The 55,453-nt window shown below is 49.6% G+C and overlaps 2 protein-coding genes and 1 long non-coding RNA gene across 4 annotated transcripts; 1 reads left to right on the forward strand and 2 right to left on the reverse strand.

Annotated features, from left to right (window-relative positions):
- Nucleotides 1-3,828: 3,828 nt before the first annotated feature.
- LOC131499888 (cytoplasmic tRNA 2-thiolation protein 1-like) lies at nucleotides 3,829-8,233 on the reverse strand. 2 transcript variants are annotated; one of them, XM_058708436.1, is made up of 3 exons: nucleotides 8,026-8,233; nucleotides 6,100-6,638; nucleotides 3,829-4,558 (listed from the first exon to the last, which is right to left on the reverse strand). In XM_058708436.1, exons 2-3 carry the CDS (start codon nucleotides 6,605-6,607, stop codon nucleotides 3,984-3,986), a joined length of 1,083 nt encoding a protein of 360 aa, XP_058564419.1. In that variant the 5' UTR covers nucleotides 6,608-6,638; nucleotides 8,026-8,233; the 3' UTR covers nucleotides 3,829-3,983. The 2 variants fall into 2 exon arrangements, with proteins under 2 accessions (XP_058564419.1, XP_058564420.1); XM_058708437.1 differs by lacking the exon at nucleotides 8,026-8,233 and adding an exon at nucleotides 7,936-8,025 and having other exon boundaries at nucleotides 6,100-6,644.
- On the forward strand, nucleotides 4,462-5,397 carry LOC131499948 (uncharacterized). The gene is made up of 2 exons (XR_009256119.1): nucleotides 4,462-4,582; nucleotides 4,907-5,397. It is a non-coding gene; the product is annotated as an uncharacterized LOC131499948 (long non-coding RNA).
- A 12,355-nt stretch (nucleotides 8,234-20,588) lies between the features above and the next one.
- On the reverse strand, nucleotides 20,589-55,125 carry ZNF175 (zinc finger protein 175). The gene is made up of 5 exons (XM_058708359.1): nucleotides 54,961-55,125; nucleotides 51,950-52,208; nucleotides 29,767-29,893; nucleotides 29,388-29,483; nucleotides 20,589-23,216 (listed from the first exon to the last, which is right to left on the reverse strand). The coding sequence occupies exons 2-5, from the start codon at nucleotides 52,037-52,039 to the stop codon at nucleotides 21,532-21,534; spliced, it is 1,998 nt and encodes a 665-aa protein (XP_058564342.1). The 5' UTR covers nucleotides 52,040-52,208; nucleotides 54,961-55,125; the 3' UTR covers nucleotides 20,589-21,531.
- Between the last annotated feature and the right edge of the window lie 328 nt (nucleotides 55,126-55,453).

Genomic DNA, 55,453 nt, shown 5'->3' on the forward strand with positions numbered 1-55,453 from the left:
AAGACACTGGGATCTAGAGTCACATGCTCTTATGACTGAGCCAACCAGGCACCCCTCTTGCTTTTGATTTTAGCCATTCTGACAGGTGTAAGATGATGTGTGTGGGTTTTTAAAAAAGATTTTAAAGTAATCTCTACACCCAACACGAAGCTTGAACTCACAACCCCAAGATCAAGAACCTCATGCTCCACCAACTGAGCCAGTCAGGTGCCCGGTTTTTGTTTTGTTTTAAATCTCTGCACATTCTTCCCCATTATGCCCGACTTCTTCCCCAGTTCCCTGCTCTGTCATAGCTGACTTAACATTCTCAAAGACTACCCTCTCTATAGATCACACCGAGATCTTAATTCTTAGTGGAGGCCTGACAAGCTTGGTAGCTTCTCTAAAATATGAAGTTCACAGGAGAACTTCCTCTTCTAGGGACATTCCACTGGCAAATGCTAAGTGAAATCCACTCTGTCACTAATAGCGAGCATGCTGCATGTCCACTAGGGCAGAGTCTCCCGAAATTGTTAGAAGATGACATGGGGACTGGTCCTTGAAGACACGATCTTGATACCTTTATATTCCCCCCACCCCATGGTGGTCTCTCCTTCTGCTGTCTGCTGTCACCATCCGTCCCGGACTATTGTCTGATGGTCTCCATCCCTTATAAATAAAACACCTTCCCAGTGTGCATCATCTGCTTTCCTGGGACCAGGGTACAGTGGGTTCAGGAGTCACTATCTATGGTGTCAGATTTGTGTGGATCACAACCCCAGCCCCCAAACGCACATCAGTGATGCGAGACCCTGCAAAGGTTGCTTATCACATCAAGTCTCAGTTTCCCACTGGATGAGGAGAATTGTTAGCCAGTGTTCTCTAGGATTGGTTGTGAGGGTTCAACGGGGCAATATGTAGAAAGGTACAACCCTGAGTCAGCACGTGAGGACCTCCAGTGAATCTCCATCTCTTTCCTAATCCTCTGCTTGGAGGGAGATCCGGGCACAGGGGTGCTTCTTAAAGTGTGGTCCAAGGGCCAGCAGCATGACATAACCTGGAACCTCAGAGAAGACCTTGTCCCTCCCTGTCCCTTCGCCAGGCAGGCACTACAAGGTGAAAAGCATGTTAAGGCAACAAGAGGGTTGAGGGGAAAAGCACAGAGATGAGCCCAGTCCACTCCACCCCTTCTTCTGGCTTCTCCTTCCTAAGAAGGCCCCGGACTTTCAGAAATTGCTGCGACCTAGGTGCCCTGCTGGCCTAGAGCTCGGAACCTTGCACCTATGGATTGGGGTCCTTGGCAGAGTTGGGGTTTCCTGAACTCACCCAGCTTTGCTCCAGAACCATGGACAGCACCAACCCTTGGGCTGGGAGGTTCCCAGGTCTGGCCGGATGGGCGGAGCGCCCCCTGGAGGTAGTTCTCTGACTTGCCTCAGATGCAAAGATGAGAAGTCGGGGGTATCGGCTGGCGCTATAGTCTGTCGTAGGGGACAGAGGTGCTGGCCAGAGTACGTCCAAGCTTCTCCTTGGTCACCCTCTGAAAATCCACTCATCCTGAGGACTCAGCTTCAGAGACACAATGCATTTCTCACAGAACACTGGATGCCTTGCTCCTCAGGGCTGACTCTGCCCTCACCCTGTCCAGAAAACCCTCCCTCTCCTCACTTTCCAGCGGGTTGATATTTGCTGTTGCACTTTTTTAAGTTTATTTATTTATTTTTGAGAGGGGAGGGAGGGGCAGAGAAAAGGAGGGAGAGAGAGAATCCCAAGCAGGCCCTGAGCTGTCAGCACAGAGCCTGATGTGGGGCTTGAACTCACAGTGAGATCATGACCTGAGTCGAAATCAAGAGTCAGCCGCTTAACCGACTGAGTCACCCAGGCGCTCTCGGAGTCGGGAATCTTCTTAATCCGCTCTGGGATTGAGTGTGTTTGAAGCTGGGTTCTGGTGTTTTTGTGGATGGGCCTACTTCCGGGTGACCCTTCTAATTTGTAACCCTACTTGGGTCCTAACGGGTGCTTACTGGGCCTCTACTTTTTACGAGACCCTGAACTTCAGACTGTGTTTATCCTGTTTCATGAGGCTGCCCAGGGGACAAGAGCAGGTGTCAGGCTGACTCAACACTGTTCCTTCCCCCCAGATTTTGGCCCTTCCAGTCCCTGCCCACGTAGCTCTGCACTCCAATTCTGTGTCTGGTCCCATGACACCGTTGAAAGTTCTACTCAGATCCCCAGCCTCTTTACCCTGTTTTCTGCCTGCTTCCGCTTCTGGCCCTTCCAGCAGAATGAGCCTCTTTTCTGTGGGATCCTGGCTGCTTTTCCAGCTGGCCAGTGGAATTGTTCTGGCATGATATACTCTGTCGTGGCTGGAAACCTCCCTTGCTTTATTTTGGTCTTCTCCTGAGTCACTTTCTCAAAAAGGCCCTGACCTCCCAAACTGCAACAGCACCCCCTTCACATTTTGCATTAAGCTCTTTGTTATTCATACATAGCTCACATCATCAGAGGTCAGATTGCATACTGATTTGTCTATGCCTCTCTCCCACAATACTAGAAGTTCCACAGCTGATAGTTGGTTTTTTTGTGTTTTTTATTTGAGAGAGAGAGCGTGCATGCACGAAAGCAGAGGAGAAGGGCACAGGGGGAGAGAGAATCCCAAGTAGGCTCCTTGCTCATGGATCATGACCTGAGCCGAAATCAAGAGTCTGTTGCTCAACTGAACCACCCAGGCCCTTGGAGAGTTCTTTTTTGTTTTCTTTTCTTTTTTTTTTTCTTCCAGTAATCTCTGCACCCAACGTGAGGTCGAACTCACGACCCCGGCCGAGATCAAGAGTCGAATGCTCTTCTGAGCCAACCAGGTGCCGGGAATGAGGGTTTTTGCCCCCCCCCCCCCCCCCTTTGCGCAAAGGTAAACATCAAGGTTACTGGAAATGAGAGTCCCTCAAGTGAAGCGGTTTTGCTTATATTGCAACAGGCAGACATGACACATAGTAGGTCCTACAGAAGCTTTAGGACTCTCCTGAGCATGCCCAGAACCTGGCAGAGTATGAGGCAAGCAGCCCCCTAATTCCTACCGGCTCTGAGACCCAGGAGTACTGCCCCTCCAGCCCCTTCTCCAGGCCCCCAGCCCCTCCTCCCTCAGACCCAGGGGTCTCGGCCCCTAGCCCCTCCTCCCTCAGACCCATGAGTCCCGGCCCCCAGCCCCTCCTCCCTCAGACCCTGGAGTCCTGGCCCTTGTCCTTCCTCCCTCAGACTCAGGAGTCTGACCCCACAGGCCCTCCTCCCTCAGACCCAGGAGTCCTGATCCCCAGCCCCTCCTCCTTCAGACCCAGTTCAGGCCCCCAGCCCCTCCTCCCTCAGACCCAGGAGTCTGACCCCACAGGCCCTCCTCCCTCAGACCCAGGAGTCCTGATCCCCAGCCCCTCCTCCTTCAGACCCAGTTCAGGCCCCCAGCCCCTCCTCCCTCAGACCCAGGAGTCCCGATCCCCAACCCCTCCTCCCTCGGACCCAGTTCAGGCCCCCAGCCCCCTCCTCCCTCAGACCCAGGAGTCCAAGCCTCCAGCCCCCTCCTCCCTCAGACCCTGGAGTCCTGACCCCCAGCCGCTCCTCCCTCAGACCCTGGAGTCCTGGCCCTGTTCTTCCTCCCTCAGACCCAGGAGTCCTGGCCCCTGTTCTTCCTCCCTCAGACCCAGGAGTCTGACCCCACAGGCCCTCCTCCCTCAGACCCTGGAGTCCTGGTCCCGGTCCTTCCTCCCTCAGACCCAGTAGTCTGAACCCACAGGCCCTCCTCCCTCAGACCCAGGAGTCCTGATCCCCAACCCCTCCTCCCTCAGACCCAGTTCAGGCCCCCAGCCCCTCCTCCCTCAGACCCGGAAGTCCCGGCCCCCAGCCCCTCCTCCCTCAGACCCAGGAGTCCCGGCCCCCAGCTTCTGCGGGGTCGGCGGCGACCGGTCCCGTCCGTCCCCCTCCCAGCCTCGCAGCGAAGCCCGGGCGGAGGTCCCTTGGGTTTATTCGCAGCGCTCTTTACAGGCAGCCCCGCACCCCCCGGCGGCGGGGCCCGGCGCAGAGCCGGGGTCGCTGGGAGGCGGGGGTGGCGGCCCCGACGACCCCTCCTCGTCGCGCCCCCCGCGGCCCTTGCCGATGGCCAGGCGGGGCCGGCCGCGCTGCAGCCCGTCCAGGAGGGCGCAGGCCTGGCAGAGCGCGCGGCTGGCCAGCGCCCCGCAGCGGGAGCAGGCGCCGGGGGGCGGGGGCCGCGCGGCCGGGGCCAAGGCCAGGCGCTCGGCCGAGTGCACCAGGTCCAGCGCCGCCGACGGCCGCGCCGCCTCCAGGAGCTTGAGCAGGTGGCGCGCGTGGCCGCGGAAGGCCTCGGGCGCGTAGACGCACTCCTCCGAGAAGTAGTCGAGGCGGCGGAAGTGCGCGTACAGCACCACCTCCTTCTGCGAGGCCAGCTGCAGGGGGCGGCAGCGCGGCAGCGCGCCCCCCTCGCCCCGCGAGCCCAGGCCCCCGCCCCGGGCCAGCCGCCCCGCGTCGCCCCGCAGGAAGTTCATGAGCACGGTCTCCGCCATGTCGTCGGCGTTGTGGCCTGGGGGAGAGAGACGGGGAGCCGGTGAGATGGGGGCGCCGCCGTGGGGCAGCAGGGACCCAGACGGACGGGGAGGGGCCCTGGAGAGCGGCCCAGAGTGGGCGACCCGGGCTGGAGACCCCCACCCCACCCCCAGACACTGCAGGACGCCAGGACCAGGAGAGAGATGGGCGGGGGGGGGGGGGGGGACAGCAGGGAGGGCCGGACAGGGCCATGGAGACCCCTGGGCACCGCGCGACAGCCCGGAGGAGGTGGGCGGTGGGCACAGTGAGAAACGAGAGGGGACACACAGGCCTCCAGGAGGCAACCCGGGGCGCCCTCATTTGCCACCCACTTATCGCCAAGCAGGCCCTGTGCCAGTTGCTTTTTCAGGAGGGTCAGTCTCAGTTGAAGGTGTGCGTCACACGGCACCGGCACCGGCACCGGAGAAGTCAAAGCGGCCTCTAACGGTCAGTGGAGGTGTTGCTGTCCCAGTGCGGGGAATGCGGGTCACCGCGTGCAGGAAGGCCAGCGAGAGCTTCGGTATTTCCTCAACAGTCACCATAGACGTCACCTAAACGTCTACCTATTCTGCATCTTGTCGTCTTATACTTGAGTCTGTCTGGTCCGACAGACACCGGTCCTCTTGGGGCTTCTCCAGTTGGCCACACTTCCCCTCCTCAGGGCCTTTGCACCAGCCTCCTCCTCTGCTCGGACCCCAACAACTGGGTCTGCCCTTCACTGGTTACTCAGGCGGCCTTCAGGTCAGGCTCACTCAGGAACCACTTCCTAACTCCAGGCTTCCCCCTTCACTGGGTCCTCCTGTTATAAACTGGCAAAGTCTGTGTGATTTTTCCTTAGCAGCACTTACCGGGTTATAATTATGGACATGTCGGGAGGGCAGGGGCAGAGGCTGTCTTGGGCAGCATCAGGAGGCAAACATCTCTGTAAGGTCTGCTGTTTGCCAGTCTCTGGTCTAAGTGCCTCACACAGAACTCACTTTATTCCCAACGACCCTGGGACCTCGATATTATTAATAACCCCGTTTTACAGATGAGGTAACCGAGGTTAGGTATTGCTCGAGGCTACAGAGCGTCTGGTACAGAGGAGATGGTCAACAATCACGTGTTGAAGCAACGGTTGGGAGAGAGGAAGTTCTCAAGTTCTCAGAGAGAAGAGGCCGACAGAGAAGGGGGGTCTAAAGAGTTGCGTTTCAGACTACAGATGGCTTCTGATGGGTGGTGTCACTTCACTCGCCTCCTTTTGTGAAGGGACACAGAGAATGTCATTTTGGAAACTGCAGGGAACACAGCCCCAGCCCCCGGAGAGCACCCCTGCACCCCTCCATGGCCAAAGCGAAGGCAGTGACTCAAAGCTTGCCGCGCCCAGCCCCGGCGCGCACACACTCTGCCCACGCACCTTCAGCGGGCGTGCGCACCCCCTTCTCGTGGAGATCCCCCACTTCGGGCACCCCCGGCGTCTCCTTCACCCCTTGCTGGGCACGCGCCCAGCCCCCTTGCAGCGCCCGCCCCGCGCCCCTCGGCTGCGGCGCCCGCGCTCACCCGTCACGATGTGCGTGGCTCCCACGAGGCGCGCCCCTTCCTCCAGCGCGCGGCGCCGCAGGACCCCGCAGAAGGTGCAGCAGGCGCGGCTGCGGCCGGAGCCGGCCGTGCTGCGGGCCACGGCGTCCATCGTCCAGCCCCCGAAGAGGTCGGCGTAGGCCACGACGGTGAGCGGGAGGTCCCAGCGCGCCGCCTGGCGCCGCACGGCCGCCAGCGCCGCGTCCCGGTAGCCGCCGATGCCCTCGTCCACGGCCACCAGGCGCAGCGAGACGCCCAGGCGCGGCGCCAGCTCGCGCAGCACGTGCGCCAGCACCGTGGAGTCCTTGCCGCCGGAGGCGCCCACGGCCACCACGGCGCCGGGCGGCAGCAGGCGGCCCGCCAGCACCGTGTGCAGCACCTCGGCCTCGAAGGCGGCGCAGAAGCAGGCGCCGCACAGCGCTTGGCCGGAGCGCGGGCGGCGGAGGGCGGCGCGCGCCGCGTGGCAGGAGGCGCACTGCGGGGCGGGCATCGCGGGTTCCGGGCGGGCGGGGGGGAGTTGGCTGCCCCTGGACAGGGAGAGAGGGGAGGCAGGTTACGTGCGGATTCCGGATGGCGGGGTCGATGCCTCCGGGAAGCCTGCCTGGATAGCGCCCAGAGTGCATATACCCATTGCCTGGAACCCTCTCCCAGCACATGTGCAGGATTGGCACCTTCAAGTCTCAGCGTAAGCTTTTCATCATTCATTCCTTCATTCAACAGGTATCCATTCATTGCCTCCCATCTACCCAAAATGCGTTCGATACTGGAACAGCAGTGAACAAAATAGGAAAGGTTGCAGGCACGACGTTCTAGGGGAGGAGCCAACCCATGATAAGTAAATAACCAAGACACTTTACAAATATAAGGAGTAATATGAGGTAATTATCCTCTGAGCTGGGGCCAGAAGGATGAGAAGGAGTCAGGCAATTAGATCAGGGTGGGAAGAATGTTCCAGATAGTTAATAGCAAAGGCAAAGGACCTGAAGGGAAGGGCCTATATTCAGTTGTTTGGAAAGTGAGTTATAGGCGAGGACAAGAGAAGATCGGGGGCTTGGAGGTTGGCAGGGTGAAAAGGTTGGGTTTTATTCTGAATGAGCTGAGAACCGTTAGATGGTTGAAAGCTGTGGAGTGATAGGATGTGATTTATATTTTGACAGGATGCCCCAGGCTGCTGCGTGGGAACAGAGAGTGGAGAGTGGCGAGGGCAGACACCGGTAGACCAGTGAGGAGGCTCCTACAATGGTCCACATGAGCCGTAATGTGGCTAAGGGCTGAGTAGAGAAAGTGGAAGTGAAGAGAAGTGGTCAGATTCTGGATCCCTTCTGGAAATAGAGTAGGTTGAACTCACACGAGACTTGGTTGAACGAGGCAATAGAGGAGAGAAACAGAGGACTGACGACTGCAAGGTTCTGCCTTCAGCACTTGCAAAGATAGTGGGGCCATTTCATGGGGAGGACGTGGGAAAGAGGGAAGAATAGGGAAATATTGCGAGAGGTGTAGGTTTAGTCCAGAGAATCTGTAACTTTGTTTGGGCATGGTAATTTGGAGGTCCTTTGTTTGCTCTGAAGTCTTTCCTGAAACCTGAGCTGGGTCTGGCGCTTCCTCTGGGCTCTCATGGCCGCCTGACACCCCCCAGGCCAGCCCTGATCACTCTAGATTGTAACCAAGGCAGAGGAGGCTGCGTTCGAACCGCCCTCAGGTTGAGGGTGGAAGCTAGGAATCAGAACCTAGACAGGCTCCAAAGCGGGTCAGCAGGGGCACCGGACACAGGCGTTGGAGGATCGCGGAGAGCGGTGCCATCTCTCCAGGGATGCCTACCGGAATGCGTGGGAAGGTAAGATGGAGACCCTCAACTCCTACACGGCAGCACGACAAAGAGCCGAGATCGGCCTGCTGAGGAGGGGAAACTCACGTGAGTGTTGAACCCGCGCTGGGAAGTCCAGGCTCCGAGAAAACGCGGAAGCCTGTGGAGGGACTACGATTCCCAGAAGGCTTTGGGTTTACCCGCCTACGACTCCCAGGTGCCGGCGCGGCGGCTTGGCCCTCATCGCCTTCAGCGGCGAGACCAACTGGGCGCACACGCTGCCAACCTCGCCGTGACGTCACGCTCTCCGCCCACGTCTCCCAGAGTGCTCCCGGCCAGGCCGGCACGTCTCCCGTCTGCGCCTGCGCAAAAACAGGTGGGCCGTCTGATTTCTGTGTGCCGCCGTACACTGTGCACTTTATGCTAGAGAAGGAATGAATGCTTTCCAGATTTTCTGCTCTTATGGAAGTATGATAGAATTTATGGTGCGACTGGAGAGTTGTCGGGGTGGGGGGAAGAGAGGGATAAGGGCACGCAAGGGAGAGGCCGCGCGTGCAACCGCACATTGCAAGGCTTGGGCTGCAGCGCGCGGCGCACGGTGCACGAAGTGGGCTTTTATGCGCTCCGCCCGCAGTGGGAGTGGGTGCGCGCGGGTTCCCAGAGCCGCGGCGGTGCGGGCTGGGGGCGCCCTGCGTCCGCGGAGCCGACAACCGGCGGTTTGCGGTTCCCCACGCGGGTACCGGGCTGGGGGTGGAACCCAGTGGGCGGCTACGCTCAGGTGTAGCGCACGGACGAGTGCGCGCACCTCCAGCCTTGTGGAGTTGAAGGCAGAGCTCGAGATGGAGGACAGGTGAGCCCCAAGACACGGAGGGTTTCCGAGGGCACAAGCCTCCGAAAGCAAAAAACCGAGCACTCTCCCGGGTGCTGGGGCACATTTGAGTATCTGAGGCGGTCGCGAGGGTTGAACCCTGGTTATCGGGTTCCTACGTTAGTGATTTCCTGAGGCTTCCTGTGTGCCGGGTCCTGCCCTCGGGGGCACAGGAGTGTCATGCCTGGGTGGGGAGTTGAGGGTGATGAAGCTTGATGTGGAGGGACCAGATGTCAGGGGCTGCGGGAACCCAGAGGTTACAAGTGCCGCTAGCCAGGACATGGGGGAAAGAACTGCGCTCGCTGAGCAATTAGCATGCGCTCGGCACGTACCGTCTCACATTCCTCCTCTGTAAAGTGCGCCTAACAACAGAGGCTGCCCCACAGGGTGTTTGTGAACATAAATGCGTTAACATGGCACGTGTGTATGCGCCAAACAGTAAACTTTCATTATTCTCCTCCCATTTAATTCTCCTAATCAAGGTCGGCTTCTCTTTGGGGACCAAGCCTAATAGTTCTTTTCAAGAAAGGAGATGAAGTTTCAAAACTGACAGTTTTTAAGCCAGTCCTCAGTTCGGGGTGGTTTTGTGCCCCCGGGAACATTTGGCACTATCTGGAGACGTGTTTGGTTGTCACAACCACGGAGCGGGGCAGGGGTGGGACTGGTGTTTGGTAGGTAGAGGCCAAGGGTGGTGCTGAATACAGTGTGCACAGGCTGGCCTCTCACTGCAAAGAATTATCCAGTTTGAAACGATAGTGCCAAAGCCGAGGAACGCTGGCCTGAGTGGTGTTCTTCTGTGATGTACATTCATTTTTCTGCCCCAAAACTAGTATACAAATTCAGGTGTTTCTGTGTTGGTTTTAGTCTCCTACTTTGCAAGTTTCTCTAATTAAATCTCAACACCACCTGTATACTTTTGAGTGAGAAGTTAGTAACAAGGATTACCCTCAAGACTAGACGTCATTGGCAACAAGAGGATGTGAAAGCCAGCCTGCGCCACTTGCTTAGTCATGCGACCTTGAACCTTTCTGTGCCTCAGTGTCCTCTGTGGGGGTGATAAAGCAGTTGTTGGGATAAAGAGGTAAATGAGTTAACATGTAAAGCTTGGGAGTGCCTGGGTGGCTCAGTCGGTTAAGCGACCGATTTCGGCTCAAGTCATGATCTTACAATTCGTGAGTGCGAGCTCCGCGTCAGGCTCTGTGCTGACAGCTCAGAGCCTGGAGCCTGCTTCGGATTCTGTGTCTCCCTCCCTCTCTCTCTCTGCCCCTGCCCCACTTGTGCTCTGTCTCTCCTTTTCTCTCTCTCAAAAGTAAATAAACATTAAAAAGTATATTTAAAAACATCATATAAAGCATGAAGGTCAGTGCTTGGTGCTTAATAAGTGTTTGGGGTGGGGGTGTGCTGGTCCCTTATGTCACTTCCCTGGGGTGGCAGTGGTTGGGAGTGTTGAGAATGGGACCAGTCCCTGTAGTCCTTAGTGGCCACATTCACCAGCAAGCTGGCACAGTTTGGGCAGAGATTCCTCACGGATGTTTTGCAAACATTTTTATGTTTTGTTTGCTGCAACATGTTAATATTCCAGTGGAAAAGACTGTAAGTTGGTGTTGGGGGTTTCTGGAGAGGGCAGATGACTAGCTCTCATCACCTGCAGGGTAAGGTCGAATCCCTCAGCCTGGTGTTTGCAACCATGCCCTTGATGACTTTTTAGCCTCTCCCATCCCTGAGATTCTGGCAGGTCCCCCACAATCGCCAGCGAAGTAACTTTTCTGCCAGGTGTTTGCACGTTTTGTCCTCTCTTCCTGAAGACCCTCCCTCCCTCCCTCACCCCTCCTCCCCACCACACTGATTCCTGTTTGTCATCCGAGTAGCCATGTGGATGTACTTTTTCCAGGTAGACTACGGGACCCATCCTACCTTGCACTGCGTTAACAAGCCACCTCTAGGTTCACTTTGTCAGAGGCCCCGTCACCTTGGGCTGTGACTGTGACTGTTTCAGTGTCTCTTTGGGTTGGGAGCTCCTTGAAAGAGGGCTTCGGTTGGATTTGCATCTGGGTCCCAGCGTCTAGGCACAAGGCCTCGTACAGAACAGGCAAGGTACTCAAGGCCCTTGCTGAGCTGTTGCTGGCTTACCTCTCCTTTCTTGTCCCCTACTGTGATCTGTACCCCAGTGAGCATGAAGCCCAGGCAGGAAACTTGCCACGTGGTATTGTGGTTAAAGACAGAACAGCTTGGTTCTGATTGTGGGATTACCAACCTGGTTGTGTAACTGTGGACAGCTTACATATTCTCACCTGTAAGGTAGAAATAATAATGGTACAGCCTTCACATGATGAGAGCAGTGGTTCTCAATCTGAGATGATTTTGGCCCCCAGAGGACATTTGGCAGGGACAGTTTTGGTTGTCACACCTGGGGTTGAGGCATACTGGCATCCAGCAGTGTTATAAATCTCAAACACACAGGACAGCCCCAATAGCAAAGAACTAACATGCCCAAAATGTCAGTAGTCCTGAGGTTGAGAAGAGGGCACACTTGATGAATACTTGTAACAGCTCTTGGGCCACAGTAAGTGCTCCGTAGATCTGGCTGCCATCACCTCCGCTACTTACGTGTGCCAAGCTCTCTGGTGACTCCTTCTCCCTCTGCCTAGAGTGCCTTTCCATCACTTGGCATTGGTGTTGAATGCCTACTTACCCTTCTGGAACTACCCAGAATGCTACCTCTTTGGGGAAGCCTTTCCTGACCTCTGTCACCTTCAGCCCCCAAGACACCCTCAACCAGGCAGTGGAAAGAACTTTGGAATCACACACAGTCCTAGACTCAGATTCATGCTCTTTTCTTACATCTGAGTGACTTTAGACCTCAGTGACCTTATCTGTGAAGTCAAAGGGTGGCTTTGAAGATGAAACGGATCCACACTGGGTTAGTGTTCAGTTAAGGTCAGGACTCCCTTTGTGGATTACATTAGTTTATAAACCCTAAAAGCTTAGTGTTGGTTTAGATTAGGGGAAATTGTTGGGATGCCTGGGTGGCTCAGGCAGTTGAATGTCCGACTCTTGATTTCGGCTCAAGTCGTGATCCCAGGGTTGTGGGATCGAGCCCCGCATCTGGCTCTGCGCTGACAGCACAGAGCCTGCTTGGAATTCTCTCTGCCCGACCCCTGCACATGCATGCACTCTTTCTCTCTCTCTTTTAAAATAAATGAATAGAGGGGCGCCTGGGTGGCTCAGTCGGTTAAGTGGCCGATTTCAGCTCAGGTCATGATCTCGCGGTCCGTGAGTTTGAGCCCCGCGTCGGGCTCTGTGCTGACAGCTCAGAGCCTGGAGCCTGTTTCAGATTCTGTGTCTCTCTCTCTCTCTGATCCTTCCCCGTTCATGCTCCATCTCTCTCTGTCTCAAAAATAAATAAATGTATTAAAAAAATAGAATAAAATAAATGAATAAACAAATATTTTTAAAAATTTAAATTGACATCTGACATTTTTCAACATTAAATTTTTTTCTTGTCACTCAGAGCCAGAAGTCATTATACATTGTATGAGGTGACAGGAGATGGGGATTGTTTGTTAATAGAATGACTATTTTATGACATGATTCACATAAGCTTTAAGTACCTAAGAGAAAAATGCACACCATGTCTAATGGGGATCATTAGTTTTTTACCTGAATGTTTTATTTGGTGTCACTTGAAAACTTTGTCCCTGAAAACATTCCAGTTAATTTTTTTTTTTTTTTTTAAATTAGCTCCTCTAAGCTGTAACGCTTTGGTTGTTCTGAATACAGGATGTCCCGACATGGACCAGGAGTCACCTTCGAGGAGTAGAGTAGACATACAGTCCTGTGTGGGGAGTTGTGTATACCCCCCACTCTGAAGACCTCTTTTAGACAAAACAGGGTCTGTACATACAGATACGTTTCCCACCTTCTTGGACGTACGTCAGGAAGCTCAGGGGTTGCTTTAGAGCGAACACACAGTCTGGTCTGGGGCATGTATGTCTGAGCCTATCAGATCCAGCCCGAAAGAGAACTTCCCCATGAAGAAGAAAATAGATTTCATTCTTACAGAAGAACCACATTTCTAATGTTAGAGTTTCTTGGGAATGAGGGGCTTCCGGATGGCTTGGTTTCAGCATCCTCCCTCTGGTTGGCCATGTGTTTTCTGGAGAGTGTGGGCCTGGGAGGGTCAGTAGTGTGTGTGACAGGTCAGCCAGAGGCCCTCTCCCTTTTCGTGAAAGAGGGACCTGATGAACGTGGGTTGGGGCAGAGAGAACGCTAGGCATTGTCATCCTCAAACCACAGCCACCCTCAGCCTGACTCCAAAAACAGAGCTGGGGGCGGGGAGTATGTTAGGAACCCTGCAGGAGGAAGGGACTACTTCCTGGGCGGAACCAGAGAGTCCAGACTCCTTGGGGGAGACCCTGGGTCTCCTGGGTCATAATAGGCTCTTAAGGGATGTACAGACACAACATGGCAGCCAGACAGAGCCTGCTTTCTCCAAAGGCACATACACTTTATTAAATGAAACTTGGAAACCTGTCACTTGGAAAATGTGGGTGTGCTAATTTGAGTCACATAACATGCGTGAAGGTTGCTGTTTAAGACGTCAGACTTTTTTTCTTGAAATCTTACATAACTTTGGGAAACCATATGCAATTGATTTTATCCTAGCTGGTTCACCTTTCAACACTAGTGGAATGGATCCTTTTCTGTTTTTTGAAGAAGTAACAGGAACACACTCTTAGGCTTTCACACCTATAGTCACACAATTATGCTGCCAAGTTCTTTTTTTAAAAAAATAATTGTTCAGGGGCACCTAGGTGGCTCACTTGGTTAAGCATCTGACTTTGGCTCAGGTCATGATCTCAACTGTTCCTGAGTTCAAGCCCCGAGTCGTGCTCTATGCTGACAGCTCAGAGCCTGGAGGCTTCTTTTGGATTCTGTGTCTCCCTGTCTCTCTGCCCTTCCCCAGCTGACACTCTGTCCCTGTCTCTGTCTCTCTCTCAAAAATAAACATTAAAAAAATAATTGCTCATAGTTGGGGCGCCTGGGTTGCTCAGTTGTTTACGTGTCTGACTCTTGATTTTTGCTCAGGTCATGATCTCGCGGTCGTGAGATCGAGCCCCGAGTCGGACTCTGCTGAGGATGAAGCCTGCTTGGGATTCTCTCTCTTCCTCCCTCTCTGTGTCTCTCTCTTTCTCTCAAAATAAAAATGAAGGAAATCATTGTTCACAATTAAATTTTTGCCACCAAGAGCCCAAATAACAGTAACACCCTGTCCTAAGTCATAACCTCTGTACTTGCAATAGGGATTTGTGATAAAACGAGGAATGAGAAAATGATGGCTCATAGTCTACAAAACTCACAGGCTCTACAGTGCCTGTGGAGAGGGAGGGGTTATGTTTACTGGGCACTCCAGGAGACAAACCACACTTCTGACAGCAGCCTTTCCTGTCCCGCAGGAGGAGGAGGAAGTGTGGAAACGTGGGTCTGGGTGTTCTGACACCAGATGGTACGTATCCACGCTTGCTTAGTTGCGGGCTCCCCAGAAACCACCAGATGCAGCCGAATCCTGTGTGAAGAATCACGTCTGGGGCGCCTGGGTGGCTCAGTCGGTTGAGCATCCAGCTTAGGCTCAGGTCGTGATCTCACGGTTGGTGAGTTCAAGCCCTGCATCAAGCTCGCTGTCAGCGCAAAGCCTGCTTCGGATCCTGTGTCCACCCCCACTCTCTTTCTCTGCTCTTGTGCTCCCCCCCACTTGTGCTCTCTCTCTCTCTCAAAAATAAACAAACATTAAAAAAAATAATAATGGGGTGCCTGGGTGGCTCAGTCCGTTAAGCGTCCGACTTCGGCACGGGTCATGATCTCACGGTTTGTGAGTTCAAGCCCTGCATCGGGCTGTGTGCTGTCAGCTCAGAGCCTGGAGCCCGCTTCAGATTCTGTGTCTCCCTCTCTCTCTGCCCCTCCCCTACTTTTGCTCTTTGTCTCTCTCTCAAAAATAAATAAACATTAAAAATAATAATAATAATAATAATAATAATAATCATGCTCCCAAGAGCACATATACCGTGGAAAACTCCTCGTTCCTACAAGTTCGCTGACCCCCTGCCTAGAAAGGGGAAACAGTCACCTTCAAGTCTCTGTTGGCACCTGCTTGGTTTACATAGCAGCTGGACACCAGCCAGCATGGCAGGACTACGGCACCGTCCACACCCGCAGCATTCCCAGCTGGGAAACAGGCATTAGGTGAGCCCTGCTGTTTTGAGCCCAGCAAATACATTCATAAATGGCTGCTGGGGCAAGTCTACCAGGATGCTTCAGACACTGGTTTTGGTCCTAAAGGGCAGCACCAAATCCAGCTGAGGTTCCCGAGAGGCACTTGACGATCCGTTGTCTTCTATGTGTGAATGGGATGCTTTTCTGCCACGTTTGGGGGTTTTGTTTCTTCTCGCTTTGCTTAAAGGAGGGGTGTCCGAATCCAGGAGTGGTTTTCTATCAGCAACGCTCCTTTGTAAGCTGTCTTTCCAGCTGAAAAGCTGAAGAGAAATTCTGCCGGTGGGTAGCTCTTTCTGCCTGTCCCACAACAGAGAGTTTGCAGCTGAAATTGGACTCTCGTTTCAGGGCTCCAAAATTTTAAGGATTTTCTGTCCCTGATGACATTCGTGTCTTGCCCCACATTTGAGATCCAATGAGATAATGTTTTGCTTCATCTAAAAGCGTGCTTGTGGACTGACTGACAAGGACACCAGCCTGTGTGTGACCATTCAATGCCCCTTGACCCTCCCCCTGCCCACCTCTGGACCTTTCCACCTCCTCCTCGTCCTCCAGGGCTCCATTTAAGTGTTACCGCCCAGAGTTAGTCTCTGTTTCGTTACTCTTGATCCGTTTCCTCCTCCACCCCCCTTTTTTTAAGAGTTTATTTTGAAGTGGGGTGCAGAGAGAGAGAGAGAGCAAGCAGGAGAGAGAATCCACAGCCAGATCCCGCCCTGTGGACACCAGTAAGGAGGACCTGCCCAGCTGCCCCCTCATCCCACCCTACATCAGTAAGCTTGTTGGGGCGTCCCACACTCCCCAGCCCTGCCTCTGGCCGGCAGGACTCCCTGGGGAGCAGGGCAGGACCTGGAAGCAGAAGTTACAGGGCTGGTGGCCCCAGAGGTGATGGAGAGTTTTTGCTGATCATGTGTTGCTGCATCAGAACCACCCACCCCAGAACTTAGTGTCTTTTTTTTTGTAATTAAAAACAAAATTTAAATTTATTTTTAAAAAACTGTATTGATTTATTTTTGAGAGAGGGAGAGTGGGGGAGGGGCAGAGAGAGAGGGGGACAGAGGATCCGAAGCAGGCTCTGCGCCGACAGCGCATAACCCAGCGTGGGGTTCGAACTCGCGAACCATGAGATCATGACCTGAGCCGAAGTTGGATGCACAACTGGCTGAGCCACCCAGGCACCCCAGAACTTAGGGTCTTTAAACAGCCATCAGCTCGCAACTTGTATCTGGGTCGGGAGTTTCGGGAAGGGTCCAGCTGTAAGAAGGGCATTTTGGCTAGGAGATACTGGTGTGGCGTCTTTGGCAAAAATACCGGCTGCTAGGGAGAGGGGGAGGAGCCACAGTGGGGGGCTGGGTGGGTCACCCCTCGAACCCCCTCAGTGAAAGGGAACCGAGGAGGGCAGTCTAAGTGTAGGGAGAGTGGGTGGTCTGAGAACCATCCCAGGGGAGGCATCCTTAAAACAACAGAAAGTTGGGGTGCCTGGGTGACTCAGTCGATTAAGCGTCTGACTTCGGCTTGGGTCATGATCTCACAATTCGCGAGTTCAAGCCCCGCATCGAGCTCGCTGCTGTCGGTGCAGAGCCCCCTTCAGATCCTCTGTCCCCCTCTCTGTGCCCCTCCCCCATTTGCACTTGCTCTATCATAAATAAACCTTAAAAAAAAAAAAAGTTACTCTCCCACAGTTCTGGAGGCCAGAAGTCCAAGGTCAAGATGTCAGCAGGGTGTTCCTTCTGGATGCTCAGAGAGAAACCGTCCTATGTCCCTCCCCTAGCTTCTGATGGCTGTTGGCTTTCCTTGGCTTGTATGCTCATCACTTTAATTTCTGCCTCCACGGCCGTCTTCTCTCCGGGTCTTCACATGGCCTTCTTATGAGGACACTAGTCGTTGCATTTAGGGTCCACCCCAATCCGATACTTCCGCATTTTAATGTCTATATCTGTGTAGACCCGGTTTCCAAATAAGGTCACATTCCAAAGCTCTGGTGGACGTGGTTTTGGGGGGACGTGATTGAACCCAGCTAGGTTGTGGGGGTTGTGGGACAGGGCCCTGACCATCCCTGCCTCTCTCAGATGGCCCCTTGAAGGGGACGATCCCAGAGAACCTGATGGTGGAGGCGACGATGGAGGTGGTGGGAAAGAACCTGCTGGTGGAGCTGGGAGGCCAGTACTGGCCACTTGGTTGCTGGACGTGGCCGCACACAGTTGCGGTGCCCTACTACGGGCAAGTCCGGCACGAGCAGCACCTGCCCTTCCACCCGCACCCCTTCCCACAGAGTGCCATACACGTGGTGAATCAGGTGCAGTCGGAAAGGGGAGGGTCGGAGGCGAGAAGATGGGTCTGAACACGGCTGTGGAGTCAACACTGAAGTCTTCAGTCTCTGGGCTGACAGCGTGTGGGCCAGAGAGTGCCTGTGGGGCTGGATTTATGAGCCAAGAAGAACTTGAACTGGGGGAAGTCAGAGCCTGAGCTATAGACTGGCCGAGTGCGGGATCAGCTTAAATGACTCTCTGAAAGGCTCAGTCCTGCCGAGTCTGAGTCTCCCTGAGACCGGGGCTGGCCAGGTTGGGCAGTGAAGCCAAGCGGTCACTTAAAGCACTGGGTTTGGAGTCCCTTAGATGTTTGTTTGAATCCCAGCCTTGCCCATTACTACTTGTGTGGTCAGAGTGTGGGACCAGTCATCTGTCCGTCCGTCCATCTGTCCGTCCATCCGTCTGTCCACCATCCATCTTCCACCCATCACATTGTCAGTATAATCGTGTATGAACTTGGGGAACTTCTCTGCACCACGAGACAAGGATGATAATAACACCTCCATCACTGGGCTGCAGGAGGGATTCGTTGAGTTAATGCCATTCTAAAGCTGCGAGGCCAAGGCCTGGCCCGTGGTAGGTGCTCAGTAACGGTAGTGCTAATGATCACGGTGATTCCGTTGGTGATGACTGAGCTGCTGCTGCTGTCGGCGGTGAGGATGGCAATGGTAACAGTGACGGAGGGAGGGGACTGCGTCGATGGTGTTGGAGATGGCGAAGAGGGTGCTGACAGTGCTAATTAGCGCTGATGAACAGGACGGTGGCGGTAATGATTAAGGTGGTCATGGTGGGGGCGCCCGGTGGCTCGGTTGGCTAAGCGTCTGAATCTTGATTTCGGCTCAGGTCACGATGTCACGGTTTGTGGGACTGAGCCCCGAGTCAGGTTCTATGCGGACAGCGTGGGGCCTGCTGGGGATTTTCTCTCTGCCCCTGTCCCACTTGTGCGTTCTCTCTCTCTCTCTCTCAAAATAAACAAACTTAAATGGAGGTGGTCCCTGCTCACCCTAATCTCTGCCTCCCTCAGATGATCTCTTGCAGGGGATCATGCTTGAGAACCCTGAACATGGCCAAGGAGGCAGAGCTGGGAGGCTAAAGATAGGGACCCTGCCCAGGATGGGGGTGGGAATCCAAGGGAAGTTTTCCATGGGAGGGAACCTTTGAACTGTGCCCTTGTGGACGGGTCTGGGTTTGCCAGCTCTGGTGGGGATAGAGTCCAGGCAAGGGAATGGAACTTGGAAAGGGGAGAAGAGGGGCCTGGCAGGTGGGGGCACGCTCCTGCCTGCTGGTGAGGAAGCATTGAGCATCTCCGTCCCTCCCAGGTACACAATACCGCCTTCAGCGCTGGGCAGGCTGCACAGTGCGGGCTTCTGGGAGGCCGCACAGAGGAATAAGACTGCCTGCTTCCACCATGTGAACCTCCTCCCAGAGGATGACAGCGACCTCTACATCTGTGACATCTTCCCCACCCTTGTGTCTGTTGGTATAGACAAGTCCAGCTATGAGTGGATGGAGGGAGGGGGCCGCCTGTGGGGGACGGTTGGCCAGACCCTGCGCTTCCCTGGACGCCGCCCTGCCCTTCTGTAAGGTCCAGGCCCTGATCCCTGGGGCCGACTCTGGGACGATGGGGCGGGGAAAATCCTGGTAGACAGGGAAGAACCTTCCTTTTGGATGCAGGTGTCACAGGGGTCCAGTGGTAGACAGAGGGGGTCATGACAAAAGCCAGAGAAGAGGAATGTATGAAAGGAGGGGCTGGCCAGGGGGCAGGAAAGGGTGTTCTTAGGGATCTGGGGAGAAAGGGCCATCAAGTGGTCATCAGGTGGGCCTGTCAGAGGATTTAGAGGAGGGCATATCCCAGGGGTCGAGGACCCGTCTGAAGAGGCAGAGGAAGGGCGACCGCAAGATCAGGGAAGGGGACACCCGAAGGGTCAGGGGAGAGGTTATCACCGGGGTGAGTGGAGAAGGGGGAACGCAGAAATAAAGCTTAGGGATAGAAGGCCAGGGCCAGGGCCCTGTTGCCTGAAACTCCTGGCTTCCAGCTCTCTCTGCCTCTCCAGGCTCCCCTACTGTGGCTTCCTTGGAGGCATGTTTGCCCCGTGCCCCATTCGCTACCTGAGGATAAACGGCTTCCCCAACTCCCACCGGGGCTGGGATCATGAGGCTGAGGACACGGCTGCCCGGGAGGAGGGTGCTGCTTGAGGAGCCCACAGGGAGCCACAGGTCCCTCCACGCTGTGGGGGGGCGCAGGCCACCTGGCCTCCCTGCCCTCCCCCCTGTAAGGCTGCAAAGACGCTCCTCTTACCATCCTGCCTGTTCTCCGGCCACCACCTGTTTGCCGGAGGGCCGGGACCCCTGCCAGGAGCAGAGCCGCCAGAGGTAAACTGGGGCTGGAGGCAGAATGTTCTGTCTTGGGCGGTCCTTAGGTCCTGGGCTCGTGTGGCTGCCCTTCCCCCCATCCTGGCTTTTTGGCCCCGGTCAGCTGCAGACGGCATGAACTCCTGGGGCTCCAAGCTGCTCTCCAAGGAGCTACAGCCCGTCCACACCAGCCTCCCCGCGGACATCAACTTCACAGCCCTAGGAGCCCCAGTGCCAAGCCGAGGGTTTGCTGGAGGCTGGAACAGAATCCCCGGGACCAGAGCTCCCACCTGGTTTCTTACTAAAGGACAGCTGATTTTACTCACTTCTCGCCACCAGCCTTAATCCCCCGCCTTTCACTTCCACGCATCTGTTGGTTCCAAGTGCTTAACACGGACCTACCCGTTTACTTCTCACAAAAGGACGGTTGGCATCGTCCTTCTGAAACCCGGGGGTTAAACACTTGCCCGACTGATGTAGGATCAGATACAGGTGCCTGGTTCCTGGGCCTGTGTCCGACAACACTATGCTATTCTTTCTTGTAGCAAAAAAGAAAGTGGGGAAGAGAGTAAAACCTGTGAGGCTGGTTGAATATGTTAGAGCCCGTGTTCACCCTACAGCATACGGTGCAGCCACCGAACGGACGTGTCGCAGCTCGAGAAGAACGAGGCACACACGCCTGTGACAGGATCCGATACAGAACCAAGGACAGAGCTCCGACACAGGTGTAGGATTATGAGCGTAGGGGTGAGTGTGTGCGGACACCGGGTGCTGGCAATCTCCTGTAAGGGCCGGGGGGTAACTTTGCGGGCCACGTGGGCTCCACCACGGCTTACTCACGCCCGCCACACACAAACAGATGAACGTGGCCGTGTCCGGTAAAATTTTTATTCAAAAAACCCGGGTGGGTAACCCGCTTTGGCCGATGGCCAGTTTGCTGACCCGGGGGAAGTGACCGGGAGGCTGCATAAAAATGGGAAAAAGGCCACACCGAAAGGTTGACGCTGGTTATTTACGGAGATGCTCGCCAGAAGTGGTGGGGGTGGAAAGAAGTGGGGAGGGGAGAGCTGGGCTAGTCGTGTAAGAGAAGAGGTGCCCCGTGAAGACCAGTATACATCACAAAATCACATTTATGCATTTATCCAAAAATCTGGCAAAATTTTATCTTGTACTACTTTTTTTTTTTTTAACATTTATTTTTGAGACAGAGACCGAGCATGAACGGGGGAGGGGCAGAGAGAGAGGGAGACACGGAATCCGAAGCAGGCTGCAGGCTCCGAGCTGTCAGCACAGAGCCCGACGCGGGGCTCGAACTCACGGACCGCGAGATCGTGACCTGAGCTGAAGTCGGACGTTTAACCGACTGAGCCACCCAGGCGCCCCTCTTGTACTACTTTCTACAGAGACACTTTTCTCAAGGTTAGTCCGGGTTTCTTCCCAAAAGAGTTTTATAATCCTTAACGAGGTGAGTACGACTATGGACACTTCCCCTCATTCTTAAATGTTCTTGTCTGAGTGATTTCCTCCATATAAAACAAGGTGTACCTTTGCAACAATGCAGTGCATTCCGGGGGTTCTTCTGAATCGTGGATTCTGTAACACACAATTGAATCAGACTCTCGGGAGATTTTTTTTTCCTTCGAGAAATTTAGACTTTGTTTCACTTTATGTTACTGCTGATGCATACTAGGAACGGATGTCTGGGTAATGCCTTTCATGCGGTAACTGCTCTCACAAGGTCTGTCTCTGCTATGAGTTGTCTGGTGTTTATTAAAATCGGATCTGTTGTTGAAGGCCTTCCCACACTGAGAACACGCCTAGGGCGTCTCTCCTGTGTGAATTCGCCGGTGCACTTGGAGCTGTGGGTTCTTACTGAAGGATTTCCCACAGTCCCCGCATTCGTGAGGCCTCTGTCCGACGTGAGCTCTCCGATGTGCCATCAGCTCTGATTTCTGGCCAAAGGCGGTCCCGCACGTGTGGCAGGCAAAGGTCTTCCCTCTCGTGTGAGTCATCTGATGTTTGTGGAAATTGGACCTGCCGTTGAAAGCCTTCCCACACTCGGCGCACACGTAGGGTTTCTCGCCCGTGTGGACCCGCTGGTGCTCTCTGAACTGTGACTTGGAGGTGAAGGCTCTGCCGCAGTCGCTGCACTTGTAGGGCTTCTCTCCGGTGTGGGTGCGCTGGTGCATGTTGAGGATGGACTTCTGGGTGAAGGCCTTGCCGCAGTCACGGCACACGTGCTGTCTCTCTCCCGTGTGGATCTTCCGGTGCATGTTGAGGTGTGACTTCTGCGTGAAGGCTTTTGCACAGTCACGGCACTCGTACGGCTTCTCCCCGGTGTGGATGCGGCGATGTATGTCGAGCTGCGACTTGCAAATGAAGGCTCTCCCGCAGTCGCTGCACTTGTAGGGCTTCTCTCCGGTGTGGCTTCTCTGATGCACGGTCAGGTGGGCCTTCTGCACGAAGGCCTGGCCGCACGCGAGGCACGCGTAGGCCTTCTCCCCCGAGTGGATCCTCCGGTGCAGGCTGAGCGCGGACTTCTGGGTGAAGGCCTTCCCACACTCGCCGCACGCATACTGCCGCTCGCCGGCGTGGATTTTCTGATGGATGGCCAGGGTGGACTTCTGGGAGAAGCCTTTCCCACACTCGCCGCACTCGTAGAGCTTCCCTCGAGTGTGGGTTCTCTGGTGTCTGAAGAGAGATAACGCCTGGAAAAAGGCTTTTCCGCATTCCTGGCATTTGTGGGGCTTCTGTCTAGCGTGGCTTTTCTGGTGTGTCGTCAGTTCCGACCTCTGAGCGAAGACTTTCCCGCACTCCTTACATATGTACGGAATGTGTCCTGCGTGAGCGGGCAGATACGCGCCGAGGTCTGGCTGCAGAGCAAGGCTCGTCGTGCATTTCCTGCTCTCCTGGAGGTTTTCCACGCTGTGGAATCTCTGTTGCTCGAGGGGTGGCTTCTGGCCGAAGCCCCTGCCACATTCGGCACATTTATCGGGTTTCTCCCAGGTATGAACTCGGTGTTCTGCGTGTGGTGGCTTACGGCTGCCGACTTTCTTATGTGGATTCCCTTCACACAGGTTCTCTCCTGGACGAACATTCTTGCAGCCAGGACCGGAAGGGCTATGGGGGAGTAGCCGGCCAGAGCCGACAGTCCCATCGAGGTGTTCTGTGCCATAGCTTTGCTTTTGAGGATTTCCTTCTAGGTTGGGCTTCAAACTTTTCGCAAATGAGCGACGTTTAGAAACAAGATGGGGCCTCACAGGAGCGATTTTTCCCGGGTCTTTACACCCGCGGTCTCTCTCTGTATCCGGGGCTTCCCTGCTGAGGAGAGCCCCATGCCGCGAAGGTTTCCCTTGCTTCTGCGGACCCCTCGTTGTGGGGTTCACATCTCCCAAGATGAAGCACCGTGACCCACCTCCCGGGGCCGCAAGTTCCTTACCGTCGCGAAACGAAGCTTTTTCAAAAATTTTCTGTCGGGAGGTTTTGAGTCCAAACTCCCCTTCTAGAAGGAGAAAAAGATGAAGAGGTAGGCACAAGTTAACAGAGGAAGGAGGACACGTCAGAGGAGCGGATGGAGACCGAACACAGAAATTGCAAGTCGCAGGATAATGACGGGGGCGAGGCTGGTGATGACGAGGAAACAGCCACAGACTTTACTGCGTGTCAGCCTGTCTGCGGACGGCACGACCGCGTGCCAGACCGTGCGACATCGTGCCACAGAAACTCCTTCAACCCTCACACCCCTCCATGCGTAACGGCACTTACTACCCCTGTCTCACGGAGGAGGAGGTGCAGGGTAAGGAACTGACCACAGTCACCTCGCTGAGCTCTGGCGGGAGTCAGATTCCAGCAAGGGCAGCCTGGCTCCACTTCCGCAGGCAGACGGTCCAGAGACCCACAGATACGCACACCTATGGACGACTCTAGGAAACACAGACGTGGGCAGCACGGGGCAACGGCCGGGGCGGGCCGGAGGGGCTCGGCGGCCAGCTCATTAGCTTTCGGATCTAAGTCGTGACTCATCCCGTCTCCCCCCCCCGCTTGTCAGAAGCAAGGTGGATTTGGTGAGTCCACCCGCCCTGCATGTCGTCTGGAAAACGGAGACGGCACCAGCCCTGACATGGCCAAGCAGCAAGAGGGTACCGCTGCCCAAAGGCAACTCTCCAGGAAGCTGAAATCTGTTTGCTTGAACCTAGAAATGAACTTACAACCCAGGAAAGGAACACTGGAAGAGTGGACAAGCTGTCCCCCGAAATCTGTGTCACTGTCTTTCATAGAAGTTAGCCGTGACCAGGTACATGCCTGCCAAGCTACGTAACAGTTCTCAACGTCCTTTGTGATGAGATGTGACAGGCAGATGGTTTTGGCTGATGGAATACGCATACGACGTGATGCACCAATTCCGGCCCCGGGGGGAAAGACCACAGCTTCTCAATACCCCGCACCCCCCTTCTGCCTCACAGAACCTGCCTTGGGATGCAGTGCACATTCAGTCGTGCACATTGACAGAAAAACTGAGAGCTTGGGGCGCCTGGGTGGCTCAGTCGGTTGAGCGGTCGACTTCAGCTCAGGTCATGATCTCGCGGTCAGTGAGTTCAAGCCCCGTGTCGGGCTCTGTGCTGACAGCTCAGAGCCTGGAGCCTGTTTCAGATTCTGTGTCTCCCTCTCTCTGACCCTCCCCCGTTCATGCTCTGTCTCTCTGTGTCTCAAAAATATATAAACGTTAAAAAAAAAAAAATTAAAAAAAAAAAAAAAAGAAAGAAAGAAAAACTGAGAGCTTTCCCCCGAGATCAGGGACACGACAGGGATGTCCACTCTCACTGCTGCTGTTTAACATAGCGTTGGAAGTCTGAGCCTCAGCAATCAGACAACAAGACGAAATGTTAGGCATCCAACTTGGCAAAGAAGTCAAACTTGCACTCTTCACGGGTGACAGGACACTCTACGTGGAAAACCCAAAAGACTCCACCAGTCACGCAGATGGACAGTGTCATAAAGCACAGTGCAACAGCTAGGGAAAGCCTTAGACACCCGGAGAATACAAGAAGTGAGGCTTCCTGCTCATCTGCCTTTTGAACTTTTTACAGGAGAGAAACGTATTCTAGAAATTACTATACTGAACCTTGGTCTCTTTGTAGAACTTTCAGCCTTACGCTAACCTAATGTACCGTTTTTTATCCACCAAGAACAGGAATCATCGCTCATCCAGTTGACTAGTACAGAACACAAGACGCAAGAGATGCTGAACAGAAAAGGAAGGAGCGCCTGGGTGGCTCAGTCACTTCCATGTCCAACTTCGGCTCAGGTCATGATCTCATGGTTTGTGAGTTCGAGCCCCGCGTCGGGCTCTGTGCTGACAGCTCAGAACCTGGAGCTTGTTTCAGATTCTGTGTCTCCCTCTCTCTCTGCCCCTTCCCTACTCGTGCTCTCTCTCTCTCTCAAAAATAAACATCAAAAAATTTTTAAAAAAAGAAATACAAAAAGAGTGACGGCATTTTATTATTCCTTCATCTGCCCTGAGATTTAAATACCGACTGTGAAGAGAACATCGTATCTTATTTCTTCTGTCAGTCCCCTGGAGAAACTGTATCTCAGACCTTTGTCCTGTCCCCAAACCTCACTCATCATTCACTTTTTTAAAAAATGAGAATGCTTTTTGTCTTTAGCGTTAACTGTTAAAAAAAACTGTGGTTAAAAAAAATGCATAGTGTAAAATTTACCCCTTCAGCCTTTCTAAGTGCAACAGTGTCAGGCATGTTCACACTGTTGTGTAACCCATCTCTCCACAACTTTAAAATTTTTTTTTTTTTAATGTTTATTTATTTTTGAGAGAGAGACAGAGACACAGCATGAGAGGTGGAGGGGCAGAGAGAGAAGGAGTCACAGAATCCAAAGCAGGCTCCAGGCTCTGAGCTGTCAGCACGGAGCATGATGCGGGGCTCCAACTATGAACTATGGACCGAGAGATCAAGACCTGAGCTGAAGTCGGATGCTTAACTGACTGAGCCACCCAGGCGCCCCTCCACAGCTTTTGTTTTGCGACAGACGCGATGCCACTGAAATGGCAGTTCCCCCTCCCCCCTCTGGAAACCACCATCCTGCCTTCTGTCTCTGTGAACAGGACTCTCTCTAGACACCTCCTAACCTCCTATTGTGACTGGAATCAGATAGTATTTCTCTGTTTGTCACTTATAATATCCTCAAGAATCATCCATATCATATTATAGGTCAGATTTACCTTTCTGTTTAAGGCTGAATCACATCGCATGGTGTGTACACACATTTTCTTAATCCGTTCACCCATCAGTGGACAACTGGGTTGCACCCACTTCTCAGCTACTGTGAACACGGGTGTGCAAATCTCTCTTCAAGATCCTTTCAATTCTCCCAGATATATATACAGAAGTGGAATTAATTGCTGGCTGCATCATATGGTCATTCTATGCTTTTTTTTAATGTGTATTTATTTTTGAGACAGACTGCGAGTAGGGGTGGGGCAGAGATAGAAGGGGACACAGGATCTGAAGCAGGCTCCAGGTGCTGAGCTGTCAGCACAGAGCCTGACACGGGGCTCGAACCCATGAACCATGAGCTCATGAGCTGAGCTGAAGTCGGACGCTTAACCCACTGAGCCACCCAGGCGCCCCCAGGCTTAGTTTTCTGAGGAATCACCGTATCGTCTTCCATAGTGGCTGCATCATTTTACATTCTCAACAACAGTGTGAGGGTCACATCCTTGCCAACACTTACTATTTTGATTTTTTAACAGTAGCCAGTCTAGCGGGTGAGTTGGTTACCACTGTGGTTTTGCTTTGCCTCACCCTGATACTGAGCATCTTTTCATATACTTGTTGGCCACTCATATGTCACCTCTGGAGGAACGTCTACTCGAGTCCCTGACTTTTTATATCAGGCTATTTGGTTTTTTCTTCCATTTTGCGTTCTTATATAGCAATTTTACCTAAACACTGGCTTTCACGTCTTCTGAAGACATTCTACTTTGAGTTCCCAGAGAGTGATTTGAACATTTTGAACGGTTCATTCAGATCATAAAACTCTTGGAGAACCCAATGAAATGTACATCACTACTGAAGATGCTCAATGTAAAATATCAGCACTATGCGGAAAAGCTTGTCCATAATTCTCCAAGAGAGCTTACCGTTAATAATGCCGTTCCGGGGCGCCTGGGTGGCTCAGTCGGTTAAGCACCCAACTTCAGCTCAAGTGACAGAATCAAAGTTTGTGAGTTAGAGCTCTGGATCAGGCTCTCTGCACAGAGCCCACTTTGGGTCCTCTGTCCCCCCACTCTGCCCCTCTCCTGGTCACTCTCTCTCAAAAATAAATAAACATTTAAAAAACAAATAGGAACACTTGGGTGGATCAGTCGGTTAAGCGTCCGACTTTGGCTCAAGTCATGATCTCATGATCTCATGGTTTGTGGGTTTGAGCCCCACGTCGGGCTCTGTGCCGACAGCTCGGAACCTGAAGCCTGCTTCAGATCCTGTGTCTCCCTCTCTCTCTAACCCTCCACCAGTTGGACTCTCTGTCTTTCTCCCTCAAATATTAAAACAAAACAAAACAAAAAAAACCCCACAAAGCTGTTTCCAAAAAAAGTCTAATTTATTCCCAAATCCAAGCATACTCTCACCTCTTCTACCCCAATTTAGCTTTAGAGCTCACAGCTGCCATGCAGAGCAGTTACAAGTACCGTGTCCTTCACGTTACCCCCAGTGCCACTCCTCTGGGCTCATGCCATCGCCTTGGACCTTCATAAGCAGTCACTCCCTACACCCTTCATCCTGATATGTATTTTTTGAGTTGGCCTCCATTAAACAGACAACATTAATGCCAAAAGGCTGATGGTTTTAACATCTCATGTTGTTACCCACTCTGTCTAATGATGATCTTGGTGTCTTTGTTTTTGAGACACAGGAGAGAGAGAGAGAGAGAACAAACAGGGAAGGGGCAAAGGAGAGGGAGTCGAAGTCAGACGTTTCACCGACTGAGCCACACAGGTGCCCCAATTTGAATTTACCTCAGCAGGTATTTTGTTTCCTTCCAAAATAGAAAAAAGTATTATGTTTCGCCCATCTTCAGAAATTCAGTAATTTTTAGATCCTGAATGGTTTCCTCATGCTCGATACTGACATAACGAAGATTAAGTAGGGAAAGTAGAGATCAATCAGACCACGCAGACAGGATCATCCTACAGACAGTATATACTGTCTATACTGATGTATATCCATCTCTGTAGTAGACACGGAAGGAAACAGGAACACTGGGTACAGCACAAGCAATGAAACTCTCTGGATACATCTGAATGTAGAAATACGTGAAGCACCTGGGTGGCTGGCTCAGTCAGTTGAGTGTCTGACTTTATTATTTTTTTTAATGCTTTCATTTATTTTTGAGAGAGAGAGACAGAGTGTGAGCGGGGGAGGAGCAGAGAGAGGGAGACACCGAATCGGAAGCAGGTTCCAGGCTCTGAGCTGACAGTGCGGAGCCTGCGTGGGATTCTTTCTCTGCTCTTCCCCACTCGCTGGCTCTAATAAACTTTAATGTTTTTTATTTGTTTTTGAGAGAGAGAAAGACAGAGCATGAGCAGGGGAAGGGCAGAGAGAGAGGGAGACACAGAATCCGAAGTAGGCTCCAGGCTCTGAGCTGTCAGCACAGAGCCCGATGTGGGGCTCGAACTCATGAGCATGAGATCATGACCTGAGCCGAAGTCAGACGCTTAACTGCCTGAGCCACCCACGTGCCCTGCTCTAATAAACTTAAAAAAAAAAAAAAAAAAAAAAAAAAGAATCTGACAAAATGTAGAAGGCTGAGAAAAATGTTTGATTTGGTAAGGATTCCAATTTCTCATCTCCAGCAAATAAGAGAAGTGAGCCATCCCGCAGGAATTGTCCACCACACCGCTGAATAAGGTAAGAGAAGGGTTTAGGCACAGGAACTGGAGGGGTTGATCTAGAGATCACCAGAAAAAAAACCCTGAGGCTTGGTGTGGTGAAGAGAAGCGCCCTTCAAGGGAATTACCATGAAGGGATGACCAGAGGGTAAGCCTGGGGCTCTGAGGGGGAGGAGCCACAACTAGGGGAAAAGAAGGAAGAATATCCACCATAGAAAAGACAAACCAGTGAATTCAGGGGGCAAATAAAAAAGAAAAAGGGCCTTACGAAAACTCCATGGACACAAAAGGACCGAACAAGATGTAGAAGCAATGTACAGACGGAAAGCCCGATCATGATGGATATGAGGAGATACTCTAACTCGGTATTAGCTAAAAACGTTAAAACAAGAAACAGCCCAAAGGCCTATCACATGGGCCAGGAGAAACCTGATCAAGGCCACGCTGGCAAGCGAGGCGTACAAGGGTGGGTCCTTGAGCCTTCTCACGCCAGAGCACGGATTCTGCAGCCCATCAGAGGAGTCTATGGTTTACTTAGTCACGCTAAGTACGCTTGTGTCCAGGGATCAGGGAAGCCCGCTCCTGTGTAGTCACCTGAGAAATTCTTACGCCTGCCCCCACGGCCATCACAGCGTTAGTTGTAGAAACCGGGAGAGCACGGGACGTGCGGTCCACCCACCGGGGGATGGGTAGCATGGCAGGTTGAATAATGCCCCACCCCCCCCAGATGTCCACGCGTCTGCCAGGTAACAGTCAGTCACTCACCTGGACGCCACTGATGTGGGAGCTGAGCCTCCCTTATCCATGGCTCCTCTTCCTTTTCCATCCTGAAAATCATCTCTGGCCTGGGAATGGGGTACCCTGTTCATGAGAAAGAATATCGGATTTGGATGTGGTCTTGGGCTTTACAGGCCATTCAGTGAAGCTCTGCATCGGCTCCTCGGAAAAGTCAACATCTTTTACTTAGGAACTAAGTACTACTATTCGAAAGGGCCCTAAAGGAACAACCAGACGGGGACAAATCAAAGGCAAACAGATTACATACTTCATTTGCCCTACTGCGTCCCACAACAAGGAGGGAAATCTCGACGAGGTCTGAGATTCCGGGGGGGGGGGGGGGGGGGGGGGGGGGAGGGGTGCTCACCCAGGGAGAGGAGGTGGCTGCAGATCTCCAGCATCACGTCCCAGTACAGGCATCTCTGGGTGGGGCCCAGCTGCTCCCACTCCTCCCTGCTGAAGTCCATGGTCACATCCTCAAATGACACCGATACCTGTAACATCAAACCCCCAGGTCAATGCGAAATTACTCCTTATTGGAAAGAGGTCACCTGCAGACCTGTTCTTAATGATTTTTCCCCATGATGTACATGGCTCTCCACTAACCACCCACTGCATGTTGTATTTTGGGGGATTAAAACTTTTTAGAAATACCCTGCAATCTGACTACATACTCGTGATATTGTGGTTAGCTCCAGCTGTCTGGCACAGAGCTCTTAAAACACTTGAAAAATTTTTTGGCACAAAAAAAGACATTCAGATCAATGCAACAGAATAGAGAACCCAGAAATGGACCCACAAACATATGGCCAACTCATCTTTGACAAAGCCGGAAAGAATATCCAATGGAATACAGTCTCCTCAGCAAGTGGTGCTGGGAAAACTGGACAGTGACATGCAGAAGAACGAACCTGGACCACTTTCTTACACCATACACAAAAACAAACTCAAAATGGAGGAAAGACTTAAATGTAAGACAGGAAGCCATCAAAATCCTCGAGGAGAAAGCGGGCAAAAGCCTCTTTGATCTTGGCCACAGCAACCTCTTACTCAACACGTCTCCGGAGGCAAGGGAAACGAAAGCAAAAATGAACTACTGGGACCTCGTCAAAACAAAACGCTTCTGCACAGCAAAGGAAACAATCAACAAAACTAAAAGGCAACCGACAGAATGGGAGAAGAGATTTGCAAACAACATATCAGATAAAGGGTTAGTATCCAAAATCTATAAAGAACTTATCAAACTCAACATCCAAGACATAATCCAGTGAAGAAATGGGCAAAAGACATGAATAGACACTTCTCCAAAGACGACATCCAGATGGCCAACCAACACATGAAAAAATGCTCCACATCACTCATCATCAGGGAAATACAGATCAAAACCACAATGAGATACCACCTCACGATAAAGGCTTGAGGAAGAAGATGATGGCGTAGGAGGACGCCGGGCTCACCGCGTCCTGCTGAACACTTAGATTCCACCCACACCTGCCTAAATAACCCAGAAAACCACCAGAAGACTAGCAGAACAGATTCTCCGGAGCCAAGTGTAGACGAGAGGCCCACGGAAGAGGGTAGGAAGGGCGGAGAGGTGGTGTGCACTACACGGACTGGGGGGAGGGAGCCGGGGCAGAGGGGCAGCCCGCCGGCCAAGCAGAGACCCTGACTCTGGCTTGCAAAAACAGAGGGGCTGGATGGAGTGTGTTCGGACAGCAAGCGGGACTTAACATCTGGAAGGTTATACGCTAACAGCTCTGCTTGGAGAAGGACAACGGGAGGGAGAGTTGTTGAGCCCCGGACGACAGAGCTCAGTTTGCCGGGGAACAAAGGAGCTCGCCAGTGCCATCTCCCTCGCCCATCCCCCAGCCAAAATCCCAAAGGGAACCAGTTCCTGCCAGGGAACTTGCTTGCACCGCGCAAACATCCAACGCTGTGCTTCTGCGGATCCATCCCTCCGGTGGCGGGTCTGATTCCCTCCCGGTGCTGCAGGGCCCCTCCTGAAGCGGATCACCAAAGGAAAAGTGAGCTGAGCCTGCCCCTCCTGCCCCCGTGCACCTTGCCGATCCACCCCAGCTAATAAGCCAGATACCCAGCACCACAAGCCTGGCAGTGTGCAACTAGCCCAGACGGGCCACGCCACCCCACAGTGAATCCCGCCCCTAGGAGAGGGGAAGAGAAGGCACACACCAGTCTGACTGTGGCCCCAGCGGTGGGCTGGGGGCAGACATCAGGTCAGACTGCGGCCCCGCCCACCAACGCAAGTTATTCAAGACAGCACAGGGGAAGTGCCCTGCAGTCCCGCACCACTCCAGGGACTATCCAAAATGAAACGGATGAATTCCCCTCAAAAGAATCTCCAGGAAATAACGACAGCTAATGAACTGATCAAAAAGGGTTTAAACAATATAACAGAAAGTGAATTTAGAATAATAGTCATAAAATTAATCGCTGGGCTTGAAAACAGTATAGAGGACAGCAGAGAAACTATTGCTACAGAGATCAAGGGAATAAGGAACAGCCAGGAGGAGCTTTTAAAAATGCTATAAATAGCTGCAAAATAAAATGGAGACAACCACAGCTCGGATTGAAGAGGCAGAGGAGAGAATAGGTGAACTAGAAGATAAAATTATGGAAAAAGAGGAAGCTGAGAAAAAGAGATAAAAAAAATCCAGGAGTATGAGTGGAAAATTAGAGAACTAAGTGATGCACTAAAGAGAAATAATCTATGCATAATTGGTATTCCAGAGGAGGAAGAGAGAGGGAAAGGTGAAGGTGTACTTGAAGAAATAATAGCTGAGAACTTCCCTGATCTGGGAAAGGAAAAAGGCATTGAAATCCAAGAGGGACAGAGAATTCCGTTCAGACGTAACTTGAATTGATCTTCTGCATGACATATCATAGTGAAATTGGCAAAATACAAGGATAAAGAAAATTCTGAAAGCAGCTAGGGATAAACGTGCTCTAACATATACAGGGAGACTAATAAGACTCGTGACAGATCTCTCTACTGAAACTTGGCAGGCCAGAAAGGAATGGCAGGAAATCTTCAATGTGATGAACAGAAAAAAAATATGCACCCAAGAATCCTTTATCCAGCAAACCTGTCATTTAGAATAGGAGAGATAAAGGTCTTCCCAAACAAACAAAAACTGAAGGAATTCATCACCACTAAACCAGCCTTACAAGAGATCCTAAGGGGGTATCCTATGAGACAAAGTACCAGAGACACTGCTACAAGCATGAAACCTACAGACATCACAATGACTCTAAACCCCTATCTTTCAATAATAACACTGAATTGTAAATGGACTAAATGCTCCAACCAAAAGACACAGGGTGTCAGAATGGATAAAAAAACAAGACCCATCTATTTGCTGTCTACAAGAGACTCATTTTAGACCTGAGGACACCTTCAGATTGAAAGTGAGGGTATGGAGAATTATCTATCATGCAACTGGAAGTCAAAAGAAAGTTGGAGTAGCCATACTTATATCAGACAAACTAGACTTTAAATTAAAGGCTGTAACAAGAGATGAAGAAGGGCATTATATAATAATTACAGGGTCTATCCATCAGGAAGAGCTAACAATTATAAATGTCTATGCACCGAATACGGGAGCCCCAAATATGTAACAATTACTCACAAACATAAGCAACCTTATTGATAAGAATGTGGTAATTGCAGGGGACTTTAACACTCCACTTACAGAAATGGATCATCTAGACACACGGTCAATAAAGAAACAAGGGCCCTGAATGATACATTGGATCAGATGGACTTGACAGATATATTTAGAACTCTGCATCCCAAAGCAACAGAATATACTTTCTTCTCAAGTGCACACGGAACATTCTCCAAGATAGATCACATACTGGGTCACAAAACAGCCCTTCATAAGTATACAAGAATTGAGATCGTACCATGCTTACTTTCAGACCACAATGCTATGAAGCTTGAAATCAACCACAGGAAAAAGTCTGGAAAACCTCCAAAAATATGGAGGTTAAAGAACACCCTACTAAAGAATGAATGGGTCAACCAGGCAATTAGAGAAGAAATTAAAAAAATATATGGAAACAAACGAAAATGAAAATACAACAATCCAAACGCTTTGGGACGCAGCGAAGGCAGTCCTGAGAGGAAAATACATTGCAATCCAGGCCTATCTCAAGCAACAAGAAAAATCCCAAATACAAAATCTAACAGAATACCTAAAAGAAATAGAAGCAGAACAGCAAAGACACCATAAACCCAGCAGAAGAAGAGAAATAATAAAGATCAGAGCAGAAATAAACAATAAAGAATCTAAAAAAAACTGTAGAGCATATCAATGAAACCAAGAGTTGGTTTTTTGAAAAAATAAACAAAATTGATAGATAAACCTCTAGCTAGGCTTCTCAAAAAGAAAAGGGAGATGACCCAAATAGATAAAATCATGAATGAAAATGGAATTATTACAACCAATCCCTCAGAGATACAAACAATTATCAGGGAATATTATGAAAAATTATATGCCAACAAACTGGACAACCTGGAAGAAATGGACAAATTCCTAAGCACCCACACACTTTCAAAACTCAATCAGGAGGAAACAGAAAGCTTGAACAGACCCATAACCAGCGAAGAAATTGAATCAGTTATCAAAAATCTCCCAACAAATAAGAGTCCAGGACCAGATGGCTTCCCAGGGGATTTCTACCAGACGTTTAAAGCAGAGATAATACCTATCCTTCTCAAGCTATTCCAAGAAATAGAAAGGGAAGGAAAACTTCCAGACTCATTCTAGGAAGCCAGTATTACTTTGATTCCTAAACCAGACAGACCCAGTAAAAAAAGAGAACTACAGGCCAATATCCCTGATGAATATGGATGCAAAAACTCTCAATACGATACTAGTAAATCGAATTCAACAGCATATAAAAAGAATTATTCACCATGGTCAAGCCGAATTCATTCCTGGACTGCAGGGCTGGTTCAACATTCACAAATCAATCAACATGATACATCACATTAATAAAAGAAAAGAACCATATGATCCTGTCAATCAATGCAGAAAAAGCATTTGACAAAATTCAGCATCCTTTCTTAATAAAAACCCTCGAGAAAGTCGGGATAGAAGGAACATACTTAAACATCATAAAAGCCATTTATGAAAAGCCCACAGCTAACATCATCCTCAATGGGGAAAAACTGAGAGCTTTTTCCCTGAGATCAGGAACACGACAGGGATGCCCACTCTCACCGCTGTTGCTTAACATAGTGTTGGAAGTGCTAGCATCAGCAATCAGACAACAAAAGGAAATCAAAGGCATCAAAATTGGCAAAGATGAAGTCAAGCTTTTGCTTTTTGAAGATGACATGATATTATACATGGAAAATCCGACAGACTCCACCAAAAGTCTGCTAGAACTGATACATGAATTCAGCAAAGTTGCAGGATACAAAATCAATGTACAGAAATCAGTTGCATTCTTATACACCAACAATGAAGCAACAGAAAGACAAATAAAGAAACTGATCCCATTCACAATTGCACCAAGAAGCATAAAATACCTAGGAATAAATCTAACCAAAGATGTACAAGATCTGTATGCTGAAAACTATAGAAAGCTTATGAAGGAAACTGAAGATATAAAGAAATGGAAAAACATTCCATGCTCATGGGTTGGAAGAATAAATATTGTCAAAATGTCAGTACTACCCAAAGCTATCTACACATTCAATGCACTCCCAATCAAAATTGCACCAGCATTCTTCTCGAAGCTAGAACAAGCAATCCTAAAATTCATATGGAACCACAAAAGGCCCCAAATAGCCAAAGTAATTTTGAAGAAGACCACAGCAGGAGGCATCACAATCCCAGACTTTAGCCTCTACTACAAAGCTGTCATCATCAAGACAGCATGGTATTGGCACAAAAACAGACACATAGACCAATGGAATAGAATAGAAACCCCAGAACTAGACCCACAAAAGTATGGCCAACTAATCTTTGACAAAGCAGGAAAGAACATCCAATGGAAAAAAGACAGTCTCTTTAACAAATGGTGCTGGGAGAACTGGACAGCAACGTGCAGAAGGTTGAAACTAGACCACTTTCTCACACCATTCACAAAAATAAACTCAAAATGGATAAAGGACCTGAATGTGAGACAGGAAACCATCAAAACCCTAGAGGAGAAAGCAGGAAGAGACCTCTCTGACCTCAGCCGTAGCAATTTCTTACTTGACACATCCCGAAAGGCCAGGGAATTAAAAGCAAAAATGAACTATTGGGACCTCATGAAGATAAAAAGCTTCTGCACAGCAAAGGAAACAATTAACAAAACTAAAAGGCAACCAACGGAATGGGAAAAGACATTTGCAAATGACATATCCGACAAAGGGCTAGTATCCAAAACCTATAAAGAGCTCACCAAACTCCACACCCAAAAAACAAATAATCCAGTGAAGAAATGGGCAGAAGACGTGAATAGACACTTCTCTAAAGAAGACATCCGGATGGCCAACAGGCACATGAAAAGATGCTCAACGTCGCTCCTCATCAGGGAAATACAAATCAAAACCACACTGAGATACCACCTCATGCCGGTCAGAGTGGCTAAAATGAACAAATCAGGAGACTATAGATGCTGGAGAGGATGTGAAGAAACGGGAACCCTCTTGCACTGGAATGCAAACTGGTGCAGCTGCTCTGGAAAACAGTGTGGAGGTTCCTCAAAAAATTAGAAATAGGCCTACGCTATGACCCAGCAGTAGCACTGCTAGGAATTTACCCAAGGGATACAGGAGTACTGATGCATAGGGGCACTTGTGCCCCAATGTTTATAGCAGCACTCTCAACAATAGCCAAATTGTGGAAAGAGCCTAAATGGCCATCAATTGATGAATGGATAAAGAAATTGTGGTTTATATACACAATGGAGTACTATGTGGCAATGAGAAAGAATGAAATATGGCCTTTTGTAGCAACGTGGATGGAACTGGAGAGTGTGATGCTAAGTGAAATAAGCCATACAGAGAAAGACAGATACCATATGGTTTCACTCTTATGTGGATCCTGAGAAACTTAACAGGAACCCATGGGGGAGGGGAAGAAAAAAAACAAAAGAGAGGTTAGAGTGGAAGAGAGCCAAAGCATAAGAGACTTAAAAAATGAGGACAAACTGAGGGCTGATGCGGGTGGGAGGGAGGGGAGAGTGGGTGATGGGTATTGAGGAGGGCATCTTTTGGGATGAGCACTGGGTGTTGTATGGAAACCAATTTGACAATAAATTTCATATATTTAAAAAAAATTAAAAAAAAAAAAAGATACCACCTCACACCTGTCAGAATGGCTAACATTAACAACTCAGGCAACAACAGATGTTGGCAAGGACGGGGAGAAAGAGGACCTCTTTTGCACTGCTGGTGAGAATGCAAACTGGTGCAGCCACTCAGGAAAACAGTATGGAGGTTCCTCAAAAAATTAAAAATAGAACTACCCTACGACCCAGCAATTGCACTACTAGGCATTTATCCACGGGATACAGGTGTGCTGTTTTGAAGGGACACATGCACCCCCATGTTTACAGCAGCTCTATCAACAATAGCCAAAGTATGGAAAGAGCCCAAATGGCCATCGACAGATGAATGGATAAAGAGAATGTGGTATATATATACAATGGAGTATTACCCGGCAATCAAAAAGAATGAAATCTTGCCATTTGCAACTACATGGATGGAACTGGAGGGTATTATGCTAAGCGAAATTAGAGAAAGACAAATATGACTTCACTCATATGGGGAATTTAAGATGGAACAGATGAAGGGAAGGCAAGCAAAAATATAAAAACAGGGAGGGGGACAAAACATAAGAGACTCATAAATATGGAGAACAAACTGAGGGTTACTGGAGGGGTTGTGGGAGGCTAAATGGGTAAGAGGCAGTAAGGAATCTACTCCTGAAATCATTGTTGCACTATATGCTAACTAATTTGGATGTAAATTTAAAAAAAAACACACAACAAAAAACCTTGAAAACTTTTTAACTTTTTTTAATGTTGATTTTATTTTTGATAGAAAGAGAGTGCAAGCAGGGGCAGGGCAAGGAGACAGGGAAACACAGAATCCAAAGGAGGCTCCAGGGTCTGAGCTGTCAGCACAAAGCCCGATGCAGGGTCGAACCCATGAGCTGTGAGATCATGACCTGAGCAAAAGTTTGCTACTCAAGTGACTGAGCCACCCATGTGCCCCAAACCCTTGAAATTTCTTAAGTGAGGAAGAGTGATAAAGGTGTCCTCTTATTATGTTGATGAGATGAGTTTTAGGAATGGGGGGCTGGTTGCCAGGGGAACCAGAGCAGTGACTAGAGGGTTAGAACTGACCCCCAACCTCCAGGGAGGGGAGAGGGGCTGGAGGTGGACAATGGCCAATGATTTTGTGCACCCTGCCTGTGTCATGAAGCCTCCATAAACACCCACAAGGGCGGGGTCTGGACAGCTTCCCGACTGCAGAACCAGATCCAGTCCCCAGGGCACCCTGCGGGGCCTCTGACTGGGGACAGAAGCTCCTTTGGAATCTCACCTGATGGATCTCTTCATCTGGCTGTTGATTCTTATTAGTTAATATCCTTTGCAGCAAATAGGTATCGTAATAATTGTTTCCTGGATTCTGGGGGCTACTCCTGAAAATTAACTAAACCCAAGGTGGGGATCCTGGGAACCTCCGAAGGCCCCTGGTGTTTTGGTTGGCATCTGAAGTTGGGGAAGAGGGTCTGTCTTGTAGGCTGAGCCCTTACCCTGTGGGATCTGACCCTATCTATGGTTAGACAGTGCCAGAATGGAGTTCAATATGATAACAAAAGGGGCACCTGGGTGGCTCAGTTTATAAGCGTCCGACTCTTGATTTCTACTCAGGTCACGATCTCCCAATTCATGAGTTTGAGCCCCGCGCCAGGCTCTGTGCTCACAGCACAGAGCCTGCTTAGGATTCTCTCTCTGCCTCTCTCTCTCCGCCCTCCCTCTTGCTCATGCTTGCTCTCTCTCAAAATAAATACACTTAAAGAAAAAAAATTTTTTTAACGTTTATTCATTTTTGAGACAGAGACAGAGCATGAGTGGGGAAGGGGCAGAGAGAGAGGGAGACACAGAATCTGAAGCAGGCTCCAGGCTCTGAGCTGTCAGTACGGAGCCCGACGTGGGGCTTGAACTCATGAACTGCGAGATCATGACCTGAGCCGAAGTCAGACACTCAACTGACTGAGCCACCCAGGCGCCCCAAGAAAAAAACTTTTTTTTAACGTTGAGAACAAAAGACCCCAATAATCAGACAGCAACAGCTAAAGGACAAGATGGGTTCCCTCATGGCAAGGGAGAGAAAACAGAAATTTTCACCAGGCCAGATGACCCTGAAGAATAAAAGTCAGCAGGGGCGCCTGGGTGGCGCAGTCGGTTAAGCGTCCGACTTCAGCCAGGTCACGATCTCGCGGTCCGTGAGTTCGAGCCCCGCGTCAGGCTCTGGGCTGGGCTGATGGCCCAGAGCCTGGAGCCTGTTTCCGATTCTGTGTCTCCCTCTCTCTCTGACCCTTCCCCGTTCATGCTATGTCTCTCTCTGTCCCAAAAATAAATTAAAAAGTTGAAAAAAAAAATTAAAAAAAAAAAAAAAAAAGTCAGCATGGCCTGTGGCGACGGGCCTGCACAAAATTCAGCAAAATTCATGGGAAGACACACGGTATGGTACTCCTCCTCAGCCGCCACACCCTGGAGCCACTGCCGGAAACGGAGGGCTGGGTCCTGCTTGTCGTCTGCTCCTGAGGTTGAAGTCTGGGGTCTGACCACCCTCGACAAGGGGACAAACTTGCGGGTTTTGCCTATTTAAGCCTAAACCTTCCCCTCTGGAGTGGGCTTTCCGTTCACAGCCGAAGGCTGTGGTCTCCCCAGTCTGCATATCGTGGCAGCAAAGCTTCCCCTCGCCTGTGACCAAATCGTGGCATCCCAGGAGTTTCTGCTGACAAACTGGAGGACACCCAGCTGGTATCACAGGGAAATGAGTGGCTGTGGGGAAAAATCTCCACGCATTTGGTGACCAGGAGAGTCAGAGGCGCCGTGTTCTGTGTGGGTAAAGGAGCCACGCAGGAGAAGCGATTTCCCTTTACAACAGGGACTGTGGAGGGCACCTGGGTGGCTCAGTCAGTTGAGCGTCACAGTTCATGAGTTCGAGCCCTGCGTCAGGCTCCGAGCTGCCAGTGCACAGCCTGCCTGGGAGTCTCTCTCTCTCAAAAATAAATAAACTTCCAAACAAAACAAAACAGGGAATACTACTCTGAGTAGAAGCTGACCTCTAGGAAGAGTAGGCATGAAGGCATGCACGTGAGTGCTGCGGGTGGGAGAACACAAAAGATGCCAGGTGCCTGGGTGGCTCAGGCAGTTAAGCCTCTAACTTCAGCTCAGGTCATGATCTCAGGTTCATGGGTTCGAGCCCCACATTGGGCTCTGTGCTGATGGCACCCAGCCTGGAGCCTAAGGCCTGCTTTGGATAGTGTGTGTGTGTGTGTGTGTGTGTGTGTGTGTGTGTGTGTGTGTGTGTCTGCCCCACCCCCACTCACTCTCTCTCAAAAATAAACATTAAACTTTTTTTTTAATCAAAAAAATAAAATAAAGATGCTCAATGACAACCCAAGAGACTCTGAGGTAGTGGTTTTTTTTTTTTTTCTGGACCAAGTTCCACCATATGGGTGGAGGAAGGGGGATCCCCTCACACCACCAGGCGGGATCCCTACAGTGGGGTGGCCTACAGCTCAACTTAATTCTGACGCCATCTACCTGGAGGTGGCGTCAGATCCCACAGGTGAGGGCACTCTCCTGGAAGCCCCGGCTATCACCCGTGCTTCTGATCAGCAAGGGGGTGGGGGGCTGGAATTAGAGGTTCCCCTGACCCCCTTCTTGGGCTCAATTAACATGCTAGAGAAGGGGCGCCTGGGTGGCTCAGTGGGTTAAGCGTCCGACTTTGGCTCAGGTCATGAGCTCATGGTTTGTGAGTTCGAGCCCCACATCGGGCTCTGTGCTGACAGCTTGGAGCCTGGAGCCTATAAGCTGCTTCGGATTCTGTGTCTCCCTCTCTCTCTACCCCTCCCCTGTTCATGCTGTCTCTCTCTCTCTCAAAAATAAGCAAACATTAAAAAAAAGCAAAACAAAAAACCATGCTAGAGCAGCTCGAGGAATTAAGGAAACCCATTTACTCCATTGGATCACTCACTATAAAGATAGTAAAAGATATGAATTAACAGCCAGGTGAAGACATGCCCTGGGCAGGGGGTGTGGGGGAAGGGGGCTAGGGCTCCCATGCTCCCCTCCAGTGAGCCACTCTCGGGGCACCTCCACCCCACCTGGCAGCTCCCAAACCCCACCCTCTTGGGTGTTTCTGGAAGCTTTATTACATAGCTGTGATTGACTTGGAGTATATCACTGGCCTTGGGTCAGTGATTCCACCTGCAGCCCCTCCCCCATCTCTGGAGGTGAAGAGGTGGGGCTGGAAGCCCCAACCCTCCAATCACAGGGCTGGTTCCCTTGGCAACCACCATCCTTAGGGGATTTCCAAAATTCCCCTTACTTGTATAAACCCAATAGTGGTGGACAGGGGCTGACACACACCACGGTTATGGCTCTAAAGGGTTTGGTTTTTTTGCCAGGAACTGAAGACAAGACCAAACATTATGACAGAAGATGCCCCTGCTGCTTAGGGCTCAGGAAAATTCCAAGGATCTGGGGGGCTGTGAGCCAGGAACCATGGATGAAGACCAAATATCCTCGTTTCTCCTGAATCTCAGTATCACACAGCTGTGTAAGAGTGTCATTAAAAGATCAGGAAGTAAATACCAAAATATTTAGTTAATAGGGTAAAAGTTCATTGCCTCTAAGGAGAAGAGACAATGCTGACAGCTGTTTGTTTTAAGCTGGAACACTGTGTAAGCCTATGTAACAGCTGGTCTTTGGGAGGAGAGGTAAGTGGAACAGGACAGACCTTCCAGGAGAGGAAGCTTATACTGGGTCACACAATTTCCATCATCTGCCACACAGTGGTGCTTGCAAAGACAGCTGTTATTATTTCCAAGCCGAGCAAAACAATCTTTTCTATGTACAAATAAAACCAAAACCACCTGCAAAGGAAAAAGTGCCAAATGTCTTAGAAATGTACATATATGCGTGATGAGTATTAGAAAATATATTGGAAAACCAGAGGCCGAGACAAAGATATAAAATATAAACATAAAATATAAATCAAACGGCAAGAAAAAAGTTAATTCACACCCAAAAATATGCCTGACACCTGTCAGGATGGCTAGTATCAGGAACACGGTAACAGGAAGATGGGCTCACCTCGTCCTGCTGATCGCATAGATTCCACCCACACCTGCCTAAACAACCCACAAAACCACCAGAAGACGAGCAGAACAGACTCTCCGGAGCCAAGTGTGGAGGAGAGGCCCACGGAAGAGGGTAGGAAGGGTGGAGAGGCGGTGCGCGCTCCACGGACTGGCGGGAGGGAGCTGGGGCGGTGGGGGGGGTAGCCCGCCCCGCAAGGCAGAGCCCCCGAGTCTGGCCAGCAAAAGCGGAGGGGCCAGACCAAGTGTGTTCTGACAGCCAGCGGGACTTAACATCTGGAATGTTAAAAGTCAACAGGTCTGCTCTTGGAGAGCGGGGAGGGCAAGAGGACACCGGGAGGGAGAGGTGTTGAGCCCCGGAGGACAGAGCCCAGCATGGTGGGGAAAAAAGGCGCTGGCAAGAGCCATCCCTCTCCCATCCCTCGGCCAAAATCCCAGAGGGAACCAGTTCCCCTCACTGAACTTGCTTGCACCACGCAAACACCCAACGCTGTGCTTCTGGGGATCCATCCCTCTGACAGGTCTGCCTCCCTCCCAAAGCGGACCACCGAAGGCAAAGCGCGCTGAGCCTGCCTCTCCCACCCCTGTGCACCTTGCGGATCCACCCCAGCTAATACGCCAGATCCCATCGAAGCAGCACCACAAGCCTGGCAGTGTGCAAGTAGCCCAGACAGGGGCCACACCACTCCACAGTGAGTCCTGCCCCTGGGAGAGGGGAAGATAAGGTACACACCAGTCTGACTGTGGCCCCAGCGGTGGGCTGGGGCCAGACATCGGGTCTCACTGCTGCCCCGCCCACCAACACAAGTTACTCCACACAGCACAGGGGAAGTGCCCTGCAGTTTGGAGCCACCACAGGGACTACCCAAAATGACGAAACAGAAGAACTCTCCTCAAAAGAAACTCCAGGAAGTAGTGACAGCTAATGAATTGATCAAAAACGATTTAAGCAATACGACAGAACAAGAATTTAGAATAATAGTCATAAAATTAATCACTGGGCTTGAAAAAAGCATAGAGGACAGCAGAGAATCTATTGCTACAGAGATCAAGGGACTAAGAAATAGTCACAAGGAGCTAAACAATGCTATAAATGAGGTGAAAAATAAAATGGAGGCGGCCATAGCACGGATTGAAGAGGCAGAGGAGAGAATAGGTGAATTAGAAGACAAAATTATGGAAAAAGAGGAAGCTGAGAAAAAGATTAAAAAAATCCAGGAGTATGAGGGGCGAATTAGAGAACTAAGTGATGCAATCAAATGGAACAATATCCATATCATAGGAATTCCAGAAGAAGAAGAGAGAGAAGGGGCTGAAGGTGTACTTGAACAAATCATAGCTGAGAACTTCCCTGATCTGGGGAAGGAAAAAGGCATTGAAATCCAAGAGGCGCAGAGAACTCCCTTCAGACGTGATTTCAATCGATCTTCTGCATGACATATAGTGAAACTGGAAAAATACAAGGATAAAGAGAAAATTCTGAAAGCAGCTAGGGATAAACACGCTCTAACTTATAAAGGGAGACCCATAAGACTAGCGGCAGACCTATCTACTGAAACTTGGCAGGCCAGAAAGGAATGGCAGGAAATCTTCAATGTGATGAAGATTGAAGAAATCTTCAATGTGATGAAAAATCTGCAGCCGAGAATCCTTTACCCAGCAAGTCTGTCATTCAGAATACAAGGAAAAATAAAGGTTTTCCCAAACAAAAACTGAAGGAATTCATCACCACTAAACCAGCCCTACAAGAGATCCTAAGGGGGACTCTGTGAGTGAAATGTTGCAAGGACCACAAAGTACCAGAGACACTGCTACAAGCATGAAACCTACAGACATCACAATGACTCTAAACCCCTATCTTTCAGTAATAACACTGAATTGTAAATGGACTAAATGCTCCAACCAAAAGACACAGGGTGTCAGAATGGATAAAAAAACAAGACCCATCTATTTGCTGTCTACAAGAGACTCATTTTAGACCTGAGGACACCTTCAGATTGAAAGTGAGGGTATGGAGAATTATCTATCATGCAACTGGAAGTCAAAAGAAAGTTGGAGTAGCCATACTTATATCAGACAAACTAGACTTTAAATGAAAGGCTGTAACAAGAGATGAAGAAGGGCATTATATAATAATTACAGGGTCTATCCATCAGGAAGAGCTAACAATTAAAGTTCTATGCACTGAATACGGGAGCCTTCAAATATATAAAACAATTAATCACAAACATATGCAAGTTTATTGATAAGAGTGTAGTAAATGCAGGGGACTTTAATACCCCACTTACAACAATGGATACATCATCTAGACACAGGATCAATAAAGAAACAAGGGCCCTGAACGATGCATTGGACCAGATGGACTTGACAGATACATTTAGAACTTTGTATCCCAAAGCAACAGAATACAGTTTCTTCTCAAGTGCATATGGGACATTCTCCAAGATCACACACTGGGTCACAAAACAGCCCTTCATAAGTGTAAAAGAATTGAGATCATACCATGCATACTTTCAGACCACAATGCTATGAAACTTGAAATCAACTTCAGGAAAATGTCTAGAAAACCTCCAAAAGCATGGAGGTTAAAGAACACCCTACTAAAGAATGAGTGGGTCAACCAGGCAATTAGAGAAGAAATTAAAAAAATATATGGAAACAAACGAAAATGAAAATACAACAATCCAAACGCTTTGGGATGCAGCGAAGGCAGTCCTGAGAGGAAAATACATTGCAATCCAGGCCTATCTCAAGCAACAAGAAAAATCCTAAATACAAAATCTAACAGCACACCTAAGGGAAATAGAAGCAGAACACCAAAGACACCCCAAACCCAGCAGCAGAAGAGAAATAATAAAGATCAGAGCAAAAATAAACAATACAGAATTTAAAAAAACTGTAGAGCAGATCAATGAAACCAAGAGTTGGCTTTTTGAAAAAATAAACAAAATTGATAAACCTCTAACCAGGCTTCTCAAAAAGAAAAGGGAGATGACCCAAATAGATAAAATCATGAATGAAAATGGAATTATTACAACCAATCCCTCAGAGATACAAGCAATTATCAGGGAATATTATGAAAAATTATATGCCAACAAACTGGACAACCTGGAAGAAATGGCCAAATTCCTAAGCACCCACACACTTCCAAAACTCAAACAGGAAGAAATAGAAAACTTGAACAGACCCATAACCAGCGAAGAAATTGAATCAGTTAACAAAAATCTCCCACAAATAAGAGATGGTTGTCTCCCAATAACCAACCAGATGGTTTCCCTGGGGAATTCTACCAGACATTTAAAGCAGAGATAATACCTATCCTTCTCAAGCTGTTCCAAAAAATAGAAAGGGAAGGAAAACTTACAGACTCAATCCATGAAACCAGCATTACTTTGATTCCCAAACCAGAGACCCAGCAAAAAAAAAGAGAACTACAGGCCAATATCCCTGATGAATATGGATGCAAAAATTCTCAACAAGATACTAGCAAATTGAGTTCAACAGCATATAAAAAGAATTATTCACCATGATCAAGTGGGATTCATTCCTGGGCTACAAGGCTGGTTCAACATTCACAAATCAATGTGATACATTACATTAACAAAAGAAAAGAACCATATGATCCCATCAATCGATGCAGAAAAAGCATTTGACAAAATTCAGCATCCTTTCTTAATAAAAACCCTTGAGAAAGTCGGGATAAAAGGAACATACTTAAACATCATAAAAGTCATTTATGAAAAGCCCTCAGCTAATACCATCCTCAAAAGAGAAAAACTCAGAGCTTTCTTCCTGAGATCAGGAACACGACAGGGATGCCCACTCTCACCGCTGTTGTTTAACATAGTGTTGGAAGTTCTGGCATCAGCAATCAGACAACAAAAGGAAATCAAAGGCATCAAAATTGGGAAAGATGAAGTTAAGCTTTCACTTTTTGCAGATGACACGATATTATACATGGAAAACCCGACAGACTCCACCAGAAGTCTGCTAGAACTGATACATGAATTCAGCAAAGTCGCAGGATACAAAATCAATGTACAGAAATCAGTTACATTCTTATACACTAATAATGAAGCAACAGAAAGACAAAGAAACTGATCCCATCCACAACTGCACCAAGAATCATAAAATACCTAGGAATTAACCTAAGATGTAAAAGATCTGTATGCTGAAAACTATAGAAAACTTATGAAGGAAACTGAAGAAGATACAAAAAAATGGAAAAGCATTCCGTGCTCATGGGTTGGAAGCATAAATATTGTCAAAATGTCAATACTAGCCAAAGCTATCTACAGATTCAATGCAATCCCAATAAAACTGCACCAGCATTCTTCTCAAAGCTAGAACAAGCAATCCTAACATTTGTATGGAACCACAAAAGACCCCGAATAGCCAAAGTAATTTTGAAGAAGACCAAAGCAGGAGGCATCACAATCCCAGACTTTAGCCTCTACTACAAAGCTGTAATCAAGACAGCATGGTATTTGGCACAAAAACAGACACATAGACCAATGGAATAGAATAGAAACCCCAGAACTAGACCCACAAAAGTAGGGCCAAATAATCTTTGACAAAGCAGGAAAGAACATCCAATGGAAAAAAGACAGTCTCTTTAACAAATGGTGCTGGGAGAACTGGACAGCAACGTGCAGAAGGTTGAAACTAGACCACTTTCTTACACCATTCACAAAGAAATAAACTTAAAATGGATAAAGGACCTGAATGTGAGACAGGAAACCATCAAAACCCTAGAGGAGAAAGCAGGAAAAAACCTCTCTGACCTCAGCCACAGCAATTTCTTACTTGACACATCCCCAAAGGCAAGGGAATTAAAAGTAAAAATGAACTACTGGAACATCACAAAGATAAAAAGCTTCTGCACAGGAAAGGAAACAATCAACAAAACTAAAAGGCAACCGATGGAATGGGAAAAGACATTTGCAAATGACATATCGGACAAAGGGCTAGTACCCAAAACTTATAAAGAACTCACCAAACTCCACACCTGAAAAACAAATAATCCAGTGAAGAAATGGGCAGAAAACATGAACAGACACTTCTCTAAAGAAGACATCCGGATGGCCAACAGGCACATGAAAAGATGCTCAACGTCGCTCCTCATCAGGGAAATACAAATCAAAACCACACTGAGATACCACCTCATGCCGGTCAGAGTGGCCAAAATGAACAAATCAGGAGACTCTAGATGCTGGCGAGGATGTGGAGAAACGGGAACCCTCTTGCACTGTTGGTGGGAATGCAAACTGGTGCAGCCGCTCTGGAAAACAGTGTGGAGGTTCCTGAAAATGTTAAAAATAGATCTACCCTATGACCCAGCAATAGCACTGCTAGGAATTTACCCAAGGGATACAGGAGTGCTGATGCATAAGGGCACTTGTACCCCAATGTTTATAGCAGCACTCTCAACAATAGCCAAATTATAGGAAGAGCCTAAATGTCCATTAACTGACGAATGGATAAAGAAGATGTGGTTTATATATACAATGGAATATTACTTGGCAATAAGAAAGAATGAAATCTGGCCCTTTGTAGCAACGTGGATGGAACTGGAGAGTGTGATGCTAAGTGAAATAAGTCATATAGACAAAGACAGATACCATATGTTTTCACTCTTATGTGGATCCTGAGAAACTTAACAGAAGACCATGGGGGAGGGAAAGGGAAGAAAAAAAAAGTTAGAGAGGGAGGGAGCCAAACCATAAGAGACTCTTAAAAACTGAGAATAAACTTGGGGTTGATGGGGGGTGGGAGGGAGGGGAGGGTGGGGGATGGGTATTGAGGAGGGCACCTTTTGGGATGAGCACTGGGTGTTGTATGGAAACCAATTTGACAACTTTCATATAAAAAGACAAAAACAAAACAAAAAAACAAAAAGACAGTAACAAGTGTTGGCAAGGATGTGGAGACCAAAGGACCTTCATGCACTGTGGGTGGAAACGTAAATGGGTGCAGCCACTGTGGTAAACAGCACGAAGGGTCCCCTAAAAATTAAAAATAGAAATACCACACAATCTAGTATTTCCACTACTGGATATTTACCCAAAGAAAATGGAAACACTGACTTGAAAAGGTTAGGACTTGTCGAAGTCCTAACCCCCAGTACCTCAGAGTGTGCCTGTATTTGGAGACATAGTCTTTTAAGAGGTAACCTATGTTTATTGCAACATTATTTACACCAGCCAAGATATGGAAGCAACCTAAGTATCTATCAACAGGTGAATGGATAAAGAAGATGTGGTGTGCATATAAATGTTAGACATACGTGTGTGTATATACCGTGTATAGACCGGGAGGGTCTTGTGCTAAGTGAAATAAGTCAGAGACAAATACCGTATGATTTCACCTGTATGTGGAATCTAAAAAACAAAACGAATGAACAAGCAAAGCAGAAACAGACCCATAAACACAGAGAACTAGTGGCTGCCGAAGGGGACGAGGATGGGGAGATGGGCAAAGGTGGGGAGTGGGGAGTACAGGCTTCCAGCTATGGAACCAGTGAGTCTCAAGGATAAAAGATACAGCGTAGGGAACACTTGTGGTGACAGATGACAGCACTTGTCAATTTAATATGTTGTACACTTGTTACCAATGTACCATTGTGTCACTATACTCCAATTTAAAAAAAATATTTTTTTTTTTTTAACATTTATTTATTTTTTGAGACAGAGAGAGACAGAGCATGTACAGGGGAGGGGCAGAGAGAGAGGGAGACACAGAATCGGAAGCAGGCTCCAGGCTCTGAGCCATCAGCCCAGAGCCCGACGCGGGGCTCGAACTCACGGACCGCGAGATTGTGACCTGAGCCGAAGTCGGAGACTCAACCCACTGAGCCACCCAGACGCCCCTATACTCCAATTTAAAAAGACCAATAAAGCAACAACAACGTAAAAAATACAAATTAAAGCAGCCGTGGCATCTATTTATTTTTGATCAGATTAACAGACTTAAAAAGTAGAGAATAACAACACAATATTGGCAGAAGCCGAGGGAAGACCACGATGAAAAGAATATGCGAATGTTGGTGGCAAATAGCCTAACACGAACAGAGAAGCTGAGTGAAAATCTGAATTAGCAACGGGAGGATCTACTGAAACGGCAAAACGAAAACCAGGGCAAGCCGGCAAAATTATTTTCATCATCTAAAAGGAAATGAGCCAATATGAACTAACATGTATCATAACACCCACTTGAACACGCTTTCAATCCTGCTCTTAACAGTTCAACACATATCAAGGCAAAAGGAAAGGCATTTACCTACGATGTACTGTTTGTCACCGTTTATGGGCTCAACTGTGTCTCCCCTCCAAGCTCCCCACACCCAAGAAAATTCTTATGGCAAAGTCCTAACCCCCAGTACCATGGAGAGATGATCTTTTAAAAGCCTGGGTGTCTCAGTTGGTTGTCTGTCTGTCTGACTTTGGCTCAGGTCATGATCTGGTGGTTTGTGGGTTCAGAGCCTAGAACCTGCTACGGATTCTGTGTACGTGTGTGTGTGTCTCTCTCTCTCTGCCCCACCCTCCTCCACTCGCACTGTCTCTACCTCTCAAAAATAAAGAAACATTCAAAAAAATAAACAAAAGAGGTAACCAAGTTAAAATGAGGTCAGTAGAGTAGGCTCTGATCCTGCATGACTGGGGGTCCTGATAAAAGATTAAGGGGCACCTGGGTGGCTCAGCTGGTTAAGCTGATAGTTTAGCAGCTGACTTGATTTCAGCTCAGGTCTCGATCTCAGTTCATGAAATCGAGCTCCTTCCCAGTGAGGAGCCTGCTTTGGATCCTCTCTCCCTCTCTCAAAATAAATAAGTAAACATTAAGAGAAAAAAAAGAAAAGAAAAAAAAAAAAAAAGGAAAGGAAATGAGACACAGACCCCCACAGAGGGAAGATCACACGAGGACAGTCAGAAGCCATCCATCTACAAGCCAGGGAGAGAGGCCTCAGAAGGAAGAACCCTGATGACATCTTGACTTTGCATTTCCAGCCCCTGGAATCATGAGAAAATACATTTCTGTTGTTTATGCCACCCAGGCTGTAGCACTTCGTGACGGCAACCCGAGCAAACTAACAGTCACACAACAAAGATCTTGGACAGTTCTGGGTGAAATTTGGGTGTTTTACCTTTTCATTTTTGGCATGCCTTTTAGGGGGCACCTGGGTGGCTCAGTAGGTTAAGCGTCTGACTCCTGATTTCAGGTCATGACTTCATGGTTTGGGAGTTCAAGCCCCACATCAGGCTCTGTGTGGACAGTGCAGAGCCTGCTTGGGATTCTCTGTCTTCCTCTCTCTGCCCCTTCCCTGCTCACGCTCTCACTCTCAAAAAGAAATAAACATTTTAAGTTTTTATTTATGTATTTGAGAGAGAGACAGTGCAAACGGGAGGGGCAGAGAGAGAGCCAAAGAATCGGAAGCAGGCTCCAGGCTCTGAGCTGTCAGCACACAGCCCGATGAGGGGCTCAAACCCTCGAACCCTGAAATCATGACCTCAGTCGAAGTCAGACATTTAACCGACTGAGCCACCCAGGCGCCCCCAAAATAAACATTTTTTAAAAAAGAATGACTTTTAAGTATCTGTGGCAATATCTTTTAATTTTTAAATGATTTTTACTCGGCATTTATTTTTAATAGTTTTTTTTTTTTTTTTTTTCAACATTTTTTATTTATTTTTGGGACAGAGAGAGACAGAGCATGAACGGGGGAGGGGCAGAGAGAGAGGGAGACACAGAATCGGAAACAGGCTCCAGGCTCCGAGCCATCAGCCCAGAGCCTGACGCGGGGCTCGAACTCACGGACCGTGAGATCGTGACCTGGCTGAAGTCGGACGCTTAACCGACTGCGCCACCCAGGCGCCCCTATTTTTAATAGTTTTAATGTTCTTCGATGTTTTCTATTATCAAATGTTTCTGTCAGGTGGAGTGGATTTTAAACATAATTGAAATATATAATCTTCTCACAGTATGTTGGTTCACGATGGTAATAACCCATGCATTTACTATACTTAAAAAACAGGACATATCTCTGTAACTGATTATAAACCCATCGCAAGGCAGTGACACACGGTTTATTATTATGGCCATCCATTACTGTTTTAAAACACACAATGTCTTGGGGCGCCTGGGTGGCTCAGTCGGTTAAGCGTCCGACTTCGGCTCAGGTCATGATCTCACAGCCCATGAGTTCGAGCCCCGCGACGGGCTCTGTGCTGACCGCTCAGAGCCTGGAGCCTGTTTCGGACTCTGTGTCTCCCTCTCTCTGACCCTCCCCGTTCATGCTCTGTCTCTCTCTGTCTCAAAAATAAATAAACGTTAAAAAAAAAAAATTAAGGGGCGCCTGGGTGGCGCAGTCGGTTAAGCGTCCGACTTCAGCCAGGTCACGATCTCGCGGTCCGTGAGTTCGAGCCCCGCGTCAGGCTCTGGGCTGATGGCTCGGAGCCTGGAGCCTGTTTCCGATTCTGTGTCTCCCTCTCTCTCTGCCCCTCCCCCGTTCATGCTCTGTCTCTCTCTGTCCCAAAAATAAATAAAAAACGTTGAAAAAAAAAAAAAATTAAAAAAAAACAACAACACACAATGTCTTTAAATACAGACTAACTTGTAATTTAGGAAGTCTTGAGTATACCCAAGAATCTTTCTTTCTTATTTCCATATATTAAATATTAATATCTGGGGGCAACTTAGAAACACTATTCTCTGGCATTTTTATTCATCGTGAAAACAGGAAAACCCACACGTGTCCTTAGAAGGCAGTTCTTGCTCTAGTATGCTATGTTCCTGTAAACCCTGGGGAGACGGGAAACCAAGCAAACCCCTGCCAGCAGGTAAAGAGAAGTCAGGTAGGGGGCAAGTGGCTGAGAATATGCGGACACACCCAGTGGACACACCCAGTGGTGGATGAAGTTTCGAGTTTCCCTGCCAGTGGCTGGGGCTTCTCACCTGGATCAGGAGCTACCTTTTCCTCTTCCTCTGCCCCAGGGCCAACCCTCCCCTCCATCAGCCCTGTTTGGTTTCCTCTACAATACAGATGGCCTGTGAACGAGGGGACATCAGCCCCCATGGCCCGCTCTCAGCAGGCGGATGCACATAGTCTGAGCGACACAAAGTCCAGAATCTGCTGCTTTCTGTATCTGCCCTCAATTTCTGGAAACTGTCCCTGGAGTGGCTCCTGCTTACCTCGCATGGTCCATCCTGCTCCTCTGAACCCAGGGCCTGGGACCTCTGGGGCAAATTCTCACCAGCAGTCATGTCTCCTCTAGGCTTCATTTCTCGGTCTCTCTTGTGGGCAAGTCCTTTCTTCCCGGGAGCCCAAAGCTGGGTGGGCACCTGGAGGCTTCAGTCAGAGCTGCGGGGGAGTCTGGCTGGGCTTCTAAGGAGACCGGCAGCGTCATTGGTATGGTCTGATCCGGGGGCTCTGCAGAGCCACCAGAAAGTCCTGGAAAGGGAACACCCACACAGTCATTCATCGAACATTTGCTCCATGCAAGTATTTTCGAGAGTCCTTCGGGGAAGTCCACTGTGCTAGACATAATTTTTTTTTAATGTTTATTTATTTTGAGAAAGAGAGGGAAACAGAATCCCAAGCAGGCTCCAAGCTGTCAGCACAGAGTCTGATGCGGGGCTCAATCCCACGACCCTGGGATCATGACCTGAGGCACGCTTAACTGACTGAGCCACCCAGGTGCCCCTATGCTACATACTATTGATGTGGGATCATAAGGCAAGCTAACATCCGCAACCCCCACCCCCACCAGGTGGGATACATGTGATATCCCTCAGGCACCTGTGGCTGCCCAAGAACAAAGGAAAAGGGAAAACGAATGGCTAACCAAGGTCACAGTCAAGCAGGACAGGAATCCGGTGGGTTTACGTAAGTCTTGGTAAATTACAAGAAAAAGACAATCTTATCAATAGCCTAACCTCCAGAAGCCCAGACTCAGTCTCCTAGAGCCTTAACATCACCCTCCCCTGCATAAAGATGTGGGGAACAAAGGCAAGAAGGAAACGGTAAATAAGATTAAATTTCCTTATAACCTGCAGTGCATGGAGGCCAGAGTGAAACATTCCTCCCAGAACTCCCTACAGTCTTAATGCTTTGCTAGAGAAAAAACAACTTTAGCTTAACAACAGCTAGGCTTCTAGTATCTTATAAGTCTTCTTTTCTTTAGCACATGAAAATCGTTTTTGGAAACCTCCCTTTTGCCTTTCCCTCCCCCAACTCCATAGTATATAACCAGTCACCTGTCACAGCCCCAGTGCGGCTCTTTCTGCCCACGGGTCCTGTTCCCATGCTTTAATAAAATCACCATTGTGTATCAAAGACCTCTGTCTTAAGATTTTTTTTTAATGTTTATTTTTGAGAGAGAGAGAGAGAGAGAGAGAGAGAGAACACGTGCATGCACGCACCAGCGGCAGAGGGGCAGAGAGAGAGAGAAAGAGGGAGACACAGAATTCGCAGCAGGCTGCAGGCTCTGAGCTGTCAGCACTGAGCCTGACGCGGGGTTCGAATCCAGAAACCGCGAGACCATGACCTGAGCCGAAGTCAGACGCTCAACCAAATGAGCCACGCAGGCGCCCCTGAAGATTTCTTGGCCGTCAGCTCTGAACCCCCACCACCACTCCAAAACCCCACTGCTATGGAATAAAAGCTCAGAAGATCCCAGTTATTTTTTTTTTAGGTTTTTTCTTTTAACTTTTTTTTTTAACGTTTATTTTTGAGACAGAGGGAGACAGAGCATGAATGGGGGGAGGGTCAGAGAGAGAGCGAGACACAGAATCCGAAGCAGGCTCCAGGCTCCGAGCTGTCAGCACAGAGGCCGACTCGGGGCTCAAACTCACCAACCGTGAGATAATGACCCGAGCCGAAGTCAGATGCTTAACCGACTGAGCGCCCCAGGTGCCCCTCTCTTGTGCCTCCTAAATTGCACACAGCTGCCTCTACCCCACGTGGTCCCCTACCCGGTCAGCTTCCATAAACACCATCTCTTTCTCCCATTGTCTTCAGAGAGCTGAGGCTTTGAGCCGGCCACGGTGGTGTGTCTAAGCTTCTGGACATTTCCGTGCCCATCCACAACACCCTAGACAGCCCGGACTTTTCTAACAAAGATAAAACTTAAATTTACTGTACTTATGGGGCGCCTGCGTGGCTCAGGCGGTTAAGCGCCTGACTCTTGGTTTCGGTTCAGGTCATGATCTCAATGTTTTTGCGTTCGAGCCCAGCATCCGGCTACACGCTGACCGAGCAGAGCCTGCTTGGGATTCTCTCTCCGCCCCTCCCCTGCTTGCTCTCTACCTCTCCCTCCCAAAATAAAGTAAGTTTACTGCACTTAACCCCTACCTTCACCCCAAAACCTGCAGACATGCATCAGGACCCCATCACCTACCATGTCTTGACAATACATAATAAATTGCCTCCCAACGCCGCACCCACATGCAGTCATGACAGCAAGGGCCTCCAGAAATCCCCGAAGAGTGAACCACAGGATGGCCAGAAGGTCGCCTAATGCCTCCCCCGACACAACACGGTCACAGCCAGGCTCCACAGGCTGCCAAGAAATGTCTCTCTCCCAGGGACTGAGTTGCACAGGACCCGGAATAATCCCCAATACCGGCTTCCAATTAATGCAACCCAATAGGAGATCCTCATCCATCTGTTCCACTGCCAATTTCTGACCCTTATCACGTCCACAGGGACCTACGGAGAGACCTTGGAAACCCCCATAACAGATTCCCTAGGCCTCCAGTCGATGGGCTCCCATAAGCTACCCTCAGCGCCCCACTCTACTGATTTCTATAGGTCCCCAAGTACACTAGTCCCCGATGTTACAATGGGGCCCTCCAAGTCCCCCAATCCCTGAAGCCGCTTGCCCCTGCATCAATCACTGCCTCCAGGGAGTCACTCCCCCAGCGTCCCCAGTGCCACCTGAGGCCCGTCCAAGAAGCCAGTTCGCCGTCCTCAAATGAACGACTGTCAAGGACCAACAGTATAAAAGTTGGTATTAAAACACACTTGGAATTTAAGTTCCCCCCAAATACTTACACACACGGAAAACACGCAAAGACTGACAATGACCGAGCCAATCACCCAACTCAGATTAGCAGCCGCCGCCTACCCCACAGCTCCCGTCACTAAAGACCCCATCACTCGCAGACCCTCGCCACTCGTCCCCCGAGCCCGTCACACTCACCGCAAGCCGAGTTCCCCTCATTGGCCCCACAGGACGTCCACTGCTGACATCCTAAATCACCGCAGCGTCCCTCGCAGGCGACGGACAGGTTAGACCCAGTTAACAACCTAAGCGAAATGGCCGCGCTGGGCCACTTCCGGCCTGGGTTCGATTCCCGTGGGCATTTCTTGGCGCGCCGGCGATTGAATGGTGCGCAGGCTTAGTAGAAGCCGTGAGGCCACGCGCTGCCAGTAGTTATCATGGCGCACTACAGTCTATTCGGCCGTTCATCTTCTTACAGCGGTTGTCAAGGGAAGGACATGGCCGCGTCCATGAGGATTATGATACCGGAGGCCGCCATTTTCCAAAGACATTTCCATTCCGTACAGCCAGGGAGGGCGTTTGCAACTTCACCAAGTCTTGGGATCCATCCCACCTTGGCAGATGTGTTACTTACTTGTTTGCATATGTATTTCTAGGAGAAACTGGCATTGCATATCCCGAAAAATACCTT

Source organism: Neofelis nebulosa, chromosome 17 (assembly GCF_028018385.1).
Source record: "Neofelis nebulosa isolate mNeoNeb1 chromosome 17, mNeoNeb1.pri, whole genome shotgun sequence".
NCBI lineage: Eukaryota > Metazoa > Chordata > Mammalia > Carnivora > Felidae > Neofelis > Neofelis nebulosa.

Excerpts from the sequence above, each read along its gene's own strand:
- ZNF175 (XM_058708359.1), bottom strand. The coding sequence starts at position 52,039 with ATGAAGCCTAGAGGAGACATGACTGCTGGTGAGAATTTGCCCCAGAGG. Across the intron at positions 29,894-51,949 it reads AGCAGGATGGACCATGCGAG|GTATCGGTGTCATTTGAGGA; the intron begins GTAAGCAGGAGC and ends TTGATGTTACAG. Across the intron at positions 23,217-29,387 it reads CCCACATCAGTGGCGTCCAG|AAGGGGAGTTTGGACTCAAA; the intron begins GTGAGTGACTGA and ends TTCTCCTTCTAG.
- LOC131499888 (XM_058708436.1), bottom strand. The coding sequence starts at position 6,607 with ATGCCCGCCCCGCAGTGCGCCTCCTGCCACGCGGCGCGCGCCGCCCTC. Across the intron at positions 4,559-6,099 it reads AGCCACGCACATCGTGACGG|GCCACAACGCCGACGACATG; the intron begins GTGAGCGCGGGC and ends TCTCTCCCCCAG.